The sequence below is a fragment of the Rattus norvegicus genome, chromosome 4 (genome assembly GCF_021556685.1).
Source record: "Rattus norvegicus strain SHRSP/BbbUtx chromosome 4, alternate assembly SHRSP_T2T, whole genome shotgun sequence".
Classification (NCBI taxonomy): domain Eukaryota; kingdom Metazoa; phylum Chordata; class Mammalia; order Rodentia; family Muridae; genus Rattus; species Rattus norvegicus.
This window is the reverse complement of record NC_141537.1, coordinates 9,603,339-9,675,427: the sequence shown is the minus strand read 5'-3', so window position 1 is coordinate 9,675,427 and position 72,089 is coordinate 9,603,339. Positions and strand designations below refer to the sequence as shown.

The window sequence follows — 72,089 nt, the reverse complement described above, 5'->3', positions numbered from 1 at the left end:
GTCAAAAGTAGGTCAAATATTTTAAAAGTCTTAAGAAACTCAACTGTGGACAAGGAGTTATTGATAACCCTCAAACCCCTGCAGAGCTCCAAGTTGGCCACCAGGCAGCAATGTTGTTCGCCTCTGGGTCTAGTACCAACACTTCTGGTGAGAAGATTCCAGAAAAGCAGCCTAGGTTCGGAATCTGTTGCTAAAGGAGAGGGGTGACAGAGACAGAGGCAGGACCTGAGGTAAGCACTCAGGGGATGTGTGTCAGGTGTGTTGCCAGAGCTTCTGCAAAAATCCCAATGCAAGGAAAAGGGCTTCTTATATCACAAACCCTACCTCTACTACATCAAGTCCCAGCTCCATCAGAATTTCAGATTTAGAATTTTAGAAAGAAGCCTACTTAAAGGCTGGTGTCTTATCAGAGAATGTTGGACTTCCATTGTTTAGTCAAGTGAGTACTGTTATTTGGTTAATGAGTGTCTAGGGATGTAACAATAGTACTAAGCTGCTGTGAACTGGGGGCACAGAACTGGGGAGGCTCCTCCCTGGTTTGCATTCTGGGCAGCTGTCTTCAGGGATCATGAACAGGCTCGCCTGCTGCCCATCAGAAGTAAAGCAATGTTTGCTGTTGCTCTGCGATTCTCCTAAAGTTCCAGCAGCTCTTTCAATGCTATCTTGTAATACAGCCAGGGGTCAGAGTTTATTTTATCATCAGTAACTATCTACATTGTTATGTCTAGTTCTCCAGAGATGTGCACTCTGGTTAGGACTCCATGACAACCTCTCCATGATCAGTAAAACTCACCTATTTGCATCATTAAACATAAATCTTGGGTGAAATTTTTGTCTGTCTGTTTTTCCATGCCATCACCTAGCCAGTCACCCATCTGTGCCAGATAACCAGGCTTCTTATTTTCTCTCCTGTTGTATGTCATGTTGCTTTGAATCTCAGCCTTCTCTCGGAACTGAAACATAGCTCCAGGACGGAGGAGGCGGCTCACCAGCCTCAGGTGTTAAAAGATTACCTCTCTGGGAAGAACAGAGGCTCGGAAGTTCTTAGGTGCCCCTTCCCACGGTTGCTGGGGCTGAAGGCTCTGACCAGCTAAACTGTTGAAAGAAAGAAATGTTGTGGTTGTTGGTAGGTGGCAAACTGCATGCAAAGCTTCCCAGGGCTGCCCTTTAAGGAAGTCTCACACTGAGATGGGCTTTCTGGCAATGTAGCTGCTTTTCAGTGATTTCTGATCCTGGTAAGTAACACCTCATGCATTGTCCTATAGGAAACCAATGAAGACTCATTGGTTCATGTCGTGGTTTACAAAGGAATGGCCCCCACAGACTAATATATGTGAATGCTTGGTCATTATGGAGTAGCACAACATGACAGGGATAAGGAGGTAGGGCTGTCCTAGTTTAAATATGCTTGACCCATAGGAAGTAGTACTATTAGGATGTGTGGCCTTGTTAGAGTGGGTGTGGCCTTGTTGGAGGATGTGTGTCGCTGGGGGTGGGCTTTGAGATTTTAGATGCCTGAGTCAGGCCTAGGGTTTTGCTCTTCCCACTGCCAGCTGATCTTGATATAGAGCTCTCAGCTATTATACATAAACCATATCCGCATGTGTGCTATGATGCTGTGTGTAATGATGATAATGAACTCAACCTCTGGGACTAAATCAGCTCCAATCAAATGTTTTCTTTTATAAAAGTTTCTGTGGTCATGGTGTCTCCTCACAGCAATAGAATACTGACTAAGACAGTTCACCAATTTGGACACTGGAACAGTTGTTACTTTGGTCTATTGTGGGCTCATTTTCTGGGGTGAATAGTTCTCTCTCTCTCTCTCTCTCTCTCTCTCTCTCTGTATGTGTGTGTGTGTGTGTGTGTGTGTGTGTGTGTGTATTGTGTCTTCCTGGGATAATTCTGTCACCCAACACCTCCCCTTCTGTTCCATTGCACCTATTTTGATGAGCCCGTATCTTTTGGTTTAGAATGTCAGAGCAGCTTGTGAGTTTTGATCACCTATATCCCTGAAGAGCTGTCTAGCTTCTCCAAAGTTCTGTGAGCTTGGTGAAATGCCTTCATGCTTAGCATCCTTCACCATGATGGTTAGGTAGAACATCCCAGTAAGGATATGTGAAATGCTTAGACACTCCCGTGTTCAATAGCTCTGATATTGAGGATAAATCTAAGCTCATGATAGCAAGTTAACCAAGGATGCTTTTTGCAGCGTTCTCTAGGAGAAGTACATGAAAATACAGAAACGAGGCACACAGGAATATAAGACACACTCACCTGAAATCACAGCTTAAATGCATAGAATTCTGAATAGGCACAACAAATACTGCTTTTATACAGTTTTAGTTACAAGATTAAATTGAGCCTCGGAGTGGTTAAGTGATGGCCAAGGTCAGGTGGATGATACATGACTGTGCTTGACAAAATGTTGATATCTCTCAGCATAGACTGGTTTCTCCATGCCTTGTTGAGTGACTGACTAATGGATTCATATGAATGGGTCCTTGAGATGTGGCTCCCTGACCACTCCTCCAGCTGCTGATGGGATGGGATCATTTGAATGTGGGCTTAAGAAACAGGTGATTACACGGAAATCAAGTGGCAACATACGAGATCTTCACCAGAAAACAAACTGCTGGCGATTCATGAAGAGAATATGGAGGTGCCTTGTTCCTCCTGATGAATGACACATCGCTTTGGGTAAGTAGGTAAACTCAAGGAGATTGTCTTTCCCATCTACACTTAAAAAGTTTGGCACATGAATAATTGAACAACTTCCTGGCACACTCAATATTTATTTCTTTGCTTGCTCAGGGCAGAAAGCAAGGGGAAATTTTTGAAAAAATAGCTGCGCATTAGCTTGGAGTTAGAGAGCCTGCTATAATTATATTTGCATAGGAGTTTATTGGAATGTCTTGTTATTTTCTTGTTGCTGTATTGAAGTAATATATAACATCGAAGTAGGAAAGAGGAAGAGAGGGAGATCTCCTTGCTTGTAGCTGTGGGCTATAGACTAGAACTTGTGAAAACCTGCCTGCTGACCTGTCTAGTCCAGACAGTGCTCAGTCTACTACTTCATTAGCAGGAGATCTCCATCCATTGCTTTCCTCAGTCAAGGGCAGACGAGGACACAGAGCTCTGCTGCTATCCATTGCTCAGTCACTGGTTTTTCTCTATAGAAAGGTCCAGACATGGAATACTGTTGTTCTCATCATCTCGCCATCATGTGGTCCTTTCTTCCTCCTTTTACACCCTTTATCTATTAATTATCCTTATGTCCACTTGTCAATCATCATCACCCACCCTACTGTCTCCTTGTGAACATCCTCATCATCTCTTCTGCTGTTGCAATCCACCTGCGACATCTCAGTCAGTCCTAGATTCTCTTCTCTATGCAGGGGCCACCTGCCAGGAAGTCGACATGGACACATGATGTTTTCTTAATCTGAACAGCTAGATTTCTCAGACATCTGAAAGACAGGCAAATGAAGATGTAGGTTTTCCTGATAACCCTTCTTTAAAAATTTATCTGAGATCTCCATCCTTCTCTCTCTGTCTCTCTCTCTGTCTCTCTCTCTGTCTCTCTCTCTGTCTCTCTGTCTCTGTCTCTGTCTCTCTCTCTCTCTGTCTCTCTCTCTGTCTCTGTCTCTGTCTCTCTCTCTCTCTCTCTCTCTCTCTCTCTCTCTCTCTCTCTCTCTCTGGTACATGCATGTGCAGTAGAGCTCTATTACAGACCCATATCACCATGATTTAGTACCCTCTGACATTAGACCAGTTGGCTGAGTGCAGGAGAGAAGGAATGATTGATAGGTATTTGCTCACAGAAGCTGGCCACTCATTCCTGGTCCTGGTAGTGACCCAGCCCAGCACATCTTCAGGTCTGCTGAGTAGCCACTCCCCTGACTCCAGCTCTACCAGGTGCACCATGTCCTCTTTTTGTCCCACTGTCCCACCTTCTCACTGGTGATCATCCCTTGCACTTCATCCAGGGCCAACTTCTGTACAGGACATTGGTAAACTCTCCCTAGAATTCCATTTTGGTAGGCCTTCTGCATCTAGCCAGGCCCTGTTTGAATGGCAATCTATGTGAATAAGGCATCATCAGAAACTAGACCCATTTTGAAAAGAAAAGTGACTTAAAGAAAAAAAAAAGCACAAAGAAATGGTTTGTGACTCCATAGTCAGCTAAAATCGTTGTCTCAGTGAACACTCCTTTATTTGTTCAGTTTCAAGGCATTGTTTCTTTAAAAACCTGGAAGAATTTAGGCTATGCATTTCCAGGTTCTTCGTGTTCCCTTCAAACAACTGAAATAAATGTAAACAGATTTACAAGGAAATTTTGTCCAAAGAAAAGCAACAATACATTTGAGAAAAGCATATGGTGCCAAGAGTGATATCAGGCCACATGAGTGAAGGTCCAAGGGTGACATCAGGCCACAGGTGTGATGGCACCTGAGAGTGACATCAAGCCACATGAGTAATGGCTCCCATTGGTGACATCACATGAGTGAAGGCACCCAAAGGTCCCAAATGCTGCTTTTGTCTTCACTTTATGGGGTTTGGATGAGTTTGTTTATTAAGGAGCTGTTTTGATTGATAGGCTTGGCTATGCAGGCTTTTGCTCCCTCTATGTGTTCCTTCCCCCTCTGCTTCTTATTTCAGCCATATGCTGGTGTGATAGGGATACATATAGGCATAATATAGTGAATAGGGCTCTTTCACTAAAGGGTCTTTCAGAGTAGACTTGTTTACTGCCTATGCTGGTTCGAATGAGAATGGCCTCCATAGCCTTATGCATTTGAATATGAATAGCTGGTTCCTGGTTGGTGCAAGTGCTTTAGGAAGGAAGGAAGCCTTGCTATGGAGAGAGGCTTTGAGGTTTCACACCTTTTTTTTTTTTTTTTTTTTTTTTTTGGTTCTTTTTTTCGGAGCTGGGGACCGAACCCAGGGCCTTGCGCTTCCTAGGTAAGCGCTCTACCGCTGAGCTAAATCCCCAGCCGGGGCTTTGAGGTTTCAAAAGCATACATCATTCCCAGTGACGCTCTCTCTGCCTCCTGTTGTGGACCAAGATTTTATATATATATGTATATGTATATTTATATATATATATGTATATGCTCTCTGTTGTTTCTGTCACCATGTCTTTGCTCCACCATCATGAACTCTAACCCTCTGAAACCAAAAGTTCCAAATTAAATGATTTTTAAAAAATAAATTTGTTCATGGAGTTGGGTACAGCAATAGAAAAGTAACCAAAATTCTGCCACTCACTCAACAATGGTCTAGGCTGGACTACCCACTGCCTTCATACTCAGATACGCTTAAAATTATATTTGAACCAAAACTACTCATAAAAGGGAGTTTCTGATGGTTATCATGGGAAGGAAAAACTTAGTCTGTGGTTTGGAATGATGATGTGTGTGGGCAGCTCGTTATGGATAAGAGTCGTAGATTGCCAGTGTGTTGCCAGATGCATTGTTAAATGACGGATGCATGTACATAAGTGTGTGCAGGTGAGATGAACTTCTCTCCATGTCCCAGGCAGCTGGGAAAGGGGCAGAGAGCCAGGTGTGGGTGACTGATAGGGCCCTGTGCTCCAAAGCTGGGCATAGTGAAAGATCTTGAGGTGGGAATAGAATATGTCGAGAACCAGCATTTACCTTCTGCTTTGTGACCTTGACCTTCTCTGAGGATAGGAAAGGCCTGCAGGAGTGGAAGACGCTGCTTCCGAAGGTGAAACTGGAGCCAGGAAGACAGGAGGGACAGCAGACAGCGCAAGGAATCAGGAGGACAGGGGATACAGCCAACAGCCCAGGGGAGCAATGGTCTCTTGTCACCACAGCCTGCTATTAAAGTGATTTTCCCAAGAAGCTTTTTGTTTTTTTTCCTGAAGATTCCAGTCTGTAGCGGGGGTGTAGGAGGGCACTCCCTGACACTGTACAAAGCCATTATTATGACCAAGGTCACCCGGCGACTTGGAGGAAGTAATTTTTTTCACTTTTCAAAAAAAAAAAGATAAAACCAAGGTAAAATTTAGGTTTCTACAATTTAGAAAAAGAAGGGGGAGAGGTAGCCTTTCCTTGGGTTAACTTCTTGATACTTTGTTCCTAAACTCTTCCCAAGGTTCCAGTATTGGTATTTATCAACTCACTTTCAGTCACTCTCAGTGTTTGTCACTTGATTTTGTGTGTTGGTTCTGACACTCCTTCTGCTTCCTGAGGTGAGAAAAGAATTAGCTGGTCTTGGGTGCTGGGTGGCTCATGGCTCTTCTCTGCTTCTGGCCCTGCCTCAGCATTCTGTCTTTTCCTCCCTTGTTTTCTCTGTTTCTTCTCCCCAGCCCCTATTACCCTTCTTATCTATCCTCACCTGGGCAACTCTCTCACAGGGGCCCAAGGAACAGAAATGCTTCCAGCTCAGGGTCAACTCTTGCCATCCTCAGCCTACCCTTAGCAATCCCTGAGCCCTAGAAATGGAGGAGGAACTGTGGGAAGAAAGGTACCTGAACACTAGCTGTATGCAAGCAGGAGCCATGGTTCACTGAGAGCTGGGCAGAGGAAGGAGAGGCAGAGAAGCTAGGGAGCGTATGAGACAACTGGGAGGCTGTTTGTGGGGGAAGAGTGTGATTTTAAGTTCACCAACAGTGGGTTTAGCCAATCCCAAGCTTCTTCTAATATCTGTCCTTCCACCCCCAACCTTCCCTGCCTCCCTACCCCCATGGCCTCTATGCTGCCTTTCCTGAAACCCTCCTGTCCCTGCAGTTTGGGTTAATGCACATGATTGGTGGGTGGTGTGGTGCTAGGCTTTTTCCACATTCATGGTTTTGAGAAGGATGGGGAAGAAGAGGGGGTGGGTAACAACCAGGCTGGACTCTGATATCTGTGCCAGAGCTTGGATCCCTGGAGTAGACAGTGATAGGGAACCAATGAGCTCCTGGAATCACACCCAAAGCTGAGAAGAATTTCACCTCTCCTAACAGTGCTATGAATTATATATGAGCTCCATTTTACAAAACGGAGTGCTGGGGCTGGTCACGCGCATGTCAGAGGTCAGAACCAGAATCTAAAGCAAGTCTGACACGTTTTAATGAACCAGGACTCATACTGCTTATCTGGGAGACATCCAATGCTCGGCGCTGACCCAGGCAGGGGTCGTAGTGAGGCTTTGTGAGCTGTGTTTTCTGTCCCCATAGCCCCACCCCAGTGCTGTCATTTCCTGACGGGTTCTGAATCCTAGACAAAGGTAGAAGTTGGTAACGGAGAGTTCAAGGTTCTACAGCCCATGCCTCCTCATCCTCCCTGCATTTCTTCCCGGACTCCTGTGTGACAGGGGAGCCTGTGGGGGTGGCGTGCTTACTGCTCACACAGGCTGCCATTGATAGTACGGTCGATGGGACCTGAGGCTCAAGCTGAATGACTGCGGTGGAAAATAACTCACCCCCGTTGTCCGGAAAGAGCCAGAAATAGTTGCCCTTTGTGGCCTGATGAAAGAAAGTATCCAGACAGGGAAAGTATCCAGGCTGCACATCCTTTCAGGGAACCTTGGGCACTCAGCTTCCGACCTGCATAGTAGCTAAGAATGGCAATGATTCTGAACGAAGGTAGAAACCAGGGCAGGAATGTCACGTGACAGAACAAGAAATGACCTCGGCGCCCCATTGTTTAGCCTGTCTGGGTGAATCAAGCACTGGGGGAACTTTGTCTAACTTCTCCCAGAAACTCCAGGGTTAATCCAGGAGCTACAGTGCATTTCCAATGTGTTAAGCTGCACCCATGTGATATGACCATGACCAGAGGAGGCACACCCCTGGGGAGCTTAGTCTTCCTTGGAAGGCTTCTAAATAAACCAGCCCCACAGTGTTGGGTACCAGTGATCTCTGAATAAAATTTAATCTGGGGATACAATATGAAAGTGGGTGCTGAGTTTCCTACTAGAGTTTGAAAAGGCTGTGGAGGGAGGGAGGTCTTGGGTAGCTGGGCCTTCAGGGGTATATAGGGTGCAGAGATGATGTTTGAGAATCTTTCGACCATGGACAGGATATGGTCTCCACACACTCTCCCCTGCTGAGGCTCACATCATCTCCTGCTGGCACGAGCTGCCAGTGGTCAGGAGGCAGCACAGGTTAAGACTAAGGTCACCAGAGGGTCCACAGCAAGGTCCTAACATGAGTCATTTCCTCCACGGAACCTCCCTGTGACCTCCATGCTGACCTTCCCTTCCATCAGGCACCTGTCCTTTCTCCGTTCTCTGTGCCTTTTGTTCCCAGAGTTTGCACAACTTCAGCCACCCTACTTTTCTTCCCAGTACACACAACAGACTGTCCATTGACCTGAGCACTAGACATAGGAAACCAATGTGCCAACAAGAGCGGCTGGGCATGCATGTGTGTCATTGAGCTTGAATGGAGTATTTGAGGGGGAGGAAGGGGTACAAGAACACAGAGCTGACTTTGTGTCTCCACAGGGTGAAGGCCTGGCCAAGCTTATTCTCCTACCTGGACATTGCATCACACTGGAAAGATGCCCTTCCTGGGTCCTAAGTCCTTAAGAAAAACACATTTATCTCCCCATTGTAGAAATTCATATCGATCATAAAAATTAACAAAATACAGAAAAGTCAGCAAAGTAGCTGCTGTTAATTACAGTCAGTTTTATATTCACTTTAAAAAGCCAGGAGAATAGAAGGGAGAAAATATGATAAAATACTAAGAGATAAAGAATGTCTACTGTTATAACCATCGTTTTATGGCTGCATATTAGTCCCATAGAATTGATGAATCGTGGTTGATTAAAAATCTACATCACTGTTATATATTTAAATTACATCCAAGTTTTTCTATTTTTTTTAAAGGAACATGGGATAATTAAACAGCATTCCCCCTGCTTACAATATTCGCAGAATCTTTGGCTTTATGCCCCCAAAATGCTACAGCTGAATGAAACAGTGCTAATAACTTTAAAGCTTTAAATGCCTATCACCGGAGAAAGTGCTGGTTTATATGAGAGCTGGACTTCTTTGTAAAAGACAGTGAGGGTCCCTGCTTATCACTGTCAGCTTACCCAGGAGACACAGCCCTATGTGTCTGTGAAGGTAAATCCAGGGTTATTTTACCCTGAGTGTAGGTGGGAGCATGCCATGGTCAGGGCTCCTAGACTGAATAAAGTGACAAAGAAGGAAGCTAGCGGAGCATTGGCATTTGTCACTCTGCTTTGCTGACTGGATGTGACCAGTGACCCCAGGCTCACATGGTGGGCTGTACTCTCCATACTTAGTCAACACAGCCAGAGTAAAGCTTCCTCTTGAGTTGTTTTCCGTAAGCTGTTCAGTCACAGCAACAAGCAAAATAACTAATACCCAGGGCCACCCTGGGCGGCCTGTGCCGTTTGCACATGTGGCTCTTGAGGTGGCATTTAGTGGGACAAAAGAGGGAAGGGAGAAGACAACACTCAGATGTAGGGAGAGGTAGTGAGAAGCTGGTGTGTTCAGAGGTGTTGCCATGACATCGAGGCACCAGCCAAGGCCCCAGGAGGACAAGGCCCACAGATTGAATGTGAGGATATAGGGTGACCCACACAAGGATCTGACTACTCCCTGCAGAACTGAGTTTAATTTGCATTCAGTGGGAACTATTTGGGAAGGGTGTGCGGACTATTTCCGGCTTCTCTATTCGTATGTATGCTTCCACAGCAAGGTGACCTGGGTGTCTACCACAGAAAGGTGACCTGGGTGTCTACCATGCTGCTGAAATTAGCTCTTATTAAAATAGAGTCAAAGGGTTCGAAACTCTTATCTGAGAACACTGCCTCATCTAGAAACTCTTTCAAAGGAGAAGCAGGTGTAAGGCATTTTCCATTTAGGGATTGGTTCCTGGGTCAATGAATCAAGATGAATCTTGATATTGCAGACACTGGGAGATCCACTCTGTGGTGGCTAACCTGGGCTGCCAACTTGACAGTAACTTCTAGAATCTCCTAAAAGGCAAAACTCTCTGAAGAAGTTACTAGATTGGGTTAATTGAGGTGGAAAGACACACCAAATGTGAGTAGCACCATTCCATGGTCTCCTGAAACACCAAGGGTGTGCATGCCTCAGGCTCCTTCAGCGAGCAGCATGAATCCCTACCTAGTCTCTGCTGCCACGGATGTTCCCAGCTTCCTGTCTGCTGTACCTGTTTGCTGGATATGCAGTTTAACACATTTCAGTAACAATGTTACAATCGAGATTGTCATGTGGCTTTCATGGTTTTTCATTTTAACAATTAAAATGGATTTGGCTGACTTATTTTCCCTGGGGCTGGACTTCATGGAGTTGATCAGGAGAGACAAGCAGAGGGCTCTACAGTCTGGAGGTCACTGTTCAGGTTGACAAGATATCCACAGTTGGTCACTGAACTCTCTTTTCCCACACTGTATCACCCCCATCCCTGTCCTTTGCCTGTCTGTTCTCCTCATCCAGCCTCATCACCTTTCTCTTCAGCTTCACTGTCACCTCCAAGGAGCCCCCCATCCTTCACTTCCATCAGCCCCCAGGCTGGGTTGCCTCCTCAGGACCTGTTGGCTACCCTTATTACAGCACCTTGTGCCTTTATGATCCCTGCATCACAGACACTGTGTTCCAACCACATGCAAACATACTGCGACAGAAGATCCTGAGGGCAGTTCAGGGCCCTTCTGTTTGCTTTGGAGTTCATCAGCAGAGCTGTTTACACAGCCTGGAAAACATCCCAGGTGCCTTGAGGCAGGAGGTAGGGCTTGTTTGCATTTGTGTGTTTCTATACCTGTTAAAATGTTGTTAGTATTGATTGATATACTCACCAGGTTCCTGAACAGCTACAGAGATGCACATGTCTGTTACCACTTGAGGTATTTCAGTGAATCTCACAAGCATGCGTTTACTATTTCTGCATTTTCTGTGTTTGCGACGGGCTAGCTGTGTGTTTGTGTATGCACGTATGCCATGCATTTAGTGTATTTATGTGTATATTGGTGTTCATGCCATATGTTTACTGTGTCTGTGCATGTGTGTGTCATAAGCTGGCTTTGCACATTCTAATCATATACTTGTTACTATGTATATGTTGCATGCACCTGTTGCTTGTGCTGTGTGCTTTATGGCGTGTGCAGTGTGCAAATGCCCCCAGACTGTGCTTTAGGTCTCCTCTAGACTTAGCTGTGTGCTTGGAACTGAGGCACAGTGTTTCTGATACTTAGTTTTCAGCAGCCTTGACAGGAGCGTGCTGAGTAGCTCGGTACTGTTGAGAGGCCACCTCTTGAGTTCTCTATACTAATATCCCTTCTGTTTTCTTTGCTTCTCCATCTGACCAACCTGTTGTCTCCTAGAAATTAGTCTGAGCTCCACCCTACAATACCCTGGACAGAGGCTGGCACCCTTCCGCATGGTTAATACATGGCTAACAGGGCATCCATTTGAGCAGACGTAGGTACACTGGTAGTATGGCATGACAGGAGCAGGACATCAGGCTAGATGCTCCCGTGGTCACATAGCGGTGGGCATTGGCTGTGTCATGTGTAACTGGGCACACAGCATCCTTGGTGGTTTATCTCTTGGGATGCAGGTAAGAGGCCGAGCCGCTTCCCTCTCTAGCTCTCCTCATCTTCCCTCTGGGTGGGAAAGGCACAGCACAGTACTGAAGCACAGTATTCCGGTCTTCCTGGAAGTCATGTCCTTAAAGCATTTAGACTATTCTTTAAGAAAGAGCTCTGATCTGAAGAGACTTGGCTTCAAATAGAGGGTACGTTTGGTGTCCTACCAGTCTTTGTCATGTGTGCTGTGTGTCAGGTGATGGGTACCAAGGGCAACCCCTGGCAGGCATGGCCGGAGAGTTGATCTCTGGGTGCAGGTCCTGTGAGGCTGACAACCCATTTGAACCATCTTTCTCTATCATATACTTCTTGGAAATTGCATTAGCTGACTTTATGCCTCTCAGGAATCTCCAATCCTCTGTGCTTTGCTGCATCGTGTTGGCTGTCTGTCTTTGCTACATCGTGTTGGCTGTCTGTCTTTGCTGCATCGTGTTGGCTGTCTGTCTTTGCTGCATCGTGTTGGCTGTCTGTCTTTGCTGCATCGTGTTGGCTGTCTGTCTTTGCTGCATCGTGTTGGCTGTCTGTCTTTGCTGCATCGTGTTGGCTGTCTGTCTTTGCTGCATCATGTTGGCTGTCTGTCTTTGCTGCATTGTGTTGGCTGTCTTTTTAATTCTCCTTTTTAGTCTGCAGGTGGATTTACAGACTCATCCCCAGAATGTTCCGTTTTAAGTTGATTCCAGGCGTAACTCTCCTTGTCACATAAATTTTGTCTGTCTGATACCATTGTGTCACCAGGCATTTACAGAAGGAAGCCCCCGGAGAGTGTCAGAACTGATGAGATTAAATGTTAAGAACGACAGCCACTTGATTTTGTAGGGAAAAGCAGTAAGTAGCAAAGGTTATTAATTATACAAAAACTGTTTCCCACAGAGAAGTCATTGTCAAAGCAAGCTGCCTGTTGTGGCAAGGCTGCCAGGCTGTGACTGCAGAGGGTGGAGAGATAGAAAGAGCTGTCATACTTTCCTCAAGTTCAGCCGAGGCTGGTAAGAAGATAGAAGAACACACTAGAACTCTTGCCTTTAAGACTGGGTCAGTGTGATCTGTGCACATGACTGGGTCAGATGCTTCTGAGGACTCTTAGCTCTGCTTTACTTACCTGCTCTCAGCTTGACAGCACAGATGTTATTGTGTCAGTGAATTATGAGGGTCATCAAGATTCAGGTACCCTGAACACAACTCTTAAAAAAAAAACCAAAAACCTTCCATTTCTTTTACCTTTTCTCTTTATTTTTATTGTAGACGTGTGGGCATTTTGCCTGCATGTGTGCTTGTGTACTGAATACTCACAGTGTCCACAGAGATCAGAAGAGGGTATCTGATTCCCTGATTGAAGTTATACATGACTGTGAGTCATCCCGTGGGTTCTGGGAATTGAACCCTGGTCCTCTGGAAGAGCAGTCAGTGCTCTTGTAACCACTGAGCCCTCTCTCCAGATCCTTATTTTCTTTGTTATTGTTTGAGAATTTCACATGTGGATCTAACATGTTTTAATCAAGTGCACCCTTACTCTCTCTCCTCCAATTCCTCCTTCACTATTCCCTCCAAAGTTCACGTGTCCTCTGTTTTCTAAACCCTGAGGCCATCTAGTGCTTCGGTTATGTCATGGGTGTAGGCTGATCTACTGGAGCATGGCAGCCTCTCAAAGGCCCTAAGGAAAATTGCCTCTTCCTTTCTCAGCATGTACCTGGTGCCAGTAGCTCCTTGGCTAGATGTGGGGCTTTGATCACCCACCTACCCAGCCTGAGGTTTTATCTGGCTTGATCTTACCCAGGTCTAATGCATAAAGTCACAGCCACTGTGGATTCCTATGTGCAACTACCCTGTGTATCTGGGAAAAAAGTCTTCTGGTTGTCACCCACTGCCTATGGCATTGATAATCTCTCTGCCCTTTCTTCTGTGGTGATCTCTGAACCATAGGACTGACACTATCAACATTGTGCTTTTCTTCAAATTCTAAAGGCACAGAAGAACCTCAGGATAGAAGTTCTGAAGGGTGAAAGGCAGATGAAACCTGGGTCAGGTAAGGTCCTTTAAGCAGTGGTGCTGGAGAGCAGTAATGTGTGTGACTGGCACAGGACAGTGAGGAGCCTCAGACGCTCTCATGGTACACTGGCTGACTAAAGGCTTAATGTCCAGCCAGCATTTTCTCTCAACCAAAACATTTCCGTGCACTTGCTAGAGTGAACCAATGTGGTCTTAAAACTCCAAGGATGGCTTTCTACCTTTCTTCTCCTATTTGATTGGCTTGGGGACAGCGTGGTGCTGAGGGCAGTCAGAGGATTTTGAGGTCTCTAGAGGATCAATCCTAAAATAGCATCAATAGATTCAATCCTAATTACCTCCTCATGAAACCTTCCCCCCCAAAATTTAGCATTATGCTCCTTCTCTAGTATTTTAGGGGTCAATAAAATAGAGCCTTAGTTTTTCTACTGTTAACATGGATGTCTAGCTGAAGGAAACAGACTGGATAAACAGTTCTCTGCACCCAAATCCCGTGGGAGGGAGAGCTAAACCTTCAGAGAGGCAGACAAGCCTGGGAAACCAGAAGAGACTGCACTCTGTGCACATCCAGACGCCAGAGGAAAACACCAAACGCCATCTGGAACCCTGGTGCACGAAGGCTCCCGGAAAGAGCGGCGCAGATCTTCCCGGTTGCTGCCGCCGCGGAGAGGACTTAGGCAGTACCTCACGAGCAAACTTGAGCCTTGGAACCACAGGTAGGACCAACTTTTCCCCTGCAAGAAACCTGCCTGGTGAACTCAAGACACAGGCCCACAGGAACAGCTGAAGACCTGTAGAGAGGAAAAACTACACGCCCGAAAGCAGAACACTCTGTCCCCATAACTGGCTGAAAGAAAACAGGAAAACAGGTCTACAGCACTCCTGACACACAGGCTTATAGGACAGTCTAGCCACGGTCAGAAATAGCAGAACAAAGTAACACTAGAGATAATCTGATGGCAAGAGGCAAGCGCAGGAACCCAAGCAACAGAAACCAAGACTACATGGCATCATCGGAGCCCAATTCTCCCACCAAAAGAAACATGGAATATCCAAACACACCAGAAAAGCAAGATCTAGTTTCAAAATCGTATTTGATCATGATGCTGGAGGACTTCAAGAAAGACGTGGAGAACTCCCTTAGAGAACAAGTAGAAGCCTACAGAGAGGAATTGCAAAAATGCCTGAAAGAATTCCAGGAAAACATAAATAAACAAGTAGAAACCCATAGAGAGGAGACACAAAAATCCCTGAAACAATTCCAGGAAAACACAATCAAACAGTTGAAGGAATTAAAAATGGAAATAGAAGCAATCAAGAAAGAACACATGGAAACAACCCTGGGCATAGAAAATCAAAAGAAAAGACAAGGAGCTGTAGATACAAGCTTCACCAACAGAATACAAGAGATGGAAGAGAGAATCTCGGGAGCAGAAGATTCCATAGAAATCATTGACTCAACTGTCAAAGATAATGTAAAGCAGAAAAAGCTACTGGTCCAAAACATACAGGAAATCCAGGACTCAATGAGAAGACCTAACCTAAGGATAATAGGTATAGAAGAGAGTGAAGACTCCCAGCTCAAAGGACCAGTAAATATCTTCAACAAAATCATAGAAGAAAACTTCCCTAACCTAAAAAAAGAGATACCCATAGGCATACAAGAAGCCTACAGAACTCCAAATAGATTGGACCAGAAAAGAAACACCTCCCGTCACATAATAGTCAAAACACCAAATGCACAAAATAAAGAAAGAATATTAAAAGCAGTAAGGGAAAAAGGTCAAGTAACATATAAAGGCAGACCTATCAGAATCACACCAGACTTTTCGCCAGAAACTATGAAGGCCAGAAGATCCTGGACAGATGTGATACAGACCCTAAGAGAACACAAATGCCAGCCCAGGTTACTGTATCCTGCAAAACTCTCAATTAACATAGATGGAGAAACCAAGATATTCCATGACAAAACCAAATTTACACAATATCTTTCTACAAATCCAGCACTACAAAGGATAATAAAGGGTAAAGCCCAACATAAGGAGGCAAGCTATACCCTAGAAGAAGCAAGAAACTAATCATCTTGGCAACAAAACAAAGAGAAGAAAAGCACACAAACATAACCTCACATCCAAATATGAATATAACAGGAAGCAATAATCACTATTCCTTAATATCTCTCAACATCAATGGCCTCAACTCCCCAATAAAAAGACATAGATTAACAAACTGGATACGCAATGAGGACCCTGCATTCTGCTGCCTACAGGAAACACACCTCAGAGACAAAGACAGACACTACCTCAGAGTGAAAGGCTGGAAAACAACTTTCCAAGCAAATGGTCAGAAGAAGCAAGCTGGAGTAGCCATTCTAATATCAAATAAAATCAATTTTCAATTAAAAGTCATCAAAAAAGATAAGGAAGGACACTTCATATTCATCAAAGGAAAAATCCACCAAGATGAACTCTCAATCCTCATCTTCGGTTCGTTTATATACAAGTGTGCAATTTCTAGGTTTGAAAGTAAAATGATGCTATCTGGTGCTGGATAGAGGAGCCTTATTTTTTATTATGGCAGCTTGCTATTTTTGTAACATGGTGATTTGGTTGAACACAATAAAGTACAGTAGTAACTGATCTCCCCTTCTTCCTGGATGAGTGAGGAGATGATTAAATGTTGATGTCAGCATCCTTGAGCATATTCAGATGAGCTTCTGCTTCTGTTGAAAAGGATGCTGTGTTTGATTGTGGTCCGAAGCTTTGAAGCACTACTTGGCATCTCCTTCCTTGGAGGTCTCACTGTTTAAACATAACAGATTTGATAGCTTGTTGGTAAGGTGAGGTCCAGCTTGTCTCCACTAGGTCATCTTCATGTGAATCCGGTGGTTATACGGTTTTGTTTTAGGGATATTTCATTTTTTAAATAACGGTTTTAGCTGACATTCATGGAGAGAATGAATCCTTAGAACTGTGCCACTAGTGAAAGGAAATCCTGTCTAGAGTATGTTTCTTTACAAAGCTGTGTCACATCATCCTTTGGGCCCTCTGCTGGAAAAGTAGAATCAAGTCTCAAATAATGCCTTTTAAATTGTATCCTCTAGTATTATAGATGTAGGACAGCACTGTATCATACCTCTGTGGATGTAAAATAGCTTGTACCTGCTTTATGATACGTAGTAGTGACCGTGCTTTATCAGAGCTGTTTTTAATGATGTTGCTCAGAGTGTTTTCTTTCCAGATGATGATTGAGAAGCTAATTTTAAAAAAAAAATGGTGCCAGGTACCACAAGAGTAACAGAACTGTGCTGTTTTCTCGGGTTTTGTTTTTTTTTACTTTTTTTTTTTAATGGGGTGTGCTGGATGTCTCTACAGTTTTGTTCAGATGACTGCAGAACCTGGAAAAGCTGTTGCTGCTGTTGATGCATAACACACTGCTATTATTGGTCTTTTTATATAAATATAAATATAAATATATATATACAGATATATAATTTGAATTTTTTGAAACTTTAGCTGTGCTGTCAACTTTGGAAAAAAGTATCCCCGTTTACTGTGTTGAGTTGGCACTGTACAGAAATTAACAGCCATATTGGTCTAGAAATGTTGAACTTAAGTTTTTTCCATTTGTACAGGGGTAACACACTGTATTAAATATGTAAGGTCTTATCTACGTGGGTTTGATTACAAAAACTAATAAAGTATTCTCTAAATTAAAAAAAAAAACCATGGATGTCTAGTCTGCGATCATGGTACCTAGTTTTGAACATGTCCTCAGTTCCTAATAAAAATTTGCTGAACATACAACTATAAAAATAAACAAACAAACAAATGAATAAATAAGGCTCTCTTTTTTTTAGTAAAAATAGAGAGAAGAATTGGTCATCCATTTCCTAATTGCCATTGACAGTATTGTCAGGAGTGCCACTTAGATCTGTTGTTAATGATGCAGCTGCTGATTTATAACTGTGATCATGAACCAGGCTCAAGGTCTAGGCTAAAGTGAGTGTTCATTACCAACATCAACAACGCAGTGTGACACCTAGATAGGATGGTTACAATAATCGAGCATTTTATGAATTCATAACTGAACTTTTGTCTATGTGCCTGTGGTGTGTCTGTCTGCATACATGTGAGCTTGAATGAGGGTACACATGTGTGCAGGTAGGTATAGAGGGGTGTAAATGTGTAGAGTAGTAGCTAACAGAAATGGTGTGTGTCTTTTTAAATCACTTTCTGCCTTATATATTAAAGCAAGGTCTCTCCCTTAAACCCAGATGGCTCTCTGGGTGAGCCAGCTTGCTTAAGGGGTTCCTTGTCTTTGCCTCTCATGTGCTAGGATTGCTGTTAGGTCATTATGCCTACCCAGAATTCATGTGGCCCCTGGACTATGAATGAACTGCAGTCTTCACACTGGCAAGGCAAGTACTTTACCAACTGAACCATCTCCCAAGGCCCCGTAATAAACATTTTGTTAATGAAATACATGTGATAGGAATAGTGTCAGAGCTGAGAGAACACAGATCAATACTGTGTACATCTGCAACTTGGGATGGGCAGAGCCCGCCAAACTTCCAGGGACCCCATGTTCAACCTCAGTGGGCAGCTGGGAGGATACAGAGAACCTTTGAAGGATCAAGAATCCTGGAAGTAAGGACTCAGAAGGGCCACATTGTCAAAGAGGAGATAGAAGCTAAGTCCACCCTGTGATGCTGGAAGGTAAAAAGGAAACTGCAGGCGATTTGGTGGGAAAGGCTGAACATTCTGCTGTTTGCATGAGTTGTTTCAGAGGCTCATGGGCTGGACTTTCAAGTCCAGGGCCTTATGGAGGTTACAGCCCTAGGCATTTAAATATGTGTGATGGCTTTGATACTCAGGTAGGAGGCTTATTGCTCTAGATTGTGAGTGGCAGTCCAGGGTCTCTTCTCTCATTATTGGAGACTCTGGAGTTTCTCTCCTCCCGAGCTCTTTGGAGTTTCTTGTCTCTGTCCTACAGTTTTATTTCCCTGGAGCTTCCAGCCTTGTGTGGTTTCTGAGTCTTTCATGGTCTCTGCTGCTACACAGTCTTCTGCTGCCTTGTAGATGATGAATGATCTGGGAGTCATTCCCCAGTTACCTTCTAGCTGCTTCTACTCAGTGGATGCTCCAGGGTTTTATCCTCTTCCACCAATTCAGCTTGCTCTACCCGAGATAAAGACCACAGAAGGCAATGAAAGATAATCCAGGGGAGGCTTTTATTGAAGCCTAATTTTGTGACAAAGTTGGGGGAGTATATTAGAAGGAACTTTCTAGAATAAGCTAAGGAACCTGAGAAGCAACTGCTTATATGGTCAGAAAATAGGTGTGGTTTGTCGTGCCCAGACTCCAGTTCTACCAGGAACAGCATTGTGTATGTACAACCTTCAGTCCACCAATCACAGGCTTCTTTCTGAGTTACAAGGGAGGTATTTCCTGCCTGGCCCGAGAGAGAAATGATATAAGATAGAAAGAACCATCTGGAGCTGCTGGAGGTGGGGTCATGAAGAGGTCACCAAGCTCATAGCTGAAGTGCAATCTGTGGGGGATGGTATAAGATGCCTGGAGCAGTTGTGAATGTAAAAAAGCTCCCTGAGGCAAAATTCATGGCTTCTGCAAAATCTAGAGTCTTGACAGCTAGAGCTGCATGTTATTGGTGTCTATGAAATGTTTAAGTCATCCGCTATGGAAACACTTGGGCTGCTTACCAAAAGGGGCTTTTGACTGACAGTTCCCCATGCAAGGCAGTGGACACAAGTATGAGTCTAACAGCTGTCAGTTGAGGTGCCAAAAAGCTCCTCACAATAGCATAGACTGTAGAAAAGCAAAGGCCATTGCTCAGACTATATAGTGAAAAGGTAGAATTACATATGAAGTGAATGATGTCAGCTCAGGACCCCCAAGACCAAGTTCTCAGCGCAAAGGAGTCTTATTTGCCCCAGAGGGACAAATGACAGGGAATAAGAGACAAGGACAGGAGATAGAAGATGAGGAAGAAGGGGAAGGGAATAAGGGAGGGGGGAGAGGTATTTGTCCTGGAGGGGACAAGGGACTGCCTCAGGATAGAGACAAGACAGATGTGACCCATAGACAAATGGAGGTGTATAAAGGTAAAAGGGGAGACCCTTAATTAGGATGAGGTGTTTAATTTTAACTGGGCATGTTAATTAGGTGAGCCAAATTGCTGGGCTTTAGTACTTCAGTAGTTGGACCCTGGTGGTCAGTCTCAGGAGGAAGGAGTGGCCAAATAAGGGAACAGACCTTGGTGTCTAACTTTAGGAATGTCATCTAATGGATTTAGCAAGGCAGAGGGAACTGCAGAGAACAGCAGGGATGTTGAAGCCGTGTTCACCATGTTTGGGGTGGCTAAAATCCCCTCAGTATACATCTGTTTGCAAAATTAGAAACATAATATAAAATTAATAAAAAGTGTACAGCATACATTAATAATTTTAACTCTTTCTAGGAAACTAAACAATATAAAACAAGGGAGACTTCTATTTAATACGACCTATTTTAATTTTTTCCTTGAAATAGTCTGAAGGCAAATAAAATGGTTGACAACAGAAACATAGGTTGCTCCCCATTGGTCTCACTCTTCTGTATTTTTGTTCCTAAATTAAAAAGTAAATAAGTCAGCACTGTAAAGAGCGATACACAATATCAAAATGCCACATTTAATTTTAAAATACCAACTTTAAAATATTAAAAAGTCAGGAAACATGGAGATAAAGGAGGCTATTCCCTATGTGTTTAATGTGAATCTTAGGGCAAAGAATAGAAATGAATACCGGTGTAGAAGGTGACAATACTCACATTTATCATTTGTGAAGATTAAACAACACAAAGGAACCAAGTCTGAGCAGACCACCGAGGACAACAGGACAGATTAAAGGAGAATGAGCACATCTCCACACACCTGTTGCCCAGACTTCTCAATTTGCTGGCATTCTAGCCTGCAAGAAAATCAAAATGTCCCCAGAGAAGTAATGCTGACAGAGTTTGGCCTCAACAGACTGGCTATAGACCAGCATGGGATCTTGCAAGGTGACCATTTAAAAGAAAAATGTAAAGTCAAAAGCAGAAAGTATGAAGGCAAACCTTCATCAGAGATTGGAAAGCTGCTAGCCTGGCCAGTGTAGTCTAGTCAGGCGTGGGGAGGGAAGGGAGTTGGGGTTTGGGGCAGCAATATTGGGGGGGTCCTTCTTATAGCCATTTGGGATTATTCTGAGCTCATTCCCACCTAAGCATGTGACCTGATAGCTGGCTTCTTCTCAGTTCTCCGAGACCGCCATGAATGCCAATGGAAACCCATGTCCTCACACCCACTCCAATGGAAGTAGGAATAAGGAGAATTACCCTGTAGCCCACTATTACCACCTAGTGATAGATCCAAGGTGCTCCCTGGTTTTCTTGGTTCAGATTCTGAGCAAAGAGAAATATACCTACATTTCCTCAAGTGATATCACCGAGTAAGAATCCTACAACCGCCCTCCTAGGAACTGTCCATAGAGAACCAAGGGGAAACGACTTAAAACCATTTTTTTCTCATGTAAATTGCTTGACGAGGACTTGGAGCTTTCACTCATTTAAAGGTGGGCAGGTAGAGAGTATTGGAAAACAGAGCTGGAACGTATCTTGCTTACCTTTAGCCTCTCTCTGTCTTTGACACACTGAATTTTCTGTGAAGAGGATCTCCTGTAGGCATGTCTGTGGGGTCATCGTGATTGTTAGTTGGTATGAGTGGAGCCAGCCCCCTGTAGGTGGTATCATTCCCTAAGCAAGGTATAAGGTATAAGGAAGCTAACTGCATGGAAGCCTGCTTGCCAGCTAGTGGGCAATCCCTTGCATAGTTCCTGCTAGGCTCCTTTGTCTGTGAGGTGAGTTTCTTGGTCTGAGGTAATGTTCTGTGGAACGATAAACAGGCTGCCTTCAGATTTCTGCTCTGAGGTCCTGTCCATGACAAAAAGGATTGAAAGCCAAATAAGCTCTTTCTTTTTGGTCAGGGTATTTTATGACAGCTGTAGCAATGAAATGACAGCAGAAGGGTTAAATATACTCCTTAATCCTGTGGGACAGGGAGGGTAGGTGCCTGGTTGCCTGAAGCAGGCAGGAGAATACATAGGCATGTCAGGGAATGGCCTGTACTGGGATGTGGAACTCAGAAATATCTGACACTTTGAAATTACAATCCAATACACATCCAGACTGGGGCAATCATACTAGCCACTCATTGTTTCCTGGGGATGGAGGGGAAGTAGGAAGTGGGAAGGTAGAGAGCCTTCCCTTCCATGGGCTGTTTCCAGAGCAGAGGAAATGCAGAGAGATAGCCCTTCATCACCTCCTGCAGACAGATACTGGGAGCTATCTCAGTGTAACAGCTTTTTTTGTAGCACACCCTGACCAGGAGCCCTGGTGTGCTCTGGCATTGGGAAGCTAGTGTCCTCAGTACTCTTAATAAACAGCATCTTCTTGTCTGAGGAATTGTCTCCATGGAGCTGTATGTTGTTAACTTGTTCCTATTGTCAAGCATAGACTACAGTTTCTAATTTGCCTGGGATGGCCTCCAAATGAGGTGTTCCTGCATTATACCAGGAGTTGGTCTTCTTGGAATAATGTAGAGAAGGTGGCCAGTAGTTAGAAAGCAGACTTCCCATTTACAGTCCTGGTGGCTCATTTGTCTTCTTCTAAATTAGTACCAGAACCTCAGGTGCCTGGCCCTGGAACTTCCTGATTCGAAGGGTTAAATCCCATGTTTATAGGAATTTCTTTTCCTTCTTAAATTTTATTTTGACAGGGAATGGAATGAACTTGCTAATTAGTTTTCTTTCTGGCTTGTATTATTTTATTGCTATAATCTGTCTCCGGTGAGACTGAGTTTATCAAGTCATACTGCTTCTGAAGAGTAAATGTTAAACAACGACCGACAAAACAACTTGTGGACAGTATGTAGTTGGGGGGGGGTGGTGAGCCAGCTTTGAACTTGGCCAGGTGAGTGTCTTCCCTTTTCCTTTCTACACAAGGACTACATGGGGTTTGTCATCAGTAGGGTTCCTTCACCTGATGCTGGTAAGAATATAGTCTCTCTAACTCACTTGGAAGTCTTGTATACAACTAGCCATTCAGAAGATCCAGGGACAAGATATAGCCTCCATATGTTGCCTTTAACAAGCATTGACAACTATTTTTTGTTGTTTTGTGTTTGTGTGTTTGTGTGCATGCGTGTGTGTGTGTGTGTGTGTGTGTGTGTGTGTGTGTGTGTGTGTGTGTGTATCTATGTGGCATGTGGGTATTTTTTTATACCTAGATACATAGAATTTTAGAAAAATGGTTGGAAGGCCGGTTCTTTACTTATTGCTTACATTCAGAATAAGGCCAAAGCTCACTAAAGAGAAAGAACCACCATTGATGTTTCTCCTCCAAAGTAAGAGGCTCTGCCATTTCCCACCAAGACAACCTGCCTCTCAGGGTCTGAACCACCAACCAAAGAACATACACTGGATGGATCCAGGCCTCTCTGTAGCAGTTTGGTCTTCATGTAGGACCCGAACGACTGGAGGTGGGGTATCTCAAACGCTGTTGCCTGTGTGAAGGATAGGTTCTAGTTGGGCTGCCTTGCCTGGCCTCAACGGGAGAGGATGCGCCTAACTTCACAGAGACTTGAAGTGCCAGGGTGAAGGGATAATGGGGAGGGGGAGGGGAAGGCTAGAGAAAGGATTGTAGGGGGGGGACCAGGAGGGAGGAAGTGGGATGTAATGTGAATAAGTAAAAAAAAATTAAATGAAAAGAAAGAATAAATAAAATTCAATGAAAGTTAAAAATTCAAAACAACAACAACAACAACAACAACAACAACAACAACAACAGCTCAAGCTGGCCCAGTGACATCTCAGCATCAGCTCATCCCGGCAGCTACAGGTAGAGTCTGGAAAGGTACCTGACGACCTGCACTGTTCACATTGGGCCTGGTAATTTGCTTTTAATACAGAAGAATGAGACAATCAGCCAAGTTCAAGAACTGCTATTCTATTCCACTCTCAACAAGCGAGTGAACTCAGCTGTGCAGTCACAGGACTCATCGGTCACATTTGCAATCTGTCCGGTGATTGGACTGCAGCATTGGCTCTTGCTCTCTGCGAGCATCTTAGGAATTCTCTTGATCTGACAATCTGAAGGGTACCACCATCACCTGCAGCTTCAGAGGACATTCGAGCTAGGAGCACTTTCTTTAGTGATCCACAGTCCTTGTCTCCATCCTTCTGTCACCTTCCTTATGCCCTGTCAATATAAGCTTTCTCTCAAGAGATTATTGTCTCTGAACTTTGAACAGAGAGAAGTGTCAGGGTCAGGAAATATGAGAATGGCTGGTTCATTGCAGGTCTTTGGTTGATAACAGTGCCCTGGGATAAGTTGATAGCACATACGTTGTGTTGTTAACACATACTTTGTGTTGCTAACACAGCATGGAGCACTGAAAAAAAAAAGCACTGAATCATCATGGGCTTATTCATTACATTGTTCCTTCCAGGTTTTAGAAAATGTAGTGAATCTTCAAATGACGACCAGTGACTCCCCAGTCCCTGGCATCTAGTTCCTTGGATGGTTCCCTGCACAGTGAAAGGGACAACCTGGACAGGACAGCCCACAGCAGCAGTAGAAGGTTTCCAAGGTTATTGTTGGAGACAATGTCAGGTCATTAAAGGTCTGTGGCTACTCCTCTGATCTCTCTGAGCTCTGCTCTGAGAAACAGTCATAGCATTTTGAAGACACTTTTGAAGTCCCCAGCACAGTCCTACAAGATGACTAACTAAGGCTGTCTGCAACAGCCAGAATTCTCTCCTCAGACCCCTGAGGACTCACCTAGGATTGAGTCTCACCCTTAGGTACCTCATGGACACCCTCTTGCTGAATCCCTCTATGCATTGCTGATACCCAGCAACTGCAAGACGATAAGTGCTTATGGCTTTAGGTTGGAGCAAAGGGATAATTTATTATTATGTAGTAGATAATTGATGTGAATGTTGAATGACTATCTCATACAATGGTAATCTAGTTTGCCAGGGGATAATTGTGAGTTTCTAGAACTGATTACAGGATTAGGTCAGATTTGCAACATGAAAAAGTCAAGGCCAGTGAGTAGGAGAGATTCCTTCCAGGGCAGGGCACAGAATCTCTGCAATTGAAAAGGAAGGAACGTGAGGGACCTGAGTCCATCACCGCCAGGGGAAGCACTATAAGCAATCTCTCTCCCTCAGCAGCCTACAGCACTGTTCCTTTCAGAAACCACAGGGAAGATAATATTCCTCCTGGGTAGTGTGGAGAGCAGCTGTGTGCCACAGAAGAGCCGTTTTGTGGAAGACACTTTTATCCCAGTGGCAGAGAGGTTGACATCATGGAGATATAACTTCCCTGGCAAAGGGCAAGGCACTGGTCATCTTAGCTGGGGCTCGATGCTTCAGCCTTCATGCAGGATCTCCATGTCCATGTTACCTTCAAGATGCTGTTCTCTGGGACAGCTGTTAGCAGTTATCTCAGACTGAGCATCCTGAGACAGCTCAACATTATTACCTTATAGTTCTGGAGCTTGGCAGTCCACAATGAGCAGCTGGCCCAGAGCCCAGGTGTAGCAGGCCTGGTTCCTCTGGGGCCTCTAGGAAGAGTCCTTTTCCTGAAACTTCCAGTTTCTTGAGGTTGCCCACATCCCTGAGCTGACCTCATCCCCTGTCTCCCAAGTGAGCAGTCTTCCCTCTAACCTCCAGGGCAAAGGCCTTCCTACCCTGCAGAAGCAGACTTTTCATTTCTGAGGGTCTGAATAGCCAGGCAAGGCTCTCCTGGACAGTTTAGGATGATCTCCACATCATAGGAACTTGAACAACATCTGCAATGGGGGGGTGGTAAATATTTCCTGGTTCTGGGACTCAGAACCAGATGTCTTTGAGAGATTTTATTCTGACCGTCACAGATGTTTCTTTTTTAAAAATTAATTTTCTGTGCACAGCATGTGATGTGGGGTGCTGACAGGGTTTTGGGAACTGAACCCCCAGTCCTCTGCATGAACAGCAAATTCTTTTACCATTGAGCCGTCTCTATGGCCCTGTTGTTTCTTGTTAATTCTTAAATTTTATTTACTTTTTATTGTTTTTAAATTAGGTGTATGGGTATGTGTGTATATGAATGCGGTTATCTGTGGAGGCCAGAGGCATTGATTTTCCTGGACCTGGAGTCACAGGCAGTTATGTGCCTCAAAATATAGGAGAATTCTAGGAGCAGAATCCAGGTCCTCTGGAAAAGCAGCAAATGCTCTTAACTGCTGAGCCTTCTCTTAACTCCCCAGTTCTTAATTGTAAAAGTAAAAATGACATGGGTTTCCAAGTAATCCACCCCAGGACAATCCCTCCCTCAAAGCCAAATCCTTGTATTTTTTCTCAGGTTACTGTCTACTTAATAATGAATGCTTCAAGCTGAAAAATGTAAGGTGTCTCTCTCTACTCTGTCTTCAGAGGGTGCCCGTGCCTATGAATCATGCCTGATTTTCTTGGAGACCCCAATTCAATTGCTTCAAAGAACTCACTTTGTATCTTTGATGTAGTTAAGAAAGGCACCCTAGGACATCCCTGTTTAAGTGGACATCTATGAGGACCTATTCTTCAGGCTTAGAGCACTACCCCAACTTGGAGCATTTCTGGGTTCTGTGAAGAGCATGAGTTGCCTCTGTTTGGCTTTTCACTGTGGACTTCCCTCTGGGTAGGTGTTAGGGAGTGTGGGATGGGGGGGTGGGGGTCCTCTGTGTCATTACTGTTACTGTGATAAACTATCTGACAGAAATCACTTCAGGAAAGGGAACTTTCTCAGTCTCAGCCATCAGTGGGGAAAGCATGGATAATGAGTGGCATAGTTCTTCATGTGTGGGTGAAGTCTGGAAAGCTGACAGTAAGATATCCACAGCCCATCCCCCACAGCAACCCACCTCCCTCAGCCAGACCCTACTCCTCCCAAAGCAGTATGGCTGACTGGAGACCAGGTATTCAAGCACATGTGGAAACATCACATACCCAAACGAACATATTAACCATTTCTCCACACACCCGTTTACCATCCAAATTTCTATCCTGTTATCTCCCCACTAAAGTATTTTCTCCCTTCTGGGAATGTATTGCGTTTTTATTCATTGGCAGATGTTTCCGGGGCATAGGAATGCCTATATCAGTGTTCAGAAGCTTTGTCTGGAATTATGTGCGTACTTGAACTCTTAGCCAGGGAGATAACACACTAACAACAGCATCAAAAGCTAGACCCTGAGTCTCACCCCAGCATCCCCAGCCTCATTCTGTGGAAGGATACTAGCTGGGCCTGGGGGCTATCTTTGTCATTCTTTTATTTATTTATCTTTTAAGATTTATTTCCATGTACGTGTTTGTAACTGCACAGCACATGTGTTGGGGAGCCTAATGTCTCTTCTTTCCGTGTTCAGGTGACTGCCAGCACAACACATCTATCTTAGCTCCACATTGCCCAGATCCCCGAACTTCTCTTGCCCAATGTGGCTTTGGAAGCTACATGCTTCACTCGTGATGATTTCTTCATGCACGGGAGAGTCAGCAAGTGCAAGAAAGTGCCCAGTTCATGATGGTCCTTGTTTGTTTACTTCACCTTTGTGGGTTTTGTCTTAGCTACTCCCACACATTCCTTCTGTACCTTCCCTCTGCTGTGCAGATACCCCAACACTGCAAACCTTTCCTGCCTACCACTGCACATTGCCAAGGGTAATGAGTTTGTAAGAGATATAAAGGTGTGTTCTGTGGACCACAAGAATAAGAACGTAATCTACATCTACCACACACACTGACCATCATAAGGGCAGAGGTCACACTTAATCTATTCACTAATACATATGCTCCTAGTTCCTGTCAATGGGGCTAGCACAAAGCAGAAGATAACTGAGTTCTTTACTTCTCTGTGTGGGTTTCTTTGTCGATAACTGGGTTGCTGTTGAGCTATTCAGTCCGAAGACAGTTGTAAGATGCTTTGAAGTTATAAATATGAGAGACAAGAAGAAGCATCCATGTTCACATATGCCTGGAAGTGCACACAGTGAGGACTGCATGAGCCTTTGTCTCTCCTTGATCCCCCTCCACAGAATTCAAGTTGCCACTTCCCCGTTAGTCTCTCCAGAAAGCTCTACAGTGTGTGTTCTCAGAGTAAGGAAGCAGTGCTAGTAATTGGCCCAGAGTCACACAGGGACTGACCAACAGCAGGCCAAAAGTAGCTACCTCCTTTCTGGGCTCTTGGCTTGGGGGAGGAGACCTTATTTTCCTCCATAATTTTAGTATTCAGCGAGGTCCCTCACCATCTGTTATCAGTGAGTAACACAATCATTAAGATCAGTTCAGCCCATGTTATAAGTAAGAATCGTAAAATCTCCTCAGACAGGATAACGTTCTGACTTTTATTTTGTTTTGGAGATAATTGAAAAGGAAAGGCTTTAGCACAAAGGCTGATTCCTCCATTATGGGGCCAGAGTCAGGAAAAAGAATTGACAGTGGACTCATGTGTACAATAAGATGCAAAGATAGTCTAAGTTCAAGGGAGTGTCATAGAGGGTGCCCAGCTCATGACATAGCCTCTTTCCTATTTTCTCTATAAGGATGTGTGTGTATGTATGCATGTGTTGTATATATGATCCCCTGGAGGCTAGAGGTCCATGTTGTGTGTCCTCAGTTACTCTCCACTTTAGTTTTGAGACACAGTCTCTCAGTGAACCTGGGCTTCTGGATTCCACTCATCTGTCTGTCCAGTGAGCTCCAGGGATCTGGTTCTCTCCATGCTGTATACACTTGGGGTTACAGATGTTGCAGCTAGCCTTTTACAGGATGCTGATGTTTGAACTTGGATACTCATCTCTTTACCCATTGAATCATCTTCCCAGCCTCTGAACACAGGCATGTGGCTTCCATCTGATATTGTTAAGAAACCAGTTTTCAAAAGGGATACCTGCTCTGCTTCTGCACTGCTTATTGGCCCCATTATCCTATCGGGGAGCAGACTCACTGGGGCTGAGTATGGGGTCCCTCTCTACAGTGGGACTTTCTCAGACCCAACAGTGATTTAAAGAATGACACAGAGAGTTAATATTTTAAAGCTTAGGCCTTTGCTGGTGGTTTTCTAACTAGTCTATCCTGAGTAATCCTGTCCTATGTCTTGCTGAGTGGCCAGGTCTACCTTTCTGCTTGGAGGTGGGCCACCTCCAAGTCTGCTGATGAATCCCTTAACTCTCAGTTCTTTTCCCAACTCTGCCTGGAAGCTCTACCTTCGACTTCCTGTCCAGCTCTTTATTAAAGCCAACCAGATACAATTCTAGATTGCCTTAGGCAGATGAGGAAGGAACAACTATTTACAAATTATGAGACCAGTGATGGGCCATTAGCTCTCTGTCGGTTCAGAAGTAACAGCTATTGCCCCTGTCTTCCTGTGCTGCTTTAATGGTGAGTGCACTTTTTGTCTTTCATTGTAATTTCTCTGCAGAAAAGAGTCCACACTTCTCCCCCTAGGGTTTCCTGTTCAGGCATCTGTGTCTATCAGATGTGTGGGTGTCTATTTTACTTTTTGTGTTCAGTGCCATGGGATATTTTCAGTTCTCTCCTTTTCCTTATTTGTGAATTCTATACCTAACACTGAGAAGCCTAGTCCTTATCGTCTGCAGAGTGTTTCATCTATTTAACTCCAGAGCATGAAACAAAGTAGTTTCCAAGTTTGGGACATTTGGGATTTTCTTTTTATTTGCCGTATATGGAGTACTTTGTCCTTCGAAAGCTATTTATTTGTCTCTTCTGACAAGATTGTTTTCTTTCATTTCTCCTTTTTATCCAAAGCATGAAGTAGAAATAACAATACTTCACACCAGGTAAGCATGGGCCTTGAAGGGAGCTTGCTGTATACATCAAGCATAGAAACTCCACAGTTACATTTGTTTTTCATTCTTCCTCCAAAATTACATTCAGATGAGTTCTCCGATTCACAACCAACCAAGTCTTGTGGCAATCTTCTGGAACTTGGGATCCCAGCTATCTGTAGACACAAGATCCTCATCACACATGTGCAGCACAGCAGTGGATTGCGGGTGGTTGTCAATGACAGGGCCTCAAAAACCTCAGAGTTCTCACTTTCTGGACTCTCCTTTAAGTTTTCTTTCTTATTATCTTTGTGTGTTTGAATGTGTGCCTCATGTGTGTGGTGTCCACAGGGTCCTGAAGGGAGCATTGAATCCCCTGCAGCTAGAGTTACAGGTGACTGTGAATTGTGGGTGCTGGGAATGGAACTTGGGTCCTCTGTAAGAGCAGTCAGTGCTTTTAACCACGAAGTCACCTTTCCAACCCCATATCATTTTTTATGTAGAATTTTCACAACAAAGAGTGCAATATAAAATAAAGAGATGAAACAAAATTTCTACCTCTTCTTGCATGAGAAAGTTGGATGAAAAAAGTTTTGAACAATGGAATTTCCAATGAAATGAACCGAAATATTTCTGAGGTCTTCTATTTTGTTCCTCAACAGACAGAGAACTGGCTTTGTTGGTGGTGAAAGTCACACACAGAAGCAGGTAGCAGCGACTTTTTATCTAGACTTTTCTAGGAAAATAGAAACTAGAAAGGTTAGTATCTGTAAGAAGAACTTGCCTGATTTAAAATCAATTCAATTAATAAAAAGCTATTTATACACAAACTAAATGATCACTACACATTTTTGTCTTCCTTAATTTAATACAACTGCCTCCCCATTGCCATTTCACAACATTAACCTACAAATATCTTTGAAGGCATTTTACAGATACCACTACATTTCATGAAACTTTAGAGGGACAAAATATGAGAAAAGGTCACTCCAATCAAATGAACTAATTTCAAATGAAACAAAGAAGGATTAATGTATATGCCAGCATATGAAATCTAAAGAATAGAGACAGAGCATACCAAGGTCTTGGAAGTCACATGGGTAGGCATGTTTTTACTGTGTAGTTTAATTTGTAATATGAACACTGAATATTTGTATATCAGTAAACACAAGGCCAGACATTGTCCACAGATTTAGTTGGTCAGGCTTTCAAACAAACCATCAAACAAACAAACAAACAACACAAGATGACAGAGGCTGGAGAGATGGCTCAGGAATTAGGAGCAGACCCTCCTCTTCAAGACATGAGCTTGATTCTTAACAATCACCTATACTCAAGCTCGAGGTGGATCCGATGGCCCTTGTCTCTGTACTTGTACTCACATGCACACACCCACACAGGCACATAAGACAAAGCTACAGCACTATCACAGAAATGTATCAAATTCTGCCCCAGATGTTTGGTCTGTATGTAGAATCTGCATGAATAGTTGGATTTGGTGTGTACATACATGTAGAAATGAAACACAGCTGATATGACTTCATTGTTATCATTAATCTTCAGAATAAAAAAGCAGCTCTTCTGCAGGTAATAATGCCTATAATTTCAAGATACACTTCCTAATTTTCTGTTAAAATTTTTAAAAAGATAATTTAGTTTTCAGTCACATTAAACCATGTTTCCATACACTGCATTTTGCTGAGGGTTAGAGTATCTTCAAATTCAAGCTGATTTATTCAAAACCTTATTTACTTGAACATCTTTTCCTTTAATGTTTTATTTGAGAACTGACCAGATGTGGTGATGCTATTAGCAGGGGTGCTGTCTCTACGTGGGGAGTCTCCACGCATTTTATCAATGATGCTGCTTGGGAACTCTTTGGTATATTTTCGGTTTTTAGCTCACTTTTCCCTTTCTTGCCCTTTTTCTCATCTGCTCACCCTGCTTTCTTCATATACTTTCCCATTTCCTTAAAGACAAAACCACAGAATTCACTTCCAAGCCCACAATGATATCATCAGGAGATATTTTCTCCTATAAGCCATTACAAATTCTGGTTTGAATCTTGAGAATATTCAGCACACATGGAGTTTAAAATATTACACATAAAAACATATAACTTGTTTTCTGTGACATCTAGTAGGGTCAAAAGATTTATAAAAGAGATATTCTTATAGTAATATATATGGGGGAGTGGTATAGAACCATAAGCTTCTAAACCCTTTGAGAATGTCAATGTTTTTATCTTTTCTACTGAATTTTATAAATTCAAGGGCAATGGTAGAGATGCACATGGGCAACAACAACAAAAACAACAACTCTTCTCCCCCTCCCCCTCCTCCTCCTCCTCCTCCTCCTCCTCTTCCTCCTCCTCCTCCTCCTCCTCCTCTTCCTCCTCCTCCTCCTCCTCCTCCTCCTCCTCCTCCTCCTCCTCCTACTACTACTACTACTATTACTACTGAGAGACCCCGGCTTAGCAGCAGTAATGCTATTTTGCAAGGCTGTACTTAGATGACTGGTTCAGGGAAGGGTCAGAACACTGAGAACACGGCGGCTGCCAAACAGGATGTTTGTAGTTGAGCGCCTGACAACAAAAGGGAGAAATGAAAAGCCCCGGGAGAGGTCCCACACCCTAGTGGAGGGCCGAATCAGCCATTATGTTTCAGGGAGGCCAGGGAACTTGCCCCCGGGCTGAACCCTCGCCTTATTAGAATCCACCAATTATGTCCCTGTAACCATGCATCTGCTTCTGTATACTTGCTTCTGCTCCCCAGAACCCTATAAAAAACCCGTCCCTGGTTCCGTGGGACGCGCCAGTCCCCCGAGTTGACTGAAGCGCCCATAGGTGCCTGGTATCCTGATAATAAACCCTCTTGCTGATTGCATCCAGTGGTCTCGGTCTGGTCAATGGGCTTGAGGGTCTCCTTCCTGAGCAAAAGTTCTGAGAACTTTTCATTTGGGGGCTTGTCCGGGATCCAGAGATCCTCCACCCAGGAGCCACCAACTACCCACCGGGAGGTAAGCTGGCCGGCATCTGTCTTGTCCTGTCTTGTCGTGTCTTGTCCTGTAAATGATCGATCAATAGGCTCAGATCTGAGGACTGGTTAGAGGAGAGGGATCCGGACCAACGGTGCCTTGTGCCCCGGGCCCTTGGTGCCTCCGTTTGGGCGGGCCAGAGAAGGAGCTGACGAGCTCGGACTTCTCCCCCGCAGCCCTGGAAGACGTTCCAAGGGTGTGTGGAGCCCGATTGTTCGGAGCTCAGCCCGTATCGGAAGGATACATGATTTTGGTTGGAGGAGAGGAATCCAGACCCTTGGCACCTCCGTCTGACTTTTTGTTTTCAGTTTGGCACCGAAGCCATGAGGCACGTCTGTCTGCTACTTGTTTGATTGTTGGAATTGTTTGTCTTCTTTGTGTCCTGATTTTCCTTAAAACTAACATGGGACAATCTCTAACAACGTCCCTAAGTCTCACTCTTGACCATTGGAAGGACATCCTCGACTTGAAAGACCCCAGCTTAGCAGCAGTAACGCCATTTTGCAAGGCTGTACTTAAGATGACTGGTTCAGAGAAAGGTTAAAACACTGAGTACAAAGCGGCTGCCAAGCAGGATGTGTTTGGTTGAAGGCCTGGCAACAGGACGACTGCGGTTGAGCACCTGACAATGAAAAAAGCCCCGGGAGAGGTCCCACACCCTGGTGGGGGGCCGAGTCAGTCGTTATGTTCCAAGAAGGTAGCTAAGAAACTTGCCCCCGGGCTGAACCCTTGGGGGGCCGAGTCAGCTGTTATGTTTCAGGAAGGTAGCTAGGAAACTTGCCCCCGGGCTGAACCCTTGCCATATTAGAATCCACCAATTATATCCCTGTAACCATGCATCTGCTTCTGTATGCTTGCTTCTGCTCCCCAAAATCCTATAAAAGCCCATCCTTGGTTCCGTGGGGTGCGCCAGTCCCCCGAGTGACTGAAGCGCCCGCAGGTGCCTGTGCCTGTGTATCCCGACAATAAACCAAATCCTCTTGCTGATTGCATCCTGTGGTGTCTCGGTCTGGTCTTTGGAGTTAGAGGATCTCCATCCCGAGGGAAAGTTCTCCCTGAGAGCTTTTCAGACTGAGCACATGATCAGTCGGTCGAGGTCAAAAAAGGAAAATGGTAGACCCTCTGCACATCCGAGTGGCCCACTTTCAGAGCGGGCTGGCTGGTGAACGACACTTTTAATAAGACCATTATTTTACAGGTTAAAGATCAGGTCTTCCACAAGGGACCACATGGACACCCTGACCAGGTGCCCTATATTGTCACCTGGGAGAGTCTTGCATTTGACCGCCCCCCCCCCCCTATCATCTACCTACAGGCCCGACTGAGGAGGTGGAAGCAGAGCCGCCTGACAGACCAGTTGCCAGGCCGCAGCCTGAGGCGGTTTCTTCCCCTGTGGCTGGGAGACTCCGGGGCCGGCGTGAGGTGGCACTGGACTCCACCTCCCAGGCTTTCCCGCTTTCACAAGGGGCTGGTGGCCAGATCCAATACTGGCCGTTCTCAGCGGCCGACATTTATAACTGGAAACAGCACAACCCCCCCCCCCTTTTTCCAAGGATCCGATGGCCCTTAACGATTTAATAGAATCTGTTTTAATATTTGCCCTGTTCGGTGGACCCCTATCTTCTGGACTCTTGCCATCCCATTTGAGATGCTTGTTAGTAACTGTTACAGGTCTTCTTTACCACTGAGGAAAGACAGAATCCTACTAGAGGCCAGAAAAAAAAGTTCCAGACACGGATGGAAGGCCCTCACTTCTGCCTGTTGGATTCAATACGCCTGAAGGTAGGGAGTGCTCCGGGTCTGCCCCCAGGCTCCAAGGGTGGGTCTCCGAGGGGCTGAAAAATGCCCCATCAATCTGGCTAAGATAAGGAATAGATATGAAGAGAAAGTTAGAACATATACTGGCCACAGTAGTTACGGAACCTAAAAAGACAGTACTTGACAACAGAAGAGAATTCCTGGCTAAAGATCAGTGTGCCTAATACAAAGAAAAAGGACACTGTGTCAGGGACTGCCCCAGAAAGAACAAGAGGGGCCACTGGAGAGCCTCTTGGTCCTAGAGTGCTGGCTATGCGCAGAGATAGAAGGGAAGCCCGCCCAGTTATTTTATGGATACAGAGACCCAATGCTCTGTGCTCCTATGCCCCAGTGGGCCAGTATCCAAAGACCTTGGGTACAGGGGGCTACTGGCAACAAACAATACTTATGGACTACCCGAAGAACAGTGGACCTTGGCATGGGCCGGGTAACCCACTAGTTCATGGTCATCCCTGACTGCCCCTATCCCTTGCTCATGAGAAATTTGCTCTCCAAAATGGCTTGTGTGGGCTGAAATGGCTGGGTGAGGCCATGTGTATACATACCTGCAGACTGTGTATGTGGAGCTTAAGACCTGTCTCAGTGCACCAGTACCTGACGCTGGGAGATGTATGGCTTAGTGCCATTCTGCCTGGAACACACTGTTCCTGCCAGCTGGGCACTAACAATTATCACCCAATCCAGGACTTAAACTGTGATAGAGTGGCTGATGTTTTGCCTCTGAATAGAACATCCCAAAAGATGGGACCACTGGTCAGCTGCCATGGACTAGATTCTCCACCGGTTGGGGGCAATCTTATTACCTTGCTGCCCAATCCTGACCTGGAGCCACCATAGCATGAGTATCAAGTACTGGCAGAAGCCAATGGGTGGAAAAAAGACCTCTGCGACTGGCTGATTGATCCCTGCTAAAAGCTGAGGCTACCTTGTCTACCGATGGGAACAGTTCTCTTCATGAAGGTCAGAGATAAGTGTATGCTACAATGAAGGACAACACAAATGTCATCTGGGATGGACAAACCTCTACCCCCCAGCACATCAGCACCACAGATGCCTTACCATCTCTTGGATGCCCTGATGAAGCCAGCAACTGTGAGTATTATTCATTGCCCAGGACATCAGGAAGGAAGAGATTCAGTGACATGGGACAGTAACAAAGCAGATAAAGTGGCTCGGGAAATGGCTATGCAGGAGTCTATCCTGGTTACAGGCCTGCAAGAGACAGCCACTGGGAACTGGGATTGGACTAAGGGATGGCCTCACTTAGAATGTACAACAGAAGAAAAGGCCCAAATTGCTTAAAAAAAAAAGACAATGACACACTTGAGGGAAAACTATATTCCTCAGAGGACAAACAAAAGACTCACTTTGCCAAATACAGAAATGGACTCACTTAGATAAGAAGCTTGTCCAAGTAGTTAAGGTGTATATAATAGACTTTAAGATTCTAGCCAGAGAGGCAGTAAAAAAATATAAGATATGTCAGTAAGTGAATGCTTAACAAGCAAACAGGGCAAAGAGACCTAGAGAGTTTAGTAAAAAGTCAAAGTGAACTTAACTGAGAAAAATATGATCACAAGTATCTCCTAGTGTTTGTAGATACCTTTCCAGGAATAGATAGAAGCTTTCCTCACCAAGCAAGAGATGGCCTCAATAGTCATCAAAAAGATACTGGAAGAAATCTTCCCCTGATTTGGAATGCCCAAGGTAATGTGGTCAGACAATGGCCCTACTTTCGTTGCCAAGGTAAGCCAGGGTGTGGCCAAGTATTTAGAGGTTGATTGGAAATTACATTGTATCTACAGACCTCAAAGTTCAAGACAGATAGAGTAAATAGATAAAGCTCTAAAAGAGACCCTGACCAAATTGACCATGGAGACTGGCACAGACTGGGTGATACTCCTTCCCTCTTGCTCTCTTCAGAGCAAGAAATCTCCCTTCTAGATTCAGCCTAACCCCCTTTGAGATCTTTTATGGGGCCTCAGCTCCTCTGAGTATTAGATGATGTTACTGAACCAACATGTCATAGTAATAATGATTTGTATGCCAGGCTAAAAGACCTACAGGTGATACAGAAAGAAATCTGCTCACAGCTGGAAGTAGCCTATGCCCCGGGGACCCCCGAGACATCTCATCCGTTCCAGGTCGGAGACTGCAGATACATACAGCAACATGGAGCCCAGACACTCGAGCCTCGCTGGAAAGGACCGTAGCTGGTGCTGCTGACCACCCTGACAGCCATCAAGTCTCAGCCCTCACCAGCCATGTACTAGCTGTTGGGGCTGAGAGCTGGGACCTAGAGGGACACTCAGATCTTCAAAAAGCTCCCTAGACTTGCACATCAGATAAGTGGATACATCAGAGACGTGACTGGGAGGTTGCTATAATGCTCACTTGAGGAGTGTGCTTTAGAAACAAGAATTTCATGTTTGCCCTGGGTTCCATCGGGATAGATGTAGAGATAGGCTTGATTTCTATTACAAATGATGTAACATTGCATATGTTAGTACTCCTAACACTTCTTGGGACTGTGCCTCAGGGATCACAATCTATATAAGTTTAGAAGTTCTAAAAGACAGTCATGACCATGGTGTATAGGTTCAGATAGTGTCCAGATTAGAATCCTGATGCTAAAGACTTAATAAGACTTTTTAGCTGACCTCCAAGAATACCTAACCTCCCTCTCAGAGGTAGTCCTTCAGAATAGGAGAAGATTAGACCTGATATTCCTTAAAGAAGGAGTCTGTGTGCTACACTAAAAGAAGCTATGCAGATCAGACAGGAATAGTAAAAGATAATATGGCTAAGCTTCGAGAACGCTTAGCCCAGAGACAAAAGTTGTTTGATTCCCAACATGGGTGGTTCGAGGGGTGGTTTAACCGATCCCCTTGGTTTGCTACCCTCCTGTCTACCCTGATGGAACCCCTACTTATTCTTCTCCTAATTCTCCTATTTGGACCCTGTATCCTTAACAGGCTGGTACAGTTCACGAGGGATAGACTTTCAGTCATTTCAGACTCTCGTACTGACACAACAGTACCATGGGCTGAGACAACAGGAAACAGAGATCTCTTAATCAAGTCGAGTGAAAGATTTCACTCAAAGTTAGCAGAAAAAAAAATGGGGGAATGAGAGACCCCGGCTTAGCAGCAGTAATGCCATTTTGCAAGGCTGTACTTAGATGACTGGTTCAGGGAAGGGTCAGAACACTGAGAACACGGCGGCTGCCAAACAGGATGTTTGTAGTTGAGCGCCTGACAACAAAAGGGAGAAATGAAAAGCCCCAGGAGAGGTCCCACACCCTAGTGGAGGGCTGAGTCAGCCATTATGTTTCAGGGAGGCCAGGGAACTTGCCCCCTGGGCTGAACCCTCGCCTCATTAGAATCCACCAATTATGTCCCTGTAACCATGCATCTGCTTCTGTATGCTTGCTTCTGCTCCCCAGAACCCTATAAAAAACCCGTCCCTGGTTCCATGGGGCGCGCCAGTCCCCCGAGTTGACTGAAGCGCCCATAGGTGCCTGTGTATCCTGATAATAAACCCTCTTGCTGATTGCATCCAGTGGTCTCGGTCTGGTCAATGGGCTTGAGGGTCTCCTTCCTGAGGGAAAGTTCTCTCTGAGAACTTTTCACTACTACTACTACAACTAGTACTTCTACAACTATAGCTACAGCAACAACTACTACTACTACAACCTCTACTACTACAGCTACAACTACTGCTACTATGACAATGAGTACTATGATGACCATAAGGATGCTAAATGGCAGAGTATCAAACTCTATTACCTTTATATCCTCAGATCTGTGTAGCTTTCAGACCTTGGCAGGCAAGTTTCTTTGCGCAGTGGAGAGTGAACAGAGGTGCTAAAGAATCAATTGGTCAAAATGCAGAGAATCCATGCCAGTGTACATTTGTACCATCCCCTTCCCTGTGATCAGGGTCCACTGTAAAAGGAGAACAGAGAGATTATAAGAACCAGAGAGGATCATGGTGAAACAGTGCCTTCTGGACATGACCAGACTCAGGAACTCACAGCAGCTGTGGCTACCTACTTAAGACTTGTACAAGAACAAGCCAGTCAACATTCCAGTACAGAGTAGCAAGGGGCTCACATGCCCCAATCACTCACTGTAGATCTGTGGGTCATTGATGACTTCTGCTGAAGGAGTCTGTTTTCTGTAAGGGTGTTTGTCTACCATGCTCAGGTGGATGGCCCTAAACCCATATATGGGCAGCTCCAATCAGAGTCGATGGGTAGAGGGTGGAACTGGAAAGAGTTAGGGAAGGAGTATGAGGTAAATATGATCAAAATACATTGTATAAAATTATCAAAGAATTATAAAATATAAAGAAATATAAAAATATTTTAAGCCATCAATTTGTGAGCAGAAAATTGAAATTGACACTCTCAGTTTTGAAACACCGAGGAGCATGACCAACTCATATCTGGCTGTTTCTATATCTACAGACTTTATACCTGAATTGGGGCATAGTAGTCCAGAGGCTGACAGAAGCCACAGCACATGTAAACAGCTAGTCCAGGTGAGACCCTAGTGACCAGGAAGCCTGCTTCCATACCCAATTCCCTTTGCATCCCTATCTACTGCTTCTGGCCACTGCAGTCCAGGTTCCAGGCACTGCTCTGAGGTCTGCCCAATTTGTGAGCAGATCATTGCTCAGACCGTTAAATTCAAGGTTTTGAGTCTTTCAACAAGTATAAGAATTTTGACCCCACACTATATAGTCATCTTGTCTTTGGTCCTAGCGGGTCCTGGGCCCTTGTACTGACCACCTAGGAGGTACCCAGTTTTGGAATATGAGAACTCTGGCCATTCATGTTGATCTCACTCACTCCTGAGGCACAAATCCTTGACATTTGACTATGTATTGTAGGACCCAACCAGCCCTAGTCCAAGAGGTCCCACTCATGAAAACACAGAGATGGAGATCGACGCAATAAGCAAGAGGTTTAATAATCCAGTACACTGGGGTGACCCCAAAGAACAAAGGCCCACACCCTTTATACTGTTTCAGGGTATAGGCTTTAGGTTACAGCATGAGTTGGCTATTTTTCCTTGGTGGGGCCTATTACTTTTGAATTCATTGGTGGCCGCCTATTGTCCTTTGAATTCATTGGAGGCCCTTGTGGGGAAATATCTTTGGCATGCAAAGTGGGTGGTGAAGAACCCCTGCTAAGGGCGGTTAGCTCATTTCCTGGAACAGGGTGTTATCCTAAATTCCACCTGGTGTTTGCCTAAGGCAGCCTTTTTTCTTAAGTTTGAATCTTACAATATTAGCTGGCTGTTTATTTGCCCAGCAATTTTCTTGGTATGGGTTTTTTTTTTTTCTTTTTCTACTTTAATGAATCCCTTGTGAGTTGATGGTCAATTTCTGTGTCTACATATACAAATGTTTCCCAGATAACACTTCAGTGGGAGGATTTCAAAACCAGTCCAGGGCCCCTAGAGGCTTGGGGTTTGTACATAGCTCCTTTTTGTCCCTATAATATGGGAGGTGGTAATAGATATAGTTCCTTCGCTTCTCTGTGGTTTGAGGATGCCTATATTTTTCTTCCTTCTAGAAAGGTAGAGAATAATCTTTACTGACAACTTGAGGTTTGCTGGAGAGCAGACACATGCAGTAGAGCAAAAACTGCAGTTCTGGTTTCTAAGACAATGGGCCTCTGCTCTGTTTGAAAACTGGTAGGCCCCTTCATGTGCCTTGATCTTATAATTCCAGAAAGGATGGGGTGTGGACTTCGGGGGTAATGGCATCATGCTACTGGCACTCTCAGTAACAGGATAAATTCTCTGATTAAAGGAAACCATGGGAAGGTTTCATTCATTAGCCAGACAGCAGGTTTCAGTAGCCATGGGACCTACCAGGATCTTGAACTTGGCCTTCCAGTTTTATGAGAAGCCACTATTTATTTTGTTTTAGCAGCCTACATGGGAGGAGGATCACTGGAAGCACTTGGTGAGTTCCGGGGAACAAGTCGGGAGCACTGACAGAAGCAACTGCAGCAGCTGTCCAAGCAAAGGGAGCTCTGTGCCCCAACAGACATGGTGGATCATGGGAGGTGGATCACTTGGTGAGTTCCTGGGAGCATGTCGGGAGCACTGACAGAAGCAACTGCAGCAGCTGTCCAAGCAAAGGGGGCTCGGTGCCCCCAACAGACATGGGCTGTGTGGGTGGGTGACAGTGTGCTCAGGTCTCATTCAGGAACACTTGATCCTGCCATGCAGGAGGCAGGTGTCTGGGTGGCAAACCTTTATGCTTTTTAGTTATCTCATTGATCTGTGTATGTTTCAGTGTGTGACCTTTTCCAGCATATGTCCTTGTCAAGCATTGGTAGTAGATTTTTGAGGACAGTAGTATTGAGAGGCGAACATTTGGGGTGATGTTCATGTTCTCATCCTCATGGAGGACTGGTGTCATTAAAGTAAGGGCCCATTGGAGTGAATTTGCACCCTTCTGCCATGTATCAACATGGTGCCATAGCTTACTTCTGTCCTAGCTTTCACCACGTGAAAGGACAACAGCAAGGTGTCTAAGAAACCTGATTCCAAATGCAGGTATCTGTTGAACTTAGAAAGTACAACTCTCTCTCTCTCTCTCTCTCTCTCTCTCTCTCTCTCTCTCTCTCTCTCATAATATTTTAGTCTATAATACTGTGTTGAAACATATATAATTGTATATAATTTCATAACTCTATTCTGAGATTTTGATGTGGGGTAGAGACCAGAAAAAGTTACCTTTGTCTTTAATGTTTTCTAAGTGGAAGTGCTGTTATTTTTCTAGTCAAACTGATATTTGGACATGCTATCTGCTTATAATTCTGGTACTGTAGCTATTGACTTTAAAAAGGTTCGTCATTACAGATTATTGCCATTGATCTTAGAGGTATACCAGAGCATGACGATAAGACCATATTGCGAAAATACTATGTGCTCTGGTCAAGGGTCATGGAGAAATTAAATGGGTCCTGAGCAAATGGTTTCTCCATGCTGAATGGCTTTTGTAGTACAGAAATGTGCTATATAGGTTGGTGGAGTGGTCCACTAACAGTTTCCCTGTTGAGCTGTACCTGTGAGCTATAAATGACATCCAGTATGGTGAGACATATCTCTGGGTGTAACAGTGGTACAAATGTTACAAGAGTCATGATCTTAGTTACATTGTTATCGCTGTAGAGAAATATCACAACCAGAGAAACTTATTGGACAAAGAGTTATTGGTGCCTTACAGTTTCAGAGGTGAGTCTATGTCCACCATGGCAGGAATCGTGGTAACAGACTGGCAAGCATTGTGCTAGGTTAGTAGCTGAGATCTCACATCTTGTGACAATAAACATGAGCACTTATAGTGATATGCCTCTTTGTACAATGCCACATCTAATACTTCCCAAACAGTTGCCCCATGTAGGGCCCAGGTACTCAAGCATACGAGTCTATAGGGTCATTCTCATGAAAGCCACCACAGTGACTAACCTTTTCTGATTGGAATTAAGATCCAGTCCTGAGGAGGGAAAGCAAGCTTCATACTGTAAACCTGGAGAACTCACAAGCCTCCAGGGTGAACCCACATCACTATGTTAAATGGTTATGTCAAACTGTCTTCTGAATTCCCATGTCTACACTCGTAGATTAGTAAGTTCTCAGACCATATCAGAAACAATTCCTAGTCTAGGGAGCTGCACTTAATACAAACAGTCAAAATGCAGAAACCAAGGGTCTATGGAGTTCTAGCTATATATGTGAGATTTATATCACTCCTTCTTCTAAGTCTCAGAGACCATTCTAAAAAAAGATTGTTAAGATTTAAATATCTAGAGGTCAGGGAGTTTGGCATAAAACTGTATCCTGGGTATGACAATTCTGCTGTACTTTGAAACTCTAAGTTAAAGGCAGTGAATTTTCTAGCACGGAAGGAAGGGGATTCACAGGCCTCACCCCTGAGAGGCTATTGACAGTTGATGGTTCTGGGGCAGAAAGTATACAATTTCTATTTGGTGCTGATGCCAGATAGGTTTACCAAAATTTAGTAGATGGCCCCATTCCTATAAGAATGTGGGCATACAATGTTGACCTTGGGATGTGTCAGCATAAGCTTTAAAGGAAAGACTTCCTCTACAGAAGTTTTATAGTTCTCTTCTGGCTCTGGGGCAAGGTTTCTCCAATGCAGTGTGCCAGCTCTGCTTAGGCCAAAGTTTTACAGCTCAGATGGGAGGTCTCCTCAAAATCACACAAGCCTCATACCAGAGACTTATTGAGCAGGGGTAAGGAGGGGGCTGCCTCTTTTAGCAAGAAACATCAAGGAACTGAGCACAAGTCACGGTTTATATAGGATTTCTTGCAGGGGGCTGATTTGGGAGCAAGATCAGGGATTGGTGGGATTCTGTGGCCTGATCTTGGTGGGATTTTGTGCTTAGGAATTGATGGTATTCAATGGCAAGCTCAGGAATTGTTGGAATTCTGTTTCTTAGGCCTGGCCTTGGACTTGGGGATCAAGTCAGGGTCAGGCTGTTCTTACTTTGGCCATGGCCTAGGGAGTCAAACTAGGGTCAGGGTGTTTTTCCTTTGCTCATGGACCTTATAGTAGGTCATAAAAAAGACACCTATTTTTGATGGTTGTGTGTGAGATTTGGGAGGATTTTGGAGAAATAAAGGAGAATGTTGATCAAAATATAAGGTATTCATCATGTATGAAACTTAAAGAATCAATTAAAATGTATTATTTAAAATTTAACTGTTTGGTGCATCTAAAACTTTATGAAAACTTCTATTTTTAGAAGAAAAGTCTAAGATAGTCACTGTCACTGAACTTGGCTCTATGTGCACTGGACTTGAAGATGTGGCTATGATGTGTGGGATCGGGTCATGTGTGCTTTTTCTTTTGAAATACTGTCTTATGATTCTTACTGATGCTCACAGTTTCATCTGCTTTGGAAAAAAAAGATAATCTTGATTAATATTTAATTTTATTTCTGTTTTGGAGAGTAAATACTTTGACTGTGAAGTATCCTTGAACCTGAATGAAACATGAAAAATGGAAAGTCATGTGACTTACTTAAAGAAGATTTTTTATTGTTTCTCTATACCTTGAGAGCCTTGCAAGAAAAAATATTGTTGCAGGACTATTGACACCTGTATTGTTCAGATGAAGTATCTGTGACACAGTGATAGCAGAAAGTCACCTCCACACTGTTCTAACAAGCCAACCATAAGCCTCGGCTGATTTACAAAATCATGTAGAGGCCACCTTCCTTGTAGAATCGGTATAATTGCTGAAAAATATAGGTACACAGAAAATCATTTTATGGGACACTTTTAAGAGTTATTCTGTGTATAAGGTAGAACCTTATTAGCTATTAATTTGCATCAACTTGTATATGACATTTTTTAGTGAATATTCTTGCTGTTTGGCCCATGTCTTCTTCGGAGTCCAACATAAGTAACACCAGTGTAGCCTTCAGGTAGATAGGCAGAAGACCTTGGTTCCAGGTGTACTAATCTGAACTCTACTTGTTCTTGTGTCTCCTCTTTATTGTAGGACGTTTTACAGCTTCTTCACTGAGGCCAGGAGGCAAACATGCAAGCCTTGGGCATTAATGTACTTTGGTCTGCAGATGTAGCTCTTATTGCAGATGTGAGAGCCATGGTAGTCCCTGAATCTCACCACTTGAGAGATGGAGATGAGAAGAGTAATGTGAACTGAAGGCCAGGGTGGCCTATGTGCCAATACTTGGTTTAGTCAGGGTTTAATTGCTGTGAAGAGACACCATGACCATAGAAATCCTTATAAAGGAAAATGTTTGACTGGGGCTGGCTTACAGTTTCAGAGGTTTAGTCCATTATCATCATGGTGAGAAGCATGGTGATATGCAGGCAGACATGGTGCTAGAGTTGCTGAGAGCTCTACATCTTGATCCAAATTCAGCAATAGGAAACTGTGAGACACACTGGGCACAGCTTGAGCATAGGAGACCTCAAAGGTCACCTCCACAGTGGCACGAGGTCACACCTGCTCCAAGAAAGTCACATGTGCTAGTAGAGCCACTCCCTATGGGCCTATAGGGGTCAGTTACATTCAAACCACCACACAATATCAAAATAGATATTCGAAAAGGATGAAATATTGAATGATCAAATAGAAAGGCTGGGTGTTAAAATCGTGATGTTTTCTATGACTTGGGCACTCAGAGTCTGAGTTGGTATATAACATGAAATCATATAGACATTCTTTGATCTAGCCAGAGCATATCATTTCATTGTTTTTCTCCACAGTGAGTTCCATACATATCAAGAGTTTTATTCCTGACATGGACCATCTAACCACACGATTTGCCTAGAAAATGAAAAATGATTTAATATGTAAAAAGCATTAAGTGCATTTGAAATGTGGGAAAATAGTTGAATGTCATATCTAAATCTACTTTCCTTTATCATTGAATAATAAATTTAAAAACATACTTACAGGATCAATCTCTAGCCTTCTAGAGTCTCATGTACCTGCACAAATCTGAAACAAAAGCAAGACAAGGATTCTGCTGATCCAGTAAGCATCTAAGTGTGCCTGCGCTCTTCTCTTCTGTGTTGCCTTCCTTCCAGATGAAGGAAACATAGTAGGGATGGATATTAATATCCATTGGGTTTTGGAAAATATATAGGTGGTATGGAGGTTGTAGAAGAGGATAGCACATTATACACTGGGATGGCAGCTAATTTGTCACCATAGAACCAGAATGTTCAACATGATGTTGTACTCTGTGATAGTGACTCCCTGAGGCAACAGAGAGGGATGGAGGTAGGAGTGTTAAATAAAATAGGCATGTGTTATGGTTTGTATATGTTTGGCCCAAGGAATGGCACTATTAGAGGCTGTAGCCTTGTTGGAGTAGGTGTGTCACTGGGTGTGGACTTTAAGACCCTCATCCTAGCTGCCTGGATGTCAGTACTCTGCTAGCAGCCTTTAAATGAAGATGTAGAACTCAGTTTCTCCTGCACCATGCCTCTCTGGATATGCCATGTACCGACCTTGCTGATAACGGACTAAATCTCTGAACCTATAAGTCAACCCCAATTAAATGTTCTTAGAAGAATTGCCTTGGCCATGGTGTCTGTTCACAGCAGTAAAACCGTAACTAAGACAGCATACATGAAATATGTGTCGTTGTACAAAATAATATTGGGTATTGAAACTAACCTAAGACTTCTATTAAATAGTCCCTTAAATTTTATTTTGCAAGTTTTAAAATGATGTCACAACACTTCCCCCACATCAACATCTTGTTCTCTGACAGTTTCACTACTCCTACTCCCTCTCAAATTCATGGCCTCCCTTTATAATTGATACTTATCGATAGAAAAAATGCATAAATCTATGTCTATAACATACTGAGTCTGCTCAGTAATGCTGGTGTGTGTGTGTGTGTGTGTGTGTGTGTGTGTGTGTGTGTGTGTGTGTGTGTGTTTGGGTCTATGTATTGGATAACCAGTTAAGGAGTTCATTCTCTCTCTCTCTCTCTCTCTCTCTCTCTCTCTCTCTCTCAGTCTCTCAGTCATGGTGCTGCCTATATATCTTTGTTTCAGGATGAGTCATGGTGCAGATTACCCCATCCACACATGTTATTGTCCTTGCTTAGATCTCAATTAGGCAGCTGTATTGTTGTGGTTTCACAGTTACAGCTTCCACACCATTTCTAGGAGACTCCTGTCCTATGACTATTAGGATGAACATGGAGAATGCAGTCAGGAATTACAATGGTTAAGTATTATTAGTAGATTATTCCATAAGAACCATGACTAATTTAGCTTGGGTAATTGGCTAGAATTCCAGTAATAGGCAGTAATTTCCTTACTCCAACTACAGAGATCAGATATTGTCAGATACGAGTGCCACTCTTAAACCATTTGGGAAACCCTAAGATGTTTATAATTTCATGGTTAAGAGGAATCATGATTGGTTACTTTCTTCCCATGTTAGAATCTGTATCACTTGCCAGGATTATGAGAGCTAGTCTTCATGGAGGAGTCTGTTGCTTCTGACCCACATTCTCTGAGTCCCATGTCCTGAAGGCTCTTCAGCAACAGGGCTTTGCCTTCAATTTCTGAGGGAATGACCTAGGTACTTATATTGTTTTGGGAATCTCTTGAACCTCCATAAGGAGCAACTCAAGAAAGAGGTTCCCGATGCGAGAGTCCTTGTTTGAAGATCTGGCCTGGGACTTTTGGATACATCCTTGTGTCCTTTGGAGACTTAATTCAATCTGAGATTATACAGGGACAGGGTTTGGTCCATGACTTCTGAGCTTTATCTTAGGCTGCTATGGGTTCATGTTCTCACTGGGCTACTTTCCTATCAGGGTTTGTACTGACAAGACATTTAGATTTTGCCAGACTCCTTTGATTTCAGGGTTTAGCTAGGACTACCTTTGTGTTAGCTTTGAGCCATTCTCAAAAATCCAAATAATCAGTGGTAGGACCTCCATGTGCACACACCAAGTCTCATTTTGAATCCCCAAATCAGTCCACTAATAGGAAAATGAACAACAGATGTGATAAAAGCTTTGGTTAAGATGACCCAATTATATTAGGAATCATGACCCGTCCCTGTATAATCTATTCTGTTTCTAAGACACTGGTGTTAATGAAATACAAACACGCTTCCTGCTGATGATAGCCTAAGTGCACTGCATTCAGAGTCTGAGAGGCTCTTTGCAGGACTGAGAACAGCCAGGTACCTATAGCTCAGGAAACATTTAGGATGTTTCCTGAAAGTCAATGGGAGAGCCAGTAAACCATATGATTGTTGCCCTCTTTCATACTTTCTGATGGACCCTCATATCTATGAAAGGAAAGGGTGCCAATATGGGGAAGAGAGAGAATCAGACCTAGATGGGAAGGAAAAGCGCTGTGATCATGGCTGTCCAACTATAAGTCATGACCATTAGTTTTTCAGATCATGTAAGCAGCTGATGTTTTCCAGAGAAATCCTGTGTAGGTTCTGGGGCACTGGGGATAATGCACATTGACAAAGACCTAGAGATATATGTATGTGTAGAAAACACTCCAACAGTCTTCCACCTTAAGAGTCACCAGAGGCAAGTACAGAGTTGTGACATATCAGTCTAGCTCCTCTAGCTGAAGGAACACAGCACATTTTACTGCTATCTGACTTAAATCTGTACTTATCTGTGTTGAAGCATCATGCATGGATATCACTGTGAATGCATTTGCCTTCTTGTGGAATATCACTAAAAACATTTTCTGGATACCTGGTGCTCTGAGACTCACATGAACATTCTTCCTCTGCCTCACAGTCCTTCAGCAGCAACTCTCTCAAAATTGGTGCTAATCTGATTTTGGCACTGGATGGGGCTGGTTACTGCCCTTACAATTTAGAAATTATGGTTTGGCAATGCAGTTGAAACTTTCTGCCCCACCTTGGCTCCCTATTTTTTTAGTTTTCCTTGGGAGACTCCAACTAAAGGCTAAGATCCATACCATGGACAGAGATTCACTGATCTTTTGAATGTTATTTGAGCACACGCCATATACATGGAGACAGCAAGTGAAAGAGAGATGTTCTAAGTAATCACACTTGCTGATCTTGAGTAACCATCACAACTTGTCCTTTCACTATTCAATCCAAAGACAGAAAACTTTCAGTAAGAAGTATAGGGAAAGGGCCAAAATGATAATTTCAGGTTAGAGTATAATAGCAGATGAACTTATATTCATTGAACATTGTATACAAAATTGTAGGGAATGAATGCACAGTAAAGTATAATGTAAGACTGCAAAGTTCCAGAACTGTTTTACATATGTAAGATGAAAACAGATCTCTAGAAATCAGTGTATAATTCTGGCTTCTTCTAGAATTGGAATTTAGAATTCTCTGGTGAGAATTCTACTGCCTAGACAGTGACCATACTAACAAACATGCCTCCAGAGGAGGGATTTCAGGATTTTTCCTTTATAATTATGTCTACATGACATTCTTAATCCAATGGGTTACTTGATGTTTCTAATCTGGTCAGGTTGAGGGCCAAGGTCAACAGGGAGTGGTTAGGAACATGAGATGTCAAGAATAGAGGATTTGGACCACAGTCTTGAAGTTTGTGAGGCTGATGACACATACCAGACCACCAAAGCTGGTTGTTGTGATGGTTCCAATTTCCTTTGAGGTGTTGGTGTTGGCTAAAGCAAAATTGAGATCACTTTGTCCTGGTTCTTTTAAAGACAAGATATCATCTGGGCAAATGATGGCTACTGGGTATGGCCCACACACCTAGATGCCAAAGTTTGCCCAGATTGTTTCTCCGGGATGGCCCAGACATTGTGCAGGCTATGTTTTGAGCCCTTTGAGTTGATATCTCCTGGGTTTGATGTGAAAGGAAAATTATACAGATTTAAAGTTTAAAAATATGAAGTTAAAAGAGTAAGTTTCAAAATTCATAGACTCAGGGCTAAACACTGTGAAAAGCAATTCCAGGCAGCCCCGCCCTGCCACTAGGACTAATACACCATAAAGATAAAGAAAAGGAATGCAGGAACCAGCCCGAGTTATCACGACTGACTCAAACCATCTGGCAGAAGGGCACCTCCCCCAGCATACTCAGAGTCACACCTTAACCAGATGTCCTTCAAACACTGATACGCCCCTAGCTTCTAAAATCCTGTATGCTCCAGTCAATATGTACTCTCCTGCTGTGCTGTAATCTCACTGCCATGTTTAAATGAGCCAATCACTTTTTTTTTATCTTTTGTTTTCTTTTTTTTTTTTTATTAACTTGAGTTTTTCTTATTTACATTTCGAGTGTTATTCCCTTTCCCGGTTTCCAGGCAAACACCCCTCTAATCCCTCCCCCTCCCCTTCTTTATGGGTGTTCCCCTCCCCACCCTCCCCCCATTACTGCCCTCCCCCCAACAATCACGTTCACTGGAGGTTCAGTCTTAGCAGGACCAAGGGCTTCCCCTTCCACTGGTGATCTTACTAGAATATTCATTGCTACCTATGAGGTCAGAGTCCAGGGTCAGTCCATGAATAGTCTTTAGGTAGTGGCTTAGTCCCTGGAAGCTCTGGTTGATTGGCATTGTTGTTCATAAGTGGTATCGAGCTCCTTCAAGCTCTTCGAGTTCTTTCTCTGATTCCTTTAACAGGGGTCCCGTTCTCAGTTCAGTGGTTTGCTGCTGGCATTCGCCCCTGTATTTGCTGTATTCTGGCTGTGTCTCTCAGGAGCGATATACATCTGGCTCCTGTCGGCCTGCACTTCTTTGCTGCATTCATCTTGTCTAATTGGATGGCTGTATATGTATGGGCCACATGTGGGGCAGGCTCTGAATGGTGTTCCTTCTGTGTCTGTTTTAATCTTTGCCTCTCTATTCCCTGCCAAGGGTATTCTTGTTCCCCTTTTAAAGAAGGAGTGAAGCATTCACATTTTGATCATCTGTCTTGAGTTTCATTTGTTCTAGGCATCTAGGGTAATTCAAGCATTTGGGCTAATAGCCACTTATCAGTGAGTGCATACCATGTATGTCTTTCTGTGTTTGGGTTAGCTCACTCAGGATGATATTTTCCAGTTCCAACCATTTGCCTACGAATTTCATAAAGTCGTTGTTTTTGATGGCTGAGTAATATTCCATTTTGTAGATGTACCACATTTTCTGTATCCATTCCTCTGTTGAAGGGCATCTTGGTTCTTTCCAGCTTCTGGCTATTATAAATAAGGCTGCAATGAACATAGTGGAGCACGTTTCTTTTTTATATGTTGGGGCATCTTTTGGGTATATGCCCAAGAGAGGTATAGCTGGATCCTCAGGCAGTTCAATGTCCAATTTTCTGAGGATACTCCAGACTGATTTCCAGAATGGTTGTACCAGTTTGCAATCCCACCAACAATGGAGGAGTGTTCCTCTTTCTCCACATCCTCGCCAGCATCTGTTGTCCCCTGCGTTTTTGATCTTAGCCATTCTCACTGGTGTGAGGTGAAATCTCAGGGTTGTTTTGATTTGCATTTCTCTTATGACTAAAGATGTTGAACATTTCTTTAGGTGTTTCTCCACCATTCAGCATTTTTCAGCTGTGAATTCTTTGTTTAGCTCTGAGCCCCATTTTTTAATAGGGTTATTTGTTTCCCTGCGGTCTAACTTCTTGAGTTCTTTGTATATTTTGGATATAAGGCCTCTATCTGTTGTAGGATTGGTAAAGATCTTTTCCCAATCTGTTGGTTGCCGTTTTGTCCTAACCACAGTGTCCTTTGCCTTACAGAAGCTTTGCAGTTTTATGAGATCCCATTTGTCGATTCTTGATCTTAGAGCGTAAGCCATTGGTGTTTTGTACAGGAAATTTTTTCCAGTGCCCATGTGTTCCAGATGCTTCCCTAGTTTTTCTTCTATTAGTTTGAGTGTGTCTGGTTTGATGTGGAGGTCCTTGATCCACTTGGACTTAAGCTTTGTACAGGGTGATAAGCATGGATCGATCTGCATTCTTCTACATGTTGACCTCCAGTTGAACCAGCACCATTTGCTGAAAATGCTATCTTTTTTCCATTGGACGGTTTTGGCTCCATTGTCAAAAATCAAGTGACCATAGGTGTGTGGGTTCATTTCTGGGTCTTCAATTCTATTCCATTGGTCAATCTGTCTGTCTCTGTACCAATACCATGCAGTTTTTATCACTATTGCTCTGTAATACTGCTTGAGTTCAGGGATAGTGATTCCCCCTGAAGTCCTTTTATTGTTGAGGATAGCTTTAGCTATCCTGGGTTTTTTGTTATTCCAGATGAATTTGCAAATTGTTCTGTCTAACTCTTTGAAGAATTGGATTGGTATTTTGATGGGGATTGCATTGAATCTGTAGATCGCTTTTGGTAAAATGGCCATTTTTACTATATTAATCCTCCCAATCCATGAGCATGGGAGATCTTTCCATCTTCTGAGGTCTTCTTCAATTTCCTTCTTCAGTGTCTTGAAGTTCTTATTGTACAGATCTTTTACTTGCTTTGTTAAAGTCACTCCGAGGTACTTTATATTATTTGGGTCTATTATGAAGGGTGTCGTTTCCCTAATTTCTTTCTCGGCTTGTTTCTCTTTGTATAGAGGAAGGCAACTGATTTATTTGAGTTAATTTTATACCCAGCCACTTTGCTGAAGTTGTTTATCAGCTTTAGTAGTTCTCTGGTGGAACTTTTGGGATCACTTAAATATACTATCATATCATCTGCAAATAGTGATATTTTGACTTCTTTCTTTTCCGATCTGTATCCCCTTGACCTCCTTTTGTTGTCTGATTGCTCTGGCTAGAACTTCAAGAACTATATTGAATAAGTAGGGAGACAGTGGGTACCCTTGTCTAGTCCCTGATTTTAGTGGGATTGCTTCAAGTTTCTCTCCATTTAGTTTAATGTTAGCAACTGGTTTGCTGTATATGGCTTTTACTATGTTCAGGTATGGGCCTTGAATTCCTATTCTTTCCAGGACTTTTATCATGAAGGGGTGGTGAATTTTGTCAAATGCTTTCTCAGTGTCTAATGAAATGATCATGTGGTTTTGTTCTTTCAGTTTGTTTATATAATGGATCACGTTGATGGTTTTCCGTATATTAAACCATCCCTGCATGCCTGGGATGAAGCCTACATGGTCATGGTGGATGATTGTTTTGATGTGCTCTTGGATTCGGTTTGCCAGAATTTTGTTGAGTATTTTTGCGTCGATATTCATAAGGGAAATTGGTCTGAAGTTCTCTTTCTTTGTTGTGTCTTTGTGTGGTTTAGGTATAAGAGTAATTGTGGCTTCATAGAAGGTATTCGGTAGTGATCCATCTGTTTCAATTTTGTGGAATAGTTTGGATAATATTGGTATGAGGTCTTCTATGAAGGTTTGATAGAATTCTGCACTAAACCCGTCTGGACCTGGGCTCTTTTTGGTTGGGAGACCTGTAATGACTGCTTCTATTTCCTTAGGAGTTATGGGGTTGTTTAACTGGTTTATCTGTTCCTGATTTAACTTCAGTACCTGGTATCTGTCTAGGAAATTGTCCATTTCCTGAAGATTTTCAAGTTTTGTTGAATATAGGTTTTTATAGTAAGATCTGATGATTTTTTGAATTTCCTCTGAATCTGTAGTTATGTCTCCCTTTTCATTTCTGATTTTGTTAATTTGGACGCACTCTCTGTGTCCTCTTGTTAGTCTGGCTAAGAGTTTATCTATCTTGTTGATTTTCTCAAAGAACCAACTTTTGGTTCTGTTGATTCTTTCTATGGTCCTTTTTGTTTCTACTTGGTTGATTTCAGCTCTGAGTTTGATTATTTCCTGCCTTCTACTCCTCCTGGGTGTATTTGCTTCTTTTTGTTCTAGAGCTTTTAGGTGTGCTGTCAAGCTGCTGACATATGCTCTTTCCTATTTCTTTCTGCAGGCACTCAGCGCTATGAGTTTTCCTCTTAGCACAGCTTTCATTGTGTCCCATAAGTTTGGGTATGTTGTGCCTTCATTTTCCTTAAGTTCTAAAAAGTTTTAATTTCTTTATTTCTTCCTTGACCAGGTTATCATTGAGTAGAGCATTGTTCAATTTCCAAGTATATGTGGACATTCTTCCTTGATTGTTATTGAAGACCAGTTTTAGGCCGTGGTGGTCCGATAGCACGCATGGGATTATTTCTATCTTTCTGTACCTGTTGAGGCCCGTTTTTTGACCAATTATATGGTCAATTTTGGAGAAAGTACCATGAGGAGCTGAGAAGAAGGTATATCCTTTTGCTTTAGGATAGAATGTTCTATAAATATCCGTTAGGTCCATTTGGCTCATGACTTCTCTTAGTCTGTCTACATCTCTGTTTAATTTCTGTTTCCATGATCTGTCCATTGAAGAGAGTTGGGTGTTGAAATCTCCCACTATTATTGTGTGAGGTCCAATGTGTGTTTTGAGCTTTAGTAAGGTTTCTTTTACATATGTAGGTGCCCTTGTATTTGGGGCATAGATATTTAGGATTGAGAGTTCATCTTGGTGGATTTTTCCTTTGATGAATATGAAGTGTCCTTCCTTATCTTTTTTGATGACTTTTAGTTGAAAATTGATTTTATTTGATATTAGAATGGCTACTCCAGCTTGCTTCTTCTGACCATTTGCTTGGAAAGTTGTTTTCCAGCCTTTCACTCTGAGGTAGTGTCTGTCTTTGTCTCTGAGGTGTGTTTCCTGTAGGCAGCAGAATGCAGGGTCCTCGTTGCGTATCCAGTTTGTTAATCTATGTCTTTTTATTGGGGAGTTGAGGCCACTGATGTTGAGAGATCTTAAGGAATAGTGATTATTGCTTCCCTTTTTATTCATATTTGGATGTGAGGTTATGTTTGTGTGTTTTCTTTCTCTTTGTTCTGTTGCCAAGACGATTAGTTTCTTGCTTCTTCTAGGGTATAGCTTGCCGCCTTATGTTGGGCTTTACCATTTATTATCCTTTGTAGTGCTGGATTTGTAGAAAGATATTGTGTAAATTTGGTTTTGTCATGGAATATCTTGGTTTCTCCATCTATGTTAATTGAGAGTTTTGCAGGATACAGTAACCTGGGCTGGCATTTGTGTTCTCTTAGGGTCTGTATGACATCTGTCCAGGATCTTCTGGCCTTCATAGTTTCTGGCGAGAAGTCTGGTGTGATTCTGATAGGTCTGCCTTTATATGTTACTTGACCTTTTTCCCTTACTGCTTTTAATATTCTTTATTTTGTGCATTTGGTGTTTTGACTATTATGTGACGGGAGGTGTTTCTTTTCTGGTCCAATCTATTTGGAGTTCTGTAGGCTTCTTGTATGTCTATGGGTATCTCTTTTTTTAGGTTAGGGAAGTTTTTTTCTATGATTTTGTTGAAGATATTTACTGGTCCTTTGAGCTGGGAGTCTTCACTCTCTTCTATACCTATTATCCTTAGGTTTGATCTTCTCATTGAGTCCTGGATTTCCTGTATGTTTTGGACCAGTAGCTTTTTCCGCTTTACATTATCTTTGACAGTTGTGTCAATGATTTCTATGGAATCTTCTGCTCCTGAGATTCTCTCTTCCATCTCTTGAATTCTGTTGGTGAGGCTTGTATCTACAGCTCCTTGTCTCTTCTTTTGGTTTTCTATATCCAGGGTTGTTTCCATGTGTTCTTTCTTGATTGCTTCTATTTCCATTTTTAATTCCTTCAATTGTTTGATTGTGTTTTCCTGGAATTCTTTCATTGATTTTTCCGATTCTTTCAGGGATTTTTGCGATTCCTCTCTGAAGGCTTCTACTTGTTTTTTAATGTTTTCCTGTGTTTCCCTAAGGGTGTTCTTCACGTCTTTCTTGAAGTCCTCCAGCATCATGATCAAATATGATTTTGAAACTAGATCTTGCTTTTCTGGTGTGTTTGGATATTCCATGTTTCTTTTGGTGGGAGAATTGGGCTCCGATGATGCCATGTAGTCTTGGTTTCTGTTGCTTGGGTTCCTGCGCTTGCCTCTTGCCATCAGATTATCTCTAGTGTTACTTTGTTCTGCTATTTCTGACAGTGGCTAGACTGTCCTATAAGCCTGTGTGTCAGGAGTGCTGTAGACCTGTTTTCCTCTCTTTCAGTCAGTTATGGGGACAGAGTGTTCTGCTTTCGGACGTGTAGTTTTTCCTCTCTACAGGTCTTCAGCTGTTCCTGTGGGCCTGTGTCTTGAGTTCACCAGGCAGCTTTCTTGCAGCAGAAAGTTGGTCTTACCTGTGGTCCCGAGGCTCAAGTTCGCTCGTGGGGTGCTGCCCACGGGCTCTGTGCAGCGGCAGCAACCAGGAACACCTGTGCCGCCCCTTCCGGGAGCTTCAGTGCACCAGGGTTCCAGATGGCCTTTGGTGTTTTCCTCTGGTGTCCGAGATGTGTGCACAGAGAGCAGTCTCTTCTGGTTTCCCAGGCTTGTCTGCCTCTCTGAAGGTTTAGCTCTCCCTCCCACGGGATTTGGGTGCAGAGAACTATTTATCTGGTCTGTTTCCTTCAGGTTCCAGCAGTGTCTCAGGCAGGGGTCCTGCCGCTCCTGGGCCCTCCCCCATGGGAGCCCAGAGGCCTTATACAGTTTCCTCTTGGGCCAGGGATGTGGGCAGGGGTGGGCAGTGTTGGTGGTCTCTTCCGCTCTGCAGCCTCAGGAGTGCCCACCTGATCAGGCGGTGAGGTCTCTTTCCCACAGGGTCTGGGAGCAGAGAGCTGCTGCGGGCCGGGATCCGCGGGCGTGGGACCTCCGGCAAACACAGGACGTGCCCTGTCCTAGATGAACTCTGCCTCTGTGTGTCCCGATCTCACCAGGCAGCTCTCTTGCAGCAGACAAGTTGGTCTTACCTGTGGTCCCGAGGCTCAAGTTTGCTCGCGGGGTGCTGCCCACGGGCTCTCTGCAGCGGCAGCAACCAGGCATGAGCCAATCACTTATAGCAGCGCCAGAAATTAGCCAATTGTGTGTAACCGCACCAAACCCCCTAGCCTTCCCTATATAAACCCCTGACTTTTGAGCTTCGGGGTCGACACCTCTGTCTCCTGCACAGGATACGTGTCGACCCGGAGATCCCTTTAATAGATCTCCGTAATAAACCTCGCCTTTGCTTATTACATCCAAAATGGTCTCTCTGTGTCTGGGGTCCGCGACTTCCCGAGACTTGAATAAGGGTCTCTCTTCGGGGATCTTTCATTTGGGGGCTACCATCTGGGATCGGTGTTTCCTGGGGTGCACCATCCTGAGACTCGAGCTAGGTTCTTTCAGATGAAGAGAGGCTGAGGCCCACAACTATAACTCAAAATTTTTCAAAACCTATTTTTAATGATGGCTGTTAAATGCTTTAATCTCCCTTCTAGGCTACTACCCACCAGAGGTAGTGGAAAAGAAAGGCTATGGGGAAAGTGGACCTGCTTAGAAGTGGTTCTTTCGAGCAACTCCCATCTGACTTGTCAGAAACAGTTCAGTTCACAGATCAGTAGTAGCAGCTCAGTCCACTACAAGTACTTCACAAATATACCGGTAACCCAGTTCAGTAGAGTTGGGATAGCAGCAGGTGGCACGACCTAGCAGGAACAGTGCCCCCGCCAGCGGAGACCCAGTTATTTGTGGGGTCGAGGGGGACCCATACCTGTGGGAGAAAGGGCGAGAAAGAGGAGCGAGACCAAGCAGTGTCTTTGTCAAGGTCTGTTTATTGAGAGGAATGTACAGCATTTAAAGCTCTTAAGCAGGAATTGAAGCAGGAACTGAAGCTTAGGGCGGGGGGGGGGGAGTACTGGGAAGTGCCCAAGGACATAAGGTGAATCATTAAACTGCAAGGTATTCTCCTTAGACAAAGAGGCAACAGTCTTCCGGGACATGTTCTTTGAAAAGGTCAAGCCCTTCTCAGGAATCTGCTCAGGACAGGGCTCTAGCTTTGCTTAGTTTGGACGTCTGGTCCCCGACAGAACAGCCAGGCAGGAGAGATTTTGATCAACAGGGACATCAGGAACAGTCCTTGGCTGTACCTCTCTTGGCAATGAGAAGATTAGTGAAGACTTGAGACCAAGAAAGATTTTGCTATGCAAGCTAACCAAGCTCAGCCTCTGTCGCTGTCCTTTGAGTCCTTTTTATACTTTCTCCAAACGTGTCCTCCATAGGTCTTGTCTCAGCACATGTCTTGCCTCAGCATGAGTCTGTCTCAGCTGACATCACTCTGCCAATCAAACTAAGTCTGAGGAAATGGCAAGAAACTGTAGCACATGACCCAAAGTTTTTTGGTGTTTCTATCTATGGTGTCCTGATAAATGGAGCTCAACTATGCAATGTAAGGCAAACCAAATATGTGTATAATTGGCAAAGAATTCATCACATGTCCTCTCATGAGCTTGCTTTAGCAGAACTTCCTTTTACTTGTGTCTGCTTCCTTCATGAATCTGCCTTAGTTCTTCACCTGAGCCTGCTACAAAGGAACATTCCTTCATGTGTTTGCCTTAGCAAAACACCTTCTAATACAACCAACCTTTCAAAGAACCCTTAAGTTTCCACTTCACACTACTTTTCAAATTAAATTTAACCCAGAAATCTTGGAGGTAATAGCGCCCCCAGCTTACACTGATATTGACTGTCAGTCATGGGCAGACCCTTGTTTATGCATCTGAGATTTCTGGTGAACAGTCTCACTTCAGTAGGTGGGATTCAGTTAAAGTCACAGTAAGGCCACTTGCTCTCTAACCATTCTTGATATTTAGATATGGCCATGTTTGATTAATAAGGAGAATCCTTGTTCCATTCAAGGCCATGGTTGTGGTCATAGCTCCCTGGCACTGAGCATGGTACAGGGTCATATGAAGAGAGAGTATGGCCAACCTTGAACCTAAGGTTGTTCCAATATACTTGATAGTCATGGAGCTGCCAGGCCACCACAGATGTCACTTTATGGATATTGTCCTTATGGCACCTATAAGACTTGTACCCATTGTTAAAGTAGGTCCACCTCGTAGTCAGGGTTAGTATTTACTTAACCCTCAATTGTTATAAACTTTTCTGGATAACTTGGATCCAGACAGAACCTGTGCACTGAGGGCATACCATAGGGTATATCCCACGTACTCTTCTTGCCAAAGTCTAACCAGATTGTATGGTGGTCACATGTCCCAGACACTGTGAAGGCCATGTAATATTCCTGGCTCTATGAATTGCTGTGTGTTAGGCTGAATGAATATACCCCCTTAGAATTAAGTTTTTCACAGACTTTTTGATCAGGATTGCCAGCTCATATTGGTATCATTTTGAAGGTTAATCAGTTTAGTGATGCTTGCTTTTGATTACAGGGTCTGGCTTAGAAAACAAAACTACTTGAAATCAAGATGAAAGTTCAGGTTAATCATTCTTCATGTCCATGTTATTTGGTTATTCAAGTGAGTTCATGTCTCCATTAAGAACATGATGTGATCCTAGCTCTCTTGTAATGATGATCCAGGGTCATAAAAATGTCCCTCACACCTTGAATTTGAGAGCTGGACACAGGGTACACAGTAGTCAGGGAGCTAGAAGAATCTCTTTGATGTCACTTTATGGTCTTTGCCCTTATGTCATTCTCTAGACCACCAACCTTTCTGGAGAAGTATGTGGTCTAGATCACATGAGTCAAAGTGTGACCTTAATCTGAAAGTGTGTCTGTTACTTGATATTCAAATGTGACCCAGGTTACATGAAGGTTGTTAGGTGGCCTTGACTCCCTGGTTTGAGAATGTTGCCTGGATTAGGAGAAAGATGTGTTTAGCCTGTAAGTCTTGAAGGTGGGGTTTTCAATGATTAAAACACCAATCTTTTTGTTAGTACAGTGGGTCCAATCTTGTTGGGGAGTTCCTGTGGGCTAACTCACATTTTACTTCACTGTGCTTGCATTTCTTGGCTTCCAGATAGCATGTGGTCAGACTTGAATAGAGGGGTATGGCCTACACACCCACAAGTACAAAGTGCCCATATTGTTTGATGGTCATTTGTGGCTCTGTACACCATTCCTAGCTCCTTTCTGTATTGATAATGAAGCCAAATGGAGTCCAAATATATTTGAAATCTGATGCCAGATGGTCAAGCATCCCTCATCTTACATTGATATCCAACAAAAGAAAATGACATGAAGATGATTCCAGGTGTCAGACCATGGCAGGGTCATGGGTATGTCCACTTTGTTGGATATTAAAGTGAGGTTTGTTCACTTTAAGGCATGGCTCCTTTGTGGTTGGGATTATGTGCTAGTTTTGTTAGGTAGAGGGTGTGGCCCACATAACCTTAAGATAATATTAGCCCCAACTGCTTGGTGTTCAAGGTGCTACCAAGTTTCCTTTAAAGTCAGTTTATGGTCTCACAATGCTATAATAATCAGATCATCATCAAGACCCTACTTTGAGGGTATATACTCCATACATGGAGGATATAATGTGTTCATATGTCAATTAACCAAACTAGAACTAATTTTTGTTTAGTTCAAGATTCTTGGTGAACAGGCTGTGGTCTGAGTCATTTATAGTGAGGCTGTCAACTTTGTGTTGAGGATGTTGCCCAGATTGAATGATGTGTGTACAATCCAGATATTAGGTTCTCAGGTTGTCTGCCTGTATTAGATATTAGTACAGAAAGTATTGTGGGTAAGTCCCAGATTATCCAGGAACAAGCTGCCATGTGTCTGTTATATCAACTGGAACTAATCAGAATGTTTCATGGGTACATGCTCTAACCATACTGTTGACTCACTTTGGTTTGAGCCTGGGCACAGTGCTCTTTGTTTAGGTTCAGGTCTCTTTGGATGAGGAGTTAATATATAATAATTTCACTTGAGCAGTTGGATTTGACATGGGAATCAGGGGCTGAATTTGTTTGGAAACAGTCTTTTTTTTTCCTCTTTAGTTTCTCATTTGCAGGATTGTTCCAGGCTCACATATCTTCTATTTGGGCTTGGAATCCTGTGGGTGTGATATAGGCCCAGGCCTATATCTCTTCTAGGTTAGACCTGGGCTTCTTTGGGATCAGGGTCTGGGTGAGGAACAATTCCTTGCTTGGTTTGTGCAGTCCACAGTCATTTCAGGGATTGGCCCAGGCCTCTCTCTCTCTCTCTCTCTCTCTCTCTCTCTCTCTCTCTCTCTCTCTCTCTCTCCTCTCTCTCTCTCTCTCCCTGCTAAACATTTTAAGGGTCAGGGACTGGCCCAGGCCCACATTCTCTCCTAGCTTTGAGCCCAGGCCTATTCAGAATCAGAGTTTGATGCTGGCACACATCTCTTCTTTGGTACCTGAATCCTGCTTTCTCCTTGCACCTACATTTTGACTGTCTCACCCTCTTGAACTTTCCCAGCATAGTACTTTTCCTATATCTTTGTCATGACTGAATCCCTTCTTCCCCTCTCCTGCATTTCTTGCCTAGGAATGCTAAAAGTCCTGTCTCTTTTCCACTGAACAGTTTTAGCTCCCTTATCATAGATCATGTGGGTTCATTTCTGGGTCTTCAACTCTATTCCATTGATCAACTTATCTGTCTCTGTACCAATACCATATAGTTTTTATCACTCTTGCTCTGTGATACAGCTTGAGGTCAGGGATGATGATTCCCCCTGAAGCTCTTTTATTGTTGAGAATAGTTTTCCAGTATGCCAGGTTTTTGTTATTCCAAATGAATTTGCAAATTGCTCTTTCTAACTCTATGAAGAATTGAGTTGGAATTTTGATGGGGATTGCATTGAATCTGTAGATTGCTTTCAGCAAGATGGCCTGCTAATCCATGAGCCTGGGAGATCTTTTCATCTGAAATAGTCTTCAATTTCTTTCTTCAGAGACTTGAAGTTCTCGCCATATAGATATTCCACATGCTTACTTAGAGTCACACCAAGGTATTTTATATTATTTGTCAATTCCCTAATTTCTGTCTCAGCCCATTTATTCTTTGAGAAGAGGAAGGCTACTGTTTTGTCTGAGTTAATTTTATATCTATCCATGTTGCTAAGGTTGTTTAACAGGTTTGGGAGTTCTCTGGTGGAATTTTTGGGGTCACTTTAGTATACTATCATATCATCTGCAAATAGTGAAATTTTGACTTCTTCCTTTCCAATTTGTGTCCCTTTGACCACTTTTTGTTGTCTACTTGCTCTGGCTAGGAATTCAAGTATTATATTGAATAGGTAGGGAGAGAGTGGGCAGTCTTCTTCCTGATTTTAGTGAGATTGCTTCAAGTTTCTTTCCATTTAGTTTGATGTTGGCTACTGGCTTGCTTTTACTATGTTTAGTTACAGGTCTTGAATTCCTGAACTTTCCAAGACTTTTACCATGAAGAGGTTGTTGACAGCATTTTCAACAAGTGGTTCTGGTTCAACTGGCAGTCAGCATGTAGAAGAATGCAAATTGTTCCATTCTCGTTGCCTTTTACAAATCTCTTTTACAAGTCTGGTAGTTCCTCAGAAAATTGGACATAGTACTACCTGAGGACCCAGCTATACCACTTTTGGACAAATACCCAAAAGATACCCCAACATATAACAAGGACACATGCTCCACTCTGTTCATAGAAGCCTTATTTATAATAGCCAAAAGCTAGAAAGTACCCAGATGTCCTTCAACAGAGGAATGGATACAGTAAATGTGGTACATTTACACAATGGAGTGCTACTCAGCTATTAAAAACAAGGACTTCATGAAATTCTTAGGCAAATGGACAGAACTAGAAAATATCATCCTGAGTGAGGTAACCCAGTCACAAAAGAACACATATAGTATGTATTCACTGATAGGTGGATATTAGCCCAAAAGCTCAGACTACTCAAGCTTCAATTCATAGACCACATTAACCTCAAGAAGGAAGACCAAAATGTGGATGCTTCAGTTCTTCTTAGAAGGGGCATCAAAAATACTCACAGGAGAAAATATGGAGACAAATTGTAGAGCAGAGACTGAAGCAAAGTCCATCCCGAGACTGCCCCACCTGGGGATCCAGGCCATATACAGTCACCAAACCCAGACACTTATGAGCATGCCAAGAAGTGAATGCTGGCAGGAGCCTGATATAGCTGTCTCCTGAGAGGCTTTGCCAGAGCCTGAGAAACACAGAGTGGATGTTTGCAGCCAACCATTGGACTGAGAACAGGGGCCCAGGGGAGGAGTTGGGGAAAGGACTGAAGGAGCTGAAGAGGTTTGCAACCCCATAGGAAGAACAACAATATCAACCAACCAGATACTCTAGAGCTCCCAGAGACTAAACTACCATCCCAAGAGTACACATGGGGGACCCATGGCTCCAGGTGCATATGTAGCAGAGGATCGCCTTGTTGGGTCCCTGAGTGAGGACCCAACAATGGGAGGAGAGGCCCTTGGTCTTGGGAATGCTAGATGCCCTAGTATAAGTATAGGGGAATTCCAGAGTGGGGAGGCGGGAGGGAGTAGGTGGATGGGTAGTTAGGAGAGCATTTTCATGGAGGCAGGGGAAGGGGGATGGATAGAGGTTTACAGAGGGGAAACCAGGAAAGGGGAAAACATTTGCAATGTAAATAAAACAATATCCAATAAAAAAAAAGAAATCACAAAATATGGCTATACCCTCACTGTGACACAGAAGGTTATATAGAGTGTTTAAGAAAAGTGACATAAAACTTTGCAAGTAACTAAGAACCTTATAAAAACACAGACCATTACCTGCATCACAGTGCTGACAGTGAGAATGATGGTTGAAAGTCAACCACTCTACCAACTCAGATACATGAACTTTAACCTGGTGCTGAATTAGATCAGGGCCAACCTCCTTTTGATAACACTGTACTCTATCTATCATTAGAATGGGCTGACTGAAAGGGGCACGGGACCATGCATTATTTCTTGTATTGAATATGAAGCTATAATTATATCAAAATAAACATTTTTATTAAGAGAGAGAGAGAGAGAAAAGTCCCATCTCTGTCTCCCTGCCTAGCCACTGGCCACTGGCAACTTTATTTCCCAATCAGAGCCAACTCAGGGCAGGATTTCTTTAGTCTATGTGTAGGGCATGGCAAACAGGTTTTTGGGTAACATAATTAGCATGAGAACACCAGCTGCTACACCATTGGTCTACAGGATGTCTTTCTAAGGCATCCCAGGCTGTGCAGATTTCACAAGAACTCTGTGCTTTCTGTGGGAATGGTGCCCTTTCCCTGTATGTCATGCATGGCCATGTTCTGGGAGGATATTTCTCTGCTTGTTATTGTAAGTCTTCTAAAAAAAATCACATTTGTTTTGTACATTAAACCCCCCTGAGATGTTGACTTGTGCCTTAGTCACCCTTTTCTGAAATGCCCATGCCAAGTACACTAACTGATGTGAGAGCAGGTCTTTACCCGAAGAATTTTCTGCAGTGAATTACCTTAAAAGAATCCCTGCTGATTTTCTTCTAGTTTTGAAACCTAGGCCACTATAATGGTCTCTGCTGCATTTGGAATTAGGGTCTACCCATAATTATGATATGTGAACCTCATGTGAGGTCACAGAGGCTACACCTCACCCTGGGAAAATTCAATGGCGTACTTGGGGAAAGTCCTCTTGGCTTTTCTTGGATCATCCCTTGGAAACAACATCCAGTCCTCTTCTTGGAAGGAACTTTGCTGTCCCAGGAACATCTGGCATGCCCTCCCCCACTTACATATGAAAGCATAGACTCATTCACCAATGATGTTCCCTGCCTTCATTCATGCTAGTGACTACTCTAGGCACAAAAGAGAGCATTACTGCTCTGAGGTTGCAAATTCCATTGAAATCCCTTGTCAGGATTCAGAGAAGCATCTCTTACCTGCCCCAAAAGTATGGTCTGCCATAACCTGAGGGCTGTTCTGGCTTGATGCACACTAACCTGGCTTCATCCTGCATCACTATGGAGCCTGGAATCTTTACATGGGATCCAGAGTGGCTGTAATCATCCCATAGTCTCACTCTCTGGTGAGTAACAGATATTATCTCTCTGAGTCCATATTTGGCTAGGTCCTTGGCACCCATGCCACTGTCACCTTATATGCTGCTATAGCTCAGGTTCTGTTAAAGGTCATTTCAAGGACTACACTGTCCCTCATACCTTTTACCACTCCTGTGTAGGCAGAAGTCCCCTAATTGATTGATTGGCTAAATGAAGACATCAGAAGCCAGTTGGTGGGCGAAGAAATAGAGGCATGTATTCCAAGTCCCAGGAAGAAGAGGAGGACACAATGTAGAGAAAGGGCTTTTTCAATCAGGTGGTGGAACAGAGAAGACAGACACCATGTAGGCCTGGGGGCTGTTAGACCAGGTGGTAGCCTCTGCCATTGGAAAAATTCCAACATAGAATAGCTAATGAGTTTAGGACTATAGATTCCGAGCCCAGCAGTTGATTTTAAATATTAAGAGTGTCTGGTGCTTTCCATTGGTGAAGATTCAGATGGGCAAGAGAAGGTGCAACTGCATGGCAGTCATGGCAGTAGACAGAGCCAGCTAAGGGGTGAATGGTCAGTGTAGAGCGATCACTGCCCCAGCATTTGTAGGAAAAGCATTAGCTACTGAGCAGGCAGCTGAATAGTGTGGAGGCGAGTGAGACCAGGGAGGTTGTGGGCAGCTTGGTAGAACTAGCTGGGAGAAGTTGAAAGAGTTTGGACAGGGCTCCAAACAAGAAGGAAGCATGCTTTTCAAACATACAAGAAGCATTCAGAACTCCAAATAGATTGGACCAGAAAAGAAATTTCTCCCGTCACATTACTAGTCAAAACACTAAATGCACAAAATAAAGAAAGAATATTAAAAGCAGTAAGGGAAAAAGGTCAAGTAACATATAATGGCAGACGTATAAGAATCACACCAGACTTCTCACTGGAGACTATGAAAGCCAGAAGATCCTGAGCAGATGTCATACAGACCCTAAGAGAACACAAATGCCAGCCCAGGTTATTGTATCCAGCAAAACTCTCAATTAACATAGATGGAGAAATCAAGATATCCCATAACAAAACCAAATTTACACAATATCTTTCTACAAATCCAGCCCTACAAAGGATAATAGATGGAAAACTCCAACACAAGCAGGGAAACTACACCCTAGGAAAAGCAAGAAAGTAATCTCTTGCAATGAAATCAAAAGAAGAGAGACACACAAATGTAATTCCACCTCTAACAAAAAATAACGGGAGGCAATAATCATTTTCCCTTAATATCTTTTAACACCAATGGAGTCAATTTCCCAATAAAAAGACATAGACTAACAGACTAGATACATAAAGAGGACCCAACATTTTGTTGCATACAGGAAACATACCTCAAGACAACGACAGACCCTACCTCAGAGTAAGAGGCTAGAAAACAACTTTCTAAGGAAATGGTCTGAAGAAACAAGCTGAAGTAGCCATTCTAATATAGAATAAAATTGACTTTCAACCAAAAGTCATCAAAAAAGATAAGGAAGGACACTTCATATACATCAAAGGAAAAATCCACCAAGATGAACTCTCAATCATAAATATCTATGCTCCAAATGCAAGGCACCTACATTCATAAAAGAAACCTTACTAAAGTTCAAAACACACATTGCATCGCACACAATAGTAGGAGATTTCAACACCCACTCTCATCAATGGACAGATCATGGAAACAGAAATTAAACAGAGACATAGAAAAACTAACAAGTTATGAACCAAATGGACTTAACAGATATCTATAGAACATTTCATCTTAAAAAAAGGATTCACCTTTTTCTCAAGACCTCATGGTACCTTCTCCAAAATTGACCATATAATTGGTCACAAAACAGGCCTCAACAGATATAGGAAGATAGACATAGTCCCATGCATCCTATCAGATCATCACAAACTAAGGCTGGTCTTCAATAACAACAAACCTGAAAGAAAGTGCACATATTCATGGAAGTTGAACAATGCTCTACTTAATGGTAACTTGGTCAAGGAAGAAATAAAGAAATAAATGAAAGACTTCTTAGAATTTAATGAAAATGAAGGTACAACATACTTGTGGGACACAATGAAAGCTGTGCTAAGAGGAAAACTCATAGCTCTGAGTACCTGCAAAAGGAAACAGGAGAGAGTACACACCAGCAGCTTGACAGTACACTTAAAAGCTCTAGAAGAAAAAGAAGCAAATACACCAAAGAGGAATACAAGGCAGGAAACAATCAAAGTCAGGGTTGAAATCAACCAAGTAGAAACAAAAAGGACTATATAAAGAATCAACAAAACCAGGACCTGGTTCTTTGAGAAAATCAACAAGATAGATAAACCTTTAGCCAGACTAACCAGAGGGCACAGTGAGTGTATCCAAATTAGCAAAATCAGAAATGAAAAGGGAGACATAACAGAATCTGAGAGAATTCAAAAAAATTATCAGATTCTACAACAAAAGCCTATATTCAACAAAACTGGAAAATCTGGATGAAATGGACAATTTTCTAGACAAATACCAGGTACCAAAGTAAAATCAGGATCAGATAAGTCATCTAAGCAACCCCATAACTCCTAAAGAAATAGAAGCAGTCATTAAAGTCTCCCAACCAAAAGGAGCCCAGGGCCAGATGGGTTCAGTGCAGAATTCTATCAGACCTTCATAGAAGACCTCATACAAATACTGGCCAAACTATTCCACAAAATAGAAAGAGAAGGAGCACTACCCAATTCCTTCTATGAAGTCACAATTACTCTTATACCTAAACCACACAAAGACCCAACAAAGAAAGGGAACATCAGACCAATTTCTTTTATGAATATTGACGCAAAATTACTCAATAAAATTCTTGCAAACCGAATCCAAGAATACAACAAAATGATCATCCATCATGATCAAGTAGGCTTCATCCGAGGAATGCAGGGATAGCTCAATACACAGAAATCCATCAATGTAATCTACTATATAAACAAACACAAAGAAAAAAAAACACATGGTCATTTCATAAGATGCTGAGAAAGCATTTGACAAAATTCAACACCCCTTCATGATAAAAGTTCTGGAAAGATAAGGAACTCAAGGCCCATACCTAAACATAGCAAAAGCAATATACAGCAAACCAGTAGCTAACATTAAACTAAATGGAGAGAAACTGGAAGTAATTCCACTAAAATTAGGGATAGGCCAGGCTGCCCACTCTTTTCCTACTTATTCAATATAGTACTCAAAGTCCTAGCCAGAGCAATCAGACAACAAAAGGGTGCCAAAGGGATAGAAATTGGAAAGGAAGAATTAGAAATATCACTATTTGCAGATATGATAGCATACTTAAGTGACCCCAAATGTTCCACCAGAGAACTACTAAGCCTGATAAACAACTTTAGCAAAGTGGTTGGGTATAAAATTAACTCAAACAAATCAGTAGCCTTCCCCTACGCAAAGGATAAACAGGCTGAAAAAGAAATTAGGAAAATGACACACTTCGCAATAGTCCCAAATAATATAAAATACCTCGGTGAGACTCTAAGGAAATGAAAGAGCTGTAAGACAAGAACTTCAAGTCTCTGAAGAAAGAAATTAGAGAAGATCTCAGAAGATGGAAAGTCCTCCCATGCTCATGGATTGCCAGGATTAATATAGTAAAAATGGCCATTTTTCCAAAAGCGATCTACAGATTCAATGCAATCCCCATCCAAATTCCAACTCAATTCTTCATAGAGTAAGAAAGAGCAATTTGCAAATTCATTTGGAATAACAAAAATCCCAGAATAGCAAAAAGTATTCTCAACAATAAAAGAACTTCAGGGGAATCACCATCCCTGACCTCAAGCAGTATATAGAAAAAGTGATAAAAACTGTATGGTATTGGCACAGAGACAGGCAGGTAGATCTGTGAAATAGAATTTAAGACCCAGAAGTGAACCCACACACCTATGGTCACTTGATCTTCGACAAAGGAGCTAAAACCATCCAATGGAAAAAAGATAGCATTTTCAACAAATGGTTCTGGTTCAACTAGAGATCAGAACGTAGAAGAATGCAGATCGATCCATTCTTACTGCCCTGTACAAAGTTTAAGTCCAAGTGGATCAAGGACCTCCACATCAAACCAGATACACTCAAACTAATAGAAGAAAAAGTGGGAAAGAGTCTCGATCACATGGGCACTGGGGAAAATTTCCTGAACAAAACACCAATGGCTTATGCCCTAAGATCAAGAATCAATAAATGGGACCTTATAAAACTGCAAAGCTTCTGTAAGGCAAAGGACACAGTGGTCATTAGGACAAAATGGCAACCAACAGATTGGGAAAAGATCTTTACCAATCCTACAACTGATAGAGGGCTAATATCCAATATATACAAAGAACTTGCAAAGTTAGACTCCAGAGAGCCAAATAACCCTATTAAAAAGTGGGGTACAGAGCTAAACAAAGAATTCTCAGCTGAGGAATACCAAATGCCTGAGGAGTACCTAAAGAAATGCTCAACATCTTTAGAAATCAGGGAAATGCAAATCAAAGCAACCCTGAGATTTCACCTCACACCAGTGAGAATGGCTAAGATCAAAAACTCAGGTGACAGCAGATGCTGGCGAGGATGTGGAGAAAGAGGAACACTCCTCCATTGTTGGTGGGATTGCAGACTGGTACAACCATTCTGGAAATCAGTCTGGAGGATCCTCAGAAAGTTGGGCATTGCACTACCTGAGGATCCAGCTATACCTCTCCTGGGCATATACCCAAAAGATGCTCCAACATACAACAAAGACACGTGCTCAACTATGTTCATAGCATCCTTATTTGTAATAGCCAGAAGCTGGAAAGAACCCAGATGCCCTTCAACAGAGAAATGGATACTGAAAATGTGGTACATCTATGCAATGGAATACTAGTCAGCTATCAAAAACAATGACTTTATGAAACCCATAGGCAAATGGATTGAACTAGAAAATATCATCCTGAGTGATGCAACCCAATCACAGAAAAACACACATAGTATATACTCATTGATTAGTGGATATTCACCAAAAAGCTTGAGTTACCCAAGATACAATCCACAGACCACATGAAGCTCAGGAAGAAGGATAACCAAAGTGTGGATGCTTCACTTTTTCTTAAAAGGGGGAACAAAAATATTCATAGGAGGGGATATGGAGGTAAAATTTGGAGCAGAGACTGAAGGAACGGCCATTCAGAGCTTCTCTGACATCTGGCCCATATATATATATACATATATATATATATATATATGTATATATGTATATATGTATATATGTGTGTGTGTGTGTGTGTGTGTGTGTAAGCACATGTACATGACTTTGAATGAGGTCACATCTTCCTCTACCAATATACACACTATTACATGAGACAGGGTAATTTATGTTCAGGCTTAGTTAATAAGATGACGCCCTCACCACATGCACAACACACACACACACACACACACACACACACACACACACACACACACACACACACACATACACACAAACACCGCCACCCAAAGTAGGTAAGATTGATGAAGCTAAGAAGGGCATGCTGACTGAACAAGATATAGATGTCTCCCGAGAGACACCGCCAGAGCATTTCAAATACACAGGCAAATGCTAGCAGCAAACCATTGAACTGAGAACAGGACTCCTGTCGGAGGAATTAGAGAAAAGATTGAAAGAGCTAAAGGGGCTTACAATCCCATAAAAACAATGCCAACTAACCAGAGCTCCTAGGGACTAAACCACTACCCAAAGACTATACATGGACAGACCCATGGCTCCAACTGCATATTTAGTAGAGGAAGGCCTTGTTGGGCACCAATTGAACGAGAAACCCTTGGTCATGCCAAGGTGGACCCCCAGTGTAGGGGAATGTCGGGGGTAGGAAGGGGGTTGGATGGGGAAGGGAACACCCTTATAGAAGAAGGGGATGGGATGGGATGGTGGGCTTATGTCAGGGAATCCAGGTAAGGGAATAACATTTGAAATGTAAAAAAAAAATCCAATTAAAAAAAAGAATTTAGAAGAATCTTAAAATAAAGTAAAATAAATATACTCGTAACACTCCTGTCTTCCAGAATAGCACACTGAGGTTAAATTCGGCCTTCATCACAGGAACCCTGCATGTATTTCTCCTACGACATAGACCAAACCTCCATGCACACCTGTAATTCTTTCTGAATCCCAGCCTGTCCCAGCAGACACTGTGTTCCCTCCCATCAAGGTCACAGCTTTTACCCTGGCAATGACCTGGTCTATGAGTTAACAGAGGCACAACCACACCTCTGTCCAGATCCTCCTATGTGCCCAAGTGTGGCACGAGGAATAACCATACTTCCCCCCACTGTGCTGCACACACTGCCCCAGGAATCGGGAGATTGTGCATGTGGTGAGGGCGTCATCTTATTAACTAAGCCTGAACATAAATTACCCTGTCTCATGTAATAGTGTGTATATTGGTAGAGGAAGATGTGACCTCATGCAAAGTCATGTACATGTGCTTACACACATGAATGTGAGCCTGCAAACAGGAGCACATACACGAACCAAGTACAAGTGAGAACACGTATGGAAGAACAGAATTAGATTGGGGTGTGCTGTCATGGTGTTTCCTGTGATAGTGGCGGTGATGTTTGTCCCCCTATTGTGCCAGCCACCTGAGTACAAATAAAGATTGCTACATCTGGGGACTGAAGTCCTCGGGGAAGGTCAGGGACAAGTATCCCAGGTGCTTTTCCTGCTTTCCCTGGACAAGCTCAGTGATGGTCAAATGTGGGCCTACAAACAGAATCTCTCCACCCCTCTTTCCCTATGCTGGAGTCTGGAATCCAGGTCCACCTGTGTGGCTTCACCCCAAGGCCCCTCTGCCTGGCGAGTGGAGGGGTTCCTCTTCTGTGCTCTTGGATAGTCAGTCTCATTACTGAGACTTCAGATCCCTGCTGTTCCTAGCTTTTCTTAGGACAATACTTCAAGTACCTACTTACGTTTCAGTCTCCCCCATTTAAAGGCCCATCCAAGAAGTGCCTCACACTGAATGAGTCATTCACATAAGTATTTTTGAGTAGTATCCATCCAGAAATCAGCCCAAACCTACCCAGACTCATGGGCTTGCTGTGTATCCCAGCCCTTCTTGTGGACTCTGAGTTACCCTGAGGTTAAGAGCACTGCTGTTGCTAGGGCGGCAACCCTGTGAAGTCACAGAGGTCTCACCTCACTTCATTCTAAGGATCACAGAAGCATCCAGACTCCAGTTATTTCCCAGCATGGTTTACCTTTGTTCTCTGCTGTTCAAGCATCCTAAGAGGTACTTAACTTTGGGGAAGTAGCTGAAAGTGTTTCTCACAGTCTCTTCATCTCCATGCCTCTCCCAACAGCCCTCCATTTTCCCATAGATACCATCAATGCTGAGAAGAGGGACACGGTTGATAATTCTGTTCCTTCAGCCCCCACATCTGAACCTCATACTCTGCTTCATCTAGATTTTCTACAGCCATTTTGGTTCATTGCTGTTACTCAGCCTGCAGGATGTCATCTTCTGCTCCTTGTTTCTGGCTCCAATAGCAACCAGATAAGGTGTTTCCTAACCTTATCTTCCTGCATCATAATCTATTGACTTAAGCAGGTTGTGGGTTATTAGCTCTTGCTTGCCTGGCATGCCTGTGGCCCTGGGGTTTACAATGAACAGAAAAAGCACATGGATGAGCATATAGATGATGATGAAGAAGAAGAAGAAGAAGAAGAAGAAAGAAGAAGAAGAAGAAGAAGAAGAAGAAGAAGAAGAAGAAGAAGAAGAAGAAGAAGAAGAAGAAGAAGAAGAAGAAAAGAATCGCAGTTAGGTGGTGTTGCTGGTAGAACTCAGCTTGTGAAGAGCAGACTCCTGGAGCACTTTTACCTGTCCATCATCAGCCAAACTCCCGCCCAAGTAATTGTGTGTGGATGGCCATGCTGCCCAGAGATTTGCCAAGCCCTCTGCCCCCATCTTATGCAGTGCTGGGCTGGTTCCGTTAGCCCTGCTCAGAGCGGGGACTGATGGTCAAGCCCATGCTTCCCCTGTGCTGGAGCTGCATCCCCTCCACTGCTAGGTTTCCAGGGTTTCATATGAATGGATGGTGGTTGGGAAACACGACAAATGCCCAAGACTGGGGGTTCCTGGCCGCTCATGGCCATGAAGCCAGCCTGTGCTCTCTGTAATGACTTGCCATTAATGGTGCACAACTTGAAAACCTTTGGCTGAATTAGCCTGGCTCTGTCCATGGAGATAGAAAGTCCAGCTTCTGGTCCAGGGAGTTCTAAGTGAGTCATCCTGTATGCGCTTACATTCACATGGCCTTCTGTGTAACATGACTCATGAACATGAGGA

General features: G+C 43.4%; 1 long non-coding RNA gene across 1 annotated transcript; it reads right to left on the bottom strand.

The window, feature by feature from the left end:
- Positions 1 to 29,363: 29,363 nt before the first annotated feature.
- Positions 29,364 to 70,875, bottom strand: LOC147994669 (uncharacterized). Its single transcript, XR_015685898.1, has 4 exons — positions 70,824 to 70,875; positions 38,147 to 38,305; positions 30,063 to 30,240; positions 29,364 to 29,680 (listed from the first exon to the last, which is right to left on the bottom strand). It is a non-coding gene; the product is annotated as an uncharacterized LOC147994669 (long non-coding RNA).
- Between the last annotated feature and the right edge of the window lie 1,214 nt (positions 70,876 to 72,089).